Below are 71,206 nucleotides of genomic sequence, written 5' to 3' on the forward strand. Positions count from 1 at the left end.
GGACAGACTGGGATGGTGCCCCAGGAATATTTGTCTCTCCCATGGCCATTTCCTACACCAGCCACTACTGCTGGCCTTTCAGATTCTCTGATAGATGTGACCATGTGCCTGCTGCTCTCCTGTCATGTACTCAGGCAGAATGGACATGACAACCTGTCTCCAAGGCCTCTTCCTGGATAGGGCCTATAGGGTACCTTGGCAGAGGTACTTTCCCAGCCATGTTCCTGCTGCTGGGCTGTCACCTCCCGAGACAGAACTGACCTCACGGTCCCCTTGACAGCCACATGGTTCTTACTGGATTATGAGTTTCTGAGACACAACTGCTCTGATAATACCATATTCATCCATCACCCTCCTTATGGTCTAGGACCTGACCAGACAAAATACACTTGTTATACCAAATTTAGCAAAAATATTTCCTACTAATGATTGGATTGGAGAAACATTCTTCACAGGAAAAACCGTATTTATTTTGACATGTGTTATATCTCCTGTTTTGCCTCATTGTTTTTTCTCCTTTCTCCAGCTATTTTATCTTAAAAAACCTCTTCAAGGGGAATATTCATTGAATAACAGAGTAACTGAAGTTTGAAGAGACCCCTGAACATCATCTTGTCTCACCTTCCTGCTCAGTGATACAGGTGAGGTCGTTCAAGGCATCAGCCCACGATTCCATCATCCACAAAGGAACCGAAAGCACACTTGATCGCATTATACAGGGGTAGAATAAGGACATTCAACAGTGTTAACCCAAGTACTGTTCACTAGTAACAGGCTGCATGAAGGACTTTGTACACCACGGGTGACATTTGGGCTTGATCATCCAGCCAACTTTCCACCCAGCTTCCACATCTTCAGCCCAGACAGAACCAATCTGGCTATAAAGACACCATGGGAGATCATGTTTGAGGCCTTGCAAAATTCCTTGTACACAGCCTGCCTTTATTTCCCCTGGTTATTTTGATTCAGCATTTCCTTTCTTGTCCTTCAGGTTCCTGGAGGTGTCTGCAGAAGGACATGTCCCATCCCCTTCCCACGGACAGAGATTGACTGACTTGCCTGTAAATCTCCTACTTCTCATTTCTGCTCTTCTTGAAGATGGGTTTGATGTCTGCCTTTCCCAGAACTTCCTCAGAACTTCTCTGATTGCTCTGGCACAATCCAAAATCATGGACAAGGGTGACATAGCAGACAGGGGCACTTGCAATGAACCTGTCCAAGGCAGCTGAGAGAATCACACTGTGCCAATGGGGTTTGTTCCTGGAGAAATGCATAGAAATGTCAGGGTTCTGTCAGGCATCCACATCTGAGCTGGCATCATGGACTCCTTATGCACCCAGGGATGTTCAGGGACAGAGTCTTTCCCTTGTACACACAGAGGTAGGAGTCACAGTCTCTCTGGCCTCCTGTTGTCACTCTCAATGGATGGGAGCCACTTCAGCCCTGCAATGTGTCTCCCTGCTCTGTACTCATCTGAGATGCCCCATGTCATAAGGAATGGACATAGGGACCTTGGTTCAAGAAAGAACAACCCACTGCTGCATTTAGGTGGTTTTTCATGGGGTGTTATTCCCAACATGAAGTGACTTTCAAGCACCGATATTCCCACATGCCTTCATGGTACCCCCAAGGATGGTGTTTGTACTCACTTGGGTTCATCTCTTCTCTTGTACATAATGTGCATGCTTACAACTCATCTGTGCAGTACAAACATGGACTTCTGACCTACAAATTCATTCTGCCTCCATGGAGTGAAAAATAAACTCTCTAAGCTGGGGTGAGAGGCCAGTGCTGGAAATGGTGGTTCTTATTGATTAAACCATGGTAATTGCCCTGCAGCAGGTTCTGGGGGTTGAGCAGCGAACACGGGCACAGACCACACTTCGCTTGGCTGTTCCTTCAGGTCTCTTGCAGGAGGCCTGGCTGTGAGAAGACACTGCCTTGTGCCCCAACCTTGCACACCCACACTGTTTAGACATACACTAGTGTTTTCATCTGGATGCCACGTTCTTGTGCGTGTTCTGAGGAGAAACTTTGGAAAAAGACCAAAGCCTTCAAGTATTGCCCTAAGGAAATCACATTTCCTTATGGAAATACTGTTATGGAAGCTAGCTGTGTCACAGAAGTGCCCATTGCCTGTCCCTGCCACAGGACTGCCACACAGCAGGACAGTGACCAAGATACCAGGCCATTCAGGCCTTGCACCAACACAAGGGATCAGAAAGAGACTGTGGAAGTGGAAATAGAACAGTTCTGGAAGACCAAGCAGTGGTGTTAGTTGGCAGTGCTGCTGTGCTGGGACTCTTTTGCTCTCTACCTATGACACAGAAACTGTGCCTGCAGAACCAAAAACGCCTTGGCAGAAGAATCTCAGGAAAAAAAAAAGTCTCTAAAGATGCCGTTATTTCATATAAAGATACAGAGAACACAGGTCTCAATTCACACATGCACTTTATTCAAACCAGAAAAGTAGACAGTAAATGAAAAAAAAAAAAAAAAAAAGACAATATTATCACAACTGAAACACCACCACCAAAAAAATGAGACTGGGCCTGCAGTGAATTATACTATAACTGCTATACAGTTCATTGCTTCAGAAAAACATCCAGTCATCAGTGTCCACATAGCATCCTTGAGCTCCTGGTTCCTCATGCTGTAGATGAGGGGGTTCACTGCTGAAGGCACCACCGAGTAGAGAATTGCTATCACCAGATCCAGGGATGGGGACGAGATGGAGGGAGGTTTCAGGTAGGCAAACATTAAAGTGCTTACAAACAGGGAAACCACAGCCAGGTGAGGGAGGCATGTAGTAAAGGTTTTGTGCCGTCCCTGCTCAGAGGGGATCCTCAGCACAGCCCTGAAGATCTGCACATAGGACACCACAATAAACACAAAACACCCAGAGCCTGCTAAGATACTAACCATAATTACTCAGACTTCTTTGAGGTAGGCTCCTGAGCAGTAGAGATAAGGATCTGGGGGATTTCACAGAAGAACTGGTTCAGGGCATTGCCCTTGCACAGGGGCAGTGAAAATGTATTGGGCGTGTGCAGCAGAGCAGTGAGAAACCCAGTGGCCCAGGCAGCTGCTGCCATGTGGACACAAGCTCTGCTACCCAGGAGGGTCCCGTAGTGCAGGGGTTTGCAGATGGCAACGTAACGGTCGTACGACGTGATGGTGAGGAGACAGTACTCTGCTGAAGCTAAAAAGACGAACAGAAAGAGTTGTGTAGCACATCCTGCATAGGAGATGGCCCTGGTCTGCCAGAGGGCATTTGCCATAGATTTGGGAAGAGTGATGGAGATACAGCCCAGATCAAGGACAGAGAGATTGAGGAGGAAGAAGTACATGGGGGTGTGGAGGTGCTGGTCCCAGGCTATGGTGGTGATGATGAGGCCGTTGCCCAGGAGCGCAGCCAGGTAGATGCCCAGGAAGAGCCAGAAGTGCAAGAGCTGCAGCTCCCGTGTGTCTGTGAACGGCAGGAGGAGGAACTGGGTGATGGAGCTTCTGTTGGACATTTGCTGCCTCTGAACACTAGGAACTGTCATTGAAGAAAAAGACAGTGACAACCTAGGGAAGACTACTCTGAGCAAAATCAAAGCCATTTCTCATATACGCTATCTCTACTACCCTTGTCCTTTTGCAGGAGACCTTCCCTCAGCTCCGTGTCTGAGCCCTGAGTGGTGCTGGCTGGAGGGGCCGTGAGGAGCAGGGCCTGTGCCCGCTGGCTGCTGAGGAGTCAGCCCTGCTCTGCAGCAGTGGGGTCATGGGAACGGGGGCAGGGGACAGTCCTGGGGTTCAGCTTTGTCACATGAAGGTGTAGCTGGTGCAGAAGGGCCTGTCACCATCTGCACTCCCAGAGAAAAGGAACTGAGATGGCAGAAGGTGTTTGAGAGGTATGGAGTTTCTTACAGCTCCTTCTCCCCTCCCACCCTGGGGAGTTTTCTTGGATGTCAGAAACCATCAGCATTTCTGCTGCACTCAGGGAGAACAGAGCGAGTCCTGCAAGGCAAGAGGATGCCTGTGGCTTAGTGCAGAGTAGGGGAGATGGTCTATCCCTCTGTCTTGCTCCAGCTGCCCTGGGCTGGCACCTTTCTGAGATGAAGGCTGATGCCATGTTACCCTGAAAAGTCACCAGACAGTGCTGAGACCAGAGGGATCCACCTAAGATCACTATGTGTCTCACCCTTTCCTAAGGTCTCAGCACCCCACATTTAGTCCAGGACATGCATAGCTCATTTCACAAACCCAACAGCATTACTTCAGTTATACATGCTTTGTGTTCTTCCAGGGGCTTTCAGATAACACAGAGGTGCTATAAGAAAATTCTGCAACCCTGAGGGCAGCCTGCAGGTTGGAAGGATGTCCCAAGTGGATAGCCAAATGTCCTAACGATGGCATCTCAGTAAGAGTCAGCTCATACCCCAGCCCCACAGACTGTTTCGACCATATCTGCACATGTGCTAGAAAACCTGGGAAACTTGTTCGCATGAACACACCTGCAAGAAAGGACCCACAAGATCAGGCTGTGACTCTGCAGCTGAAACTGCCACCCCCAGAGAGCCTGACAGCAAGAACAAGACCCCAACAGCAGTGACCCAGAGCAGGGGAGCAAGAAGGAAAATGCGGTGAGGGTGGGGGTGAGAGAGGCCAGGGCAGAGGCAGCCGGGCACTCAGACAGCGTCCCCCTTCCCCAGCTGTGCAGCCACCTCCCAGACACCAACAGTGCCGGGCAGCTGCTCTCAGCCCCTGTGCTCTGCAGAGGAACTGCAGCTCTGGTTGCACAGGAGCTGCTTCATGCCTTGGAGCCCCCGGCCCTGAGGGCAGAGGCTTTGCTGGGTGGGAGAGGAGGCTGCTCAGGGGAGGGCTCTGCACTGGAGGGGATCATATGGAGTTTTCTGCATTCTCTCTCCCTCCCACAACATTGCTGGTTTTATTTTCCTCTCCTTCCCAGGTTATATCCTTGCTGCCTGTAGATTTTCCTCCTGGGAGGTGTTGTCCTGTGCCATGTATTTACTCTGTCAGTGCTCACAGACCCCATCCCACCCCCTGTGCCCTCACTCTGGCCCTACAGACACCTGCCCGTTTGCAGGGCTCTGCCTAGGAGCATCTTCCTATTTGCAGGTTTGAAAAAAGAACAGGTCAAACTAAACCTCACAGGTCCAGCAAAGGTGATGCTTTTGTCTCTCCATAGGCAAAGGACAGCCCAGGATTCACACTAACATTTACACCCCCACAGCCATCCCAGGGAGAAGGCAACCATCATATCCTATCCCTCTGATAGTACAGAAGGCAATGTCTGCTCTGCACCACATTCTCTTCCTCTACGTCAGAGAATCTCTGAAAGTTGTACTTACATATCCTGTAGTCTCTGCAATTTGCCAGCTTTGTGACATCCTACCATGATTTACAGGTGCAAATTTGCAGACAGTATCTGTGAAGATTTCATTTCCAGTGAGCTCTCAGCATTCTCCCACCCCAGACTGACTTTCCCCTCTCTGTGCCTGTCTCCTGTGCCCTCGGTGCTGCAGGCAGAGCCCTCAGCCCTGCTGCGTGTGCAGAGGAGCTGCTCCTGGGCAGAGCTGTCTCTCTGCAGCGCTGCCGCTGCCATGAGCTCCCTGTGTCCCAGGAGCCCAGCCCAGCTCACAGCACAGGAGAAGCCCAAGGTAACACTCTCTGTCTCTCTGCTCTCTCTCCAGGTGTCCCTGGGGCTCCAGGATAGTATACTGTGGAACAAGCTGAAGTCATCGCTGATGTTCCTTCCATTATCTCTAAGTTTCAATAGTGGCATTTCCCCTATCTGGAAATGAGTTAGGTCCAGGAATCACCTTTTTTTTTTGGCACATCTTTAGACAGGAAACCCAGACAGGTACAGGGAGGGGTTTGTAGACCTGGGGCTCAAAGGGCATTCAGTTTCCTCCCGTGGTGGCCAAAATCTCCACAGGACATGGGATTCCTCTTGCCGCCTTTCAAGTATGCACAAAATAAACACCTGCATGTGAGCTCCTTTCCTAAGCCCCCATGCTAATTAATGGACATTGAGGCCAGGGATGTGGTGTTCAGGTGCAACGTCTGGTGACATGTGATATGCCAGAAGTGGTCTAAGGTATGTGCATGTGGAACAATTCATAAAGACAGGGCAATGACTGTGAGCATCCTCTTTGAGGCCCTTGGGAAGTTCCTTTGGCCAACTGAAATGGCAGTTGTTGCCCAAGCTAAGGGCAACAGAATCTATCCCTACTCATTATGTTCAAGGTAGCGTATAGTGGTGTTCATGTGAATGATTCAAGTTATGTGACATAGGGAGAGCTCAGTATCTCTCTCACCGTTTTTACTAGATCATGACTGACTACATTGGCAGTTGCCTCATATTCAGCCCCACACTGACTTACAGAACTCAGGGTTCCTACTAAATTTAGTGTTTAAATCCCAGCCCACAGAGCTACATGAGATGTAGCTTGCAGGAACAGCAGAAGACTTACAGAAAAGCAATTCCCATTCAGGGCAGGTGTGTGACAGACATCCCAGACAGCATTGCAGGGATTGCGATTTGCAGCCTGTGTGCCATTGGCTGATGCCATCAGTCAGAGGCATCAACCATCAGATGCCATCAGAGAAGCAAGGTCTGTCCCTCCTCCACCCGACAGCTGCAGGTCCATCACACTGGGGTCTTTACTCACACCCATGGTGATACAGTCAAGGAATACACCATTTTCACATTGTACCTGGATACACCTTGTCTTCAAGCACATCCTTCAAGCACATCAATGATCCTTATAAAAGCTCAGGTGAAAATGGAAAGGCAATGCAGTGACTACCAAGATGAGTTGATGCTACATCAAGAACAGTTAAAGAAGAAACAGAATGTGGGATGACTGCTGCACTTAGTAAGAGCAGAAGTAGATAATTCTAAGGTAGTTTATGACCTCTTTGCCTCAATTACCACCAGAAAGGTCTACCAGGCCTCTGAGCTTTGAGGCAGATGCACTTGAATGCCCTCCTCCAGCTAAACCCACAGCAGTTTGGTCCAGGCTCCAGAGGAGGGAAGGGCCTGAGCCGCAGCCAGGCCAAGAACTCATTCTAGGAGACCCACAGGGAAGCAGAACAGCAACTGAATGCCAGTAACTTGTGAGTGCACAAGCCTAATACACACTTTTCTTACTGTATGCAATTTGAGTATGAGTCAACCACTTCATTCTATATATACGACAGCCTGCTAAATAAGTGAGCTATATGGTGATGGTTTAACTACTCAGAGGTCAGTGGATGAGCCCAATTCAAGTTCAATATGAATCATTTAGCTTAAGTAGATGCACACCAAATGTAATGGATTATTTAGAGATATAAGGTTGTATGATTTTTAATATACTCTTTGTGGAGGATACTCTTTGTGCTAGCAAACTGATATACTGACTGTTATATACCAATTGTCACTCTGATCAAGAAAATGCAGGAAATGAATTTAAGTCTTAATAGGCCGTGATCCTTTCGTTATATATGTACCATTTGTGAAATTTAATTCTTTTTTTTTTTTTTTTTTTTTGTAATCTATGTCTCTATAAATTGCACTAGCTGGTTTTCTTAACAGCACAGCTTTTGGCATGCATAAATGTAAATTGCTGCAGAACCTGCAAGCCTTTAACATCAGGTCATAGGCCATACTTGTATTTGGTCTGATCCTACATACTTGTACGTAGTCAAAGTCCAACGCATGTATCTGATTCAGAACTGTGTTTTTGGTTTGGTTTGTTTTTTTTAAAACAAAAAGGGGGAGAAGTAGGGAAAACACCACAAAACCAATTGTCAAAAGCACTGTATGTGATGAATCACTTATATCTAAGTGGTGCAGCCCAAATTTGCCCTGTGATGAAACATTTTGCAAGTGTGACCAAAAACCATGCTAAATCAGAAAGAACCTACATTAGTTATGGCCACATCACTAGTTAATGGTCAATGGAAAAGGCCACATCAATTAATAACCTAGGGGAGAGGCTCTGCTTGTGTCTTTACAGATCAAGGGCCGCAGTGGTTGCTGGCATGAAACATGAAACCTGTGTTATCTTCCTGACAATGATTGCTGCAGCTGCTGTGGTTTGGATACCCGCACAGACAAAGACTAACATGTGGATTACTTTAGCCAACATGACTGACCAGGATTCCATATGCCTAACTACGATGCCTCCGGAAAACTCGTTCCACACATGCTTGGTTGGTGTCTTCCTTGATGACTACAGCAGCATCACACAACTGTTTCACAATAGCGGTCGCTGCAAAGGCATTGCAACGAACTGTAATGATACCAACATGGCACTTTGGATTAATTGCCTCCTGGAAGCAGATATCGAACCACAGGAACTGGAATTGCTGGCATCTATGCCCATGGACGCTTGTATCAACCTGGTTTGTGAAAAGTGTCAAAACAATATACGAGGATGTGAATGGATAAACTGCAAAATATTAATGCTACCCTTGGTGACTATAGAAATGAAACTTGATGATGTAATGCCTCGCAGAAGAATCCAAGGGCTGTCATTGATAATGTGGGAGAGTGACCCCAAAACCTCCTGTATGGTGTACTCTTGATCTGTGGAGACAGAGCCTGGACAGGAATTCCTTCTAATGCTGTTGGAGGACCATGTAGTTTGGGACGATTAACTCTCTTAATGCCCAATGTATCCATGATAGTAGATCACAGAAAAGCAACATGGGAAAAACGTTTTTTGCATGCATATAAGTCAAAATGTGATGATAATGTAGATTTTTGGGGATCAGGGTTAAGGGTTTTAGGATCTCTTGTATCTGGTGTTGGCACAGCTAAAAGCTTTAAATACTTTAGAAAAATTAGGATGCTGGCTAGTTAAGCAAACTAACAGAACTTCTAAGGCTTTAAGTGGACTTTTGTTAGATGTAGATTCTGTAAGACACGCCACACGACAGAGTAGGGCCACGATAGACTTTTTGGTATTAGCTCAAGGACATGGGTGTGAAGATTTTGATGGGATTTGTTAAATAAATTGCTTAGTGGTTGAGGGTTTTTAGGATAGTTGTTAGCAGTAGTGAAAATAGGACTGATTGTTTTGATGATTGTTGTGGTTATGTTACTAACGTTGCCATGCACGATTTCTCTGCTGCAAAGGGCCCTGCAGCGGACAATGAAGGCAATTTTTTTAGCACAAAAACAAAAAAGGGGAATTGTGGAGGACTATGGTGGGTTCGTGGATTCCCTGACGGAGGGCATGGGAACAGAAATTAGCCTTGAAGATATGAAGGCCTACCCGTGAGAAAGATGGGAGTAAAGGAGTATCCGAAGAGGTTAAGGATGTACCCGTGAGAGAGAAGGGAGTAGAAGAGTAACATTGATGACAGCAAAAATAGCCAATGAGATGTTACTGCTGTAACTTGTAACCAATAGTGAAGAGACCCGTGAATTGGTAAAACTGTATAAAAATGCACTTAAGGCAATAAATGGCATCTACTACTTTCATCCTGGAAGAACTTGGTCTATGTCATTTGTCCATCTCAACCACGACACTGATCCTGAATTTTATGTTGTTGGACTGCTAAATAATTGTATAAACCCTGTTTCTAGTTTATTTTCTATGCTTTTCCATCTAGAATAAAGCCTGCTTAGGAACTTATTGTCTACCTAAAACTGCCTTTTGTGGTGCCTCCGTGACACCCACAGTGCTACCCGGGCTCCATGGCTACCGGCCATCCCACTGCAGCACCAGCCCCAGGTCACCACCACCATGTGCTGGTGGGTCCCTGGTCACTGCTATGGTGCAGGAGATGCAGGAGGAGCCCCTGGGCTGGCCGGAGCCCCAGGGGTGCTGCAGGAGGAGGCACCACAGGGACAGAGGTGCCAGTTGCAGTGCCAGTGGCAGTTCCAGTGGTGCTAGTGCCAGTTTGCTTGCGTGTGTGGCTTTTACTTTCCTGATTAAACTGTCAGCCAGTGAGTTTTATCATTTTAAGTCTTCTGACTCTCCCCGTTGTAAGAGTCCGTCTCAAGATGGAGCAGTATTTGCCTGAACATCGCCATAAGGAACTGAGAGAACTGAGGCCCTGACAGAAGGAATGCATGGACAATGACTTGGAGAGAGGCCCGAGGAGAAGCATTGTGTTGCACTGGTTTCTCCGATACAGGGGGGCTGCTACTTACAATGGCTGCTGTATGGACTTCACCTGCTGCTTCAGACAAACCAGCCCCTGCCTCCTAAAAGGGATGGTTATGAGGGTTTCTTCGACAGAGGGACAATAGCTGCCATCCAGAAGATGTGTTCTCACCTGCAGCCTTAGTCACAGCTGTCCCCCACCTGCTCCTCAAACAATGGCTAACGAAAAGGAGCATGCCCAGGTCACCAAGGGTCCTGAGGTCACCCAATGGACCGGAGAGAACGCAGGCCACATTAGCACCGGCAAAGGAGAGTGGATCCTTCAAGCTTGCGCAGTTTAAGCCTGGGTTGCGAAATCAAGGTGGAGACTGGCCTCAGACAATGGGAGCGAGGGGGCTGAAGAAGCATAAGAGATGACTCTTGAATGGACAGTGTTGAGATTGTCCCACCAGAGGATCCCGAACCACGACGGAGGACCGGCAGGGCTCTATGGGACCGGAGACTAGAGGGACACCTCTGACGCTCACCTGGTGGTAAACTCAGTCCTCATTTCCATTAAATTGGCGACGAGGATGGGATTCTGGGAAAACAGAGAGGTGTATGTAGTGTGTAGTCTGCACCAGGAGAAGGACATTTCGCTTCAGCCACACCTGGCCTTACATTGATTTATCAGTGAGAAGTGCCTAGAACACAAGGGAGACAATTCAGATTTCCCGCACACCATACATGCCTTGGCGTAGAGCACCCCAAACTCGAATTGAGGGTTCTGTTTCCTGGAATCTAACACAAAAGTGCCAAAGGGGTGTCGCTCTCATGTTGATGGGAATTGTCTGCTAGGGAGAGTGAAGGGGCAATCTCGTGTGTTTGTGTAGCTAAGTTTGGTCCTCCCATGAGTTGGACCAAGGGTTGGACTCGATGATCTCTGAGGTCTTTTCCAACCCAGTCGATTCTGTGATTCTGTGATTTTTCTCCCCTTAAACCACTCGGGAAAGAGAAGGGTGACGCAGCAGTTGCTGTGGCTTTTGTAACTAAGTTGTGCCTTCCTAGAGTGAGTTCCGCCCCTTTCATAACATGAATGACCGAAAAAGCTGATAACAAGATTTTAGTGGACTAAGTGATTTGTTTACAGACTAAGTCTAAGTTTGGGTCAAATAAGGATAAAGCTATTGTGTATGCTGTACTAGAAGCCAGTCTGGTAGCAGCGATAGAAGATCGCTTCAAGCGACGTAATAATGAAAGTAAAATTATAGAATCCCTTGAAAATCTGGTGTAGGTTTTGCAAAAAAATACCTTCAGTTTAGAACAACAATTAGAAAATTGTTTGCAACTACGAGAAAAAGAGAGGGAAGGAAACCACTCCTTAAAGGTACTCTAAAGGAATGTTTAAAAAACACAGCAGTGCTGAGGGAGCGGGAGCTAGAGGAGAAAAGTATCCTACAAACAAATCAAATCAATGAGGGGCATATTGACCCTCACATTACAACTAAGCAAACACCTTACACTGCCACTGAGCTGACCAAACTGAAAAAAGAGTACGGTCACCTCCCTAAAGAATCTGAAACAGAGTACGTGTGGTGTGTATCCCTAACTGGGGGAGAACCCCTGGCAATCACTGGCACACCTGATCAATAGTTACACAAAGTAGCCTGCTTGCAAATGAGACATGAAAGAAAATTGATTCCCAAATGTGAATCCTCAATGACGCTGCCAGTGAATCCTGACATAACTCCCTTCATAAGGGGGCTTCCAGAGTCTCTCCCAGAAACAGGAAAACGAGAACCTCCATTCCCTAGTAGTGGGTGGGGAGATGGAGGATGGATTTATATCTGACAGCTCACACACACAAAAGGGGAAGATTTATTGATCACAGCTATAGTGAGTTCTAAGCTTGCACTTGTAAACTTTTTAATTGACACCGGTGCACAGATTTCTGCTCTAAGCAAAGTAGATGCTAAAAGGTTTGGGGTTTCTCTCTTAAAGCAATGTTTTTGCATCCTCGGTGCCTTAGAGTCCACAGAAAAATACCCCCTTGCCCTGAGTGCTAAGGAAGGTATCAAAACGGTTATACAAGAAATGCAAGAACAAAAAGTAGTGGAAAATGCCCACTCTCTTTTTGACTCCCAGTGTGCCTGGGAGAAAGGTTTGTTTATTGTTAGCCTGACTCTAGTAGAAGTAGAGAACATTGCATAACAGCAGGCAATCATATGAAGAGGTCTATCTGAAGTCATAAAAACAGTCACTACTGGGATCCCTCTCCCTGACTGGGTGGCCCAAAAGGCCTCAGTACGAAAAGCTGTGTGCTCAGATTGAACATTATTGTAACAATTTCTCACTATCTGAAAGACCTTTAAAAAAAAAAACTATACAAACTGTGGGCTGGGTAGCTTCTCATCAGGTAGATGGGGGATCCACAGGAGAATGGAATAACTGAGCTAATGAATTAGCAAAACGAACCCCTGCACAAAAGGACCAAATTTCAGAAGATTGTGAACGCTCCTTAGAATGGTTACATATAAAACGCAAACACACCAAAACAAAAGACTCATATCGTGAAGCCCTGGCCAGGGAACAATGTCAGAGACAGCTTGAAAGGCACCCTTTAGAAGACAACCCTCTACATTTAAAGGGGGGTAAAGGTTTGTGGGATGCCTGGCAAGTGGATTATTTTAGCCCCTTTAAGCAAACAGGGGCATGGGGCGGGGGGGGGGGGTGGTGGAAATAACCCCAGGATCAGTCCAAACTGAAGCTTTTGGCAGGGCTACAGGTGAAAACAATGTGAAACCATTGCGAGAATGGTGGCAATTACAGAAACATGGTGGGACAGTTCACATGACAGGAATGTGGTCGTGGATGGCTATGCCCTTTTCAGGAAAGACAGGCCAGCCAGGCGTGGTGGTGGAGTTGCTCTCTATGTGAGAGAGCAACTACAATGTACTAAATTCTGCCCAGGAGTGGATGACGAGCGAGTTGAGAGTGTATGGGTCAGGATCAAGGGACAGGCTGGCAGGGGTGACACTGTTGTGGGCGTCTGTTACAGGCCACCAGATCAGGCTGAGGAAGTTGATGAGGCCTTCTATGGGCAGCTGAGAGTGGCCTCGCAGTCACAGGCCCTGGTTGTTGTGGGTGATTTTAACTTCCCTGATGTTTGCTGGAAGGACCATTCAGCCAGCCAGCCACAGGCCAGGAGGTTCCTCGAGTGCCTTGATGAGAACTTCCTCATGCAGATGGTGGAGGAGCCGACTAGGAGAGGTGCACTGCTGGACCTCATCCTCACTAACAAGGAGGGTCTGGTTGAAGCATTAAAGGTTGAGGGCTGCCTGGGTTGCAGTGACCACGAGATGGTGGAGTTCAGCATCTTGTGTGGCAGGAACAGAATAGTGAGTAGAATTGCAACCCTGGACTGTAGCAGGGCTAACTTTGGCCTTTTCAAGCAATTGCTGGGGGAAATCCCATGAGCAAGACTGCTTGAAGGAAAAGGGGCCCAAGAGAGCTGGACTGCATTTAGAGATTGCTTCTTCCACGCTCAGGATCAGAGCATCCCCACACGTAGGAAGTCAAGGAAGAGAGCCAGGAGGCCTGCGTGGTTCAATAGGGATCTGTTGGGTATGCTCAAGCAGAAGAGGCGAGTTTACAGGTCATGGAAGCAGGGGCTGGCCACCTGGGAGGAATATAAGGCTGCTGTTAGAGGATGTAGGAAGGCAGCTAGGATAGCCAAGGCCTCCTTAGAATGACAGCTGGAGAGAGGGGTCAAGGACAGCAAAAAGAACTTTTTCAAATACATAGCAGATAAAACTAATACCAGAGGCAATGTAGGCCCACTGAGGAATGGGGTGGGTGCCCTGGTGGCGGAAGATACAGAGAAGGCAGAATTACTGAATGCCTTCTTTGTGTCTGTCTACTCTGCCGGAGGCTGTCCTGGGGAGCCCTGTACCCCTGAGACTCCGGATGAAGCCAGGTCAATGGAAGAGTTTGCTTTAGTCGAGGAGGACTGGGTTAGGGAGCAATTAAACAGTCTGGACATCCATAAATCCATGGGTCCAGATGGGATGCATCCGCGGGTGCTGAGGGAGCTCACTGAAGTCATTGCTGGACCGCTCTCCATCATCTTTGCCAAGTCTTGGGAAACGGGAGAGGTGCCCGAGGATTGGAGGAAAGCAAATGTCACTGCAGTCTTCAAAAAGGGCAGGAAGGAGGACCCGGGTAATTATAGACCGGTCAGCCTCACCTCTGTCCCTGGGAAAGTAATGGAACAGCTTGTCCTTGGTGCCATCTCAAGGCATATCAAGGATAAGAGGGTTATTAGGGGCAGTCAGCATGGCTTCACCAAGGGTAGGTCATGCTTGACCAACCTCAAAGCCTTTTATGAGAATGTAACAAGGTGAATGGATGATGGCAGAGCAGTGGATGTGGTCTACCTTGACTTCAGTAGAGCCTTTGACACAGTCTCCACAGCATCCTCACAGCTAAGTTGAGGAGGGGTGGTCTGGACAATAGAGTAGTGAGGTGGGTTGCAAACTGGCTTAAGGAGAGAAGCCAGAGAGTGGTGGTCAATGGTGCGGAGTCTAGTTGGAGGCCAGTATCTAGTGGAGTGCCTCAGGGGTCAGTACTGGGGCCAGTATTATTCAATATATTCATTAACGATTTGGACGAGGGAATAGAGTGTACTATCAGCAAGTTTGCTGATGACACTAAGCTGGGAGGAGCGGCTGACACACCAGAAGGCTGTGCTGCCATCAGAGACCTGGACAGGCTGGAGAGCTGGGCGGGCAATAACCTAATGAAGTTTAACAAGGGCAAGTGTAGAGTCCTGCATCTGGGCAGGAACAGCCCCAGGTTCCAGTATAGGTTGGGAAATTACATATTAGAGAGCAGTGTAGGGGAAAGGGACCTGGGGGTCCTGGTGTACAACAGGATGACCATGAGCCAGCACTGGGCCCTTGTGGCCAGGAAGGCCAATGGCATCCTGGGGTGTATTACAAGGCGGGTGATTAGTAGATCGAGAGAGGTTCTCCTTCCCCTCTACTCCGCCCTGGTGAGACCCCATCTGGAATATTGTGTCCAGTTCTGGGCCCCTCAGTTCCAGAAGGACAGGGAACTGCTGGAGAGGGTCCAGCGTAGGGCAACAAAGATGATTAAGGGATTGGAGCATCTCCCTTATGAGGAAAGGCTGAGGGAGCTGGGTCTCTTTAGTTTGGGGAAGAGGAGACTGAGGGGTGACCTTATTAATGTTTATAAATATATAAAGGGTGAGTGCCATGAGGATGGAGCCAGGCTCTTCTCGGTGGCAAACAATGATAGGACAAGGGGTAATGGGATCAAGCTGGAACACAAGAGGTTCTACTTAAATTTGAGAAAAAACTTCTTCTCAGTGAGGGTGACAGAGCACTGGAACAGGCTGCCCAGGGGGGTTGTGGAGTCTCCTTGGCTGGAGACATTGAAAACCCACCTGGACATGTTCCTGTGCGACCTCACCTGGGCGTTCCTGCTCCAGCAGGGGGATTGGACTAGATGATCTTTTGAGGTCCCTTCCAATCCCAAACATACTGTGATACTGTGATGGTTTGGAACTTTCCAAACTCACAAGCTGCACCCACTGGATAATTCCATCATTCTAATTATTCTTGCCTCAAGGAGGTGAGCCATGTTTGTTTTCATTTTGCAGGAGAACTCCAAGGCACACAGAGACTAACGCGAATCATTCAAGAATCAAATCTGAAGGCCTAAATTTTAAAATGACCAATAGTGTAATTAAGTTGCTAATACTTTCCTACATCTTTTCACTTACCTACTATAGTAATTGAATGGAAGTGGGATAGTAAAGAATAAGTTAGAGAAGAAAAAGGTAATGAAAGGTAAGTGATTTATCACGTGATCCGCTTTGTATCAATGAATTTAGGGATATCTAATTGGAAGGTTCGCTAAACGAATTGTGGGCATTAATCACAGATGTTAAGCATGTCGAACGCTTTAGCACTTGCCAGTTTAAAACATACAATACCGCAGACAGAACAAAACCTATCAAAACTAATACAAAAAGAACAACCATAGGGTGACACAAGTTGTTCACGATGACTGTAGCAGTTGGTGACCACCCGAAAAGGGTGTTCCACCACTGATGTTCTGCATCTTTTTCTATTCTTCATAACACATGGTGAATTTCTTCAGCGTCGTGGTGAACGGTTATCAAGGTTTTCTGTCCATTTACTCGAACTTCTTCCAAAATCTCAATCAGGTCTTGGTGTTGCAACAATTGCTTTACCAATGTAAGATTCATTCTGATAGGTGTAGGCAGAATCAGTGTGTAATTAGATTGTCTAAGTTGATGAGATATAACTGGAGCAAGATAAGAAAAATCACATCCATTAATCTTAACAAAATTACAAACACAAAAATTGGAATGATTTCTAACATTTACCATCACTGTATCTACTAATACAGAGTTGCAAGCGGTCCTCAAGCACACACAACCTTTGCCAATGTACACTAATACCGTCTCTCAATTGTCAGGATGAACCTCAGAGCGGCAAACATTCTGCTCAGTGTCCAGACAAATGTCTTAAGCACTGATTGTATTACTTTCACAGATGAATCCTTGCTGTTCTCTCGCAATGCAAGATTCTAAATTGACAGTTTGCCATTTTTCATCTATTTTTCGGGCCCATACTCTATGCTTGAAAGGATAGAGTATAGTTCCGTTGTGGTTCAACCCTAAGGCAATGATTGGGTAAATTATGTATATTGTAGCATTATGTATGGTTAACACAAAGGTCATGGCCGTGTTCATGATGGGGTTGTAGGTAAAGTTTACCAAAGTCCACCAGGATTGGAGTTCTCTCTCAAATTCAGTGACACCGTCCCAAACAATTTTCTGAATTTTGATAAGAAAAGTGCCTTCTTCACCTTCCCTTATGATCAACATGGCCACTGATTGCATCCACAGTTGTGCCTGAATACAACTGAGAGCCAAAGAGAGGTTATTTTGGACTATGCCAAGTGCATCAATTATCAATTCATGATCTTTTACGTTTACCTTTTCCCATTTTGGTAATACTTTGGATAACAGCCACTGGTTAGTTCCCAAAGCCAACAGGGAAGACTGCAAAGGCATTTGCAGTTTTGCTAAATCACTTGTTGTAGCAGCTAATTTATTCACTAATATCTCTGAGTCAATACTATTTAGAACTCCCAATCCTGTCCCCAACACACCAGTTAGGTCTCTCAGTGTTCTATTAGGAATTCGCCTCCTCAGCCAGGTTGTCCACCCTTCGAAGGAGGTCCTTAAGAAAGGAGAGCAGGCTGGCTGGTTCTCAGAAACGTTATTTTGCGTTAACATCTTAACACACTTGAGAGACCATTCTGGGTTGAACAACATTTGTTGCTGGCCTATATTTCTGATCACATATGGTCCAATTTTAAAAATTTCTGGACTAGGTACTGCTATTGGTTGGGTGGTAGGTGTCACGACCTCTATCCTGAGTTCCCTCCAATGTTTGGTATTATTTTTACCACACATTACTTTATGAGTATATTGTATTGCAGTCAAATTTAGCCCACAATTCTGGCTTTGTTTTTTGCATGATATAGTAGAGCCATGTAGTCCAATTCCACAGCTGTTTACAGGTTCAGTGAGGGACTCAGTAATCAGTTTGCATTGCATGGAGAGGTTGTCACCTTGGACCACCATAAAAGAGGGTAAAGTTCAGTTTTTGGCATCTAGTGTGAAAATGCTGCCTTTGTTGTGATAGGTTACTATTGCGACAAGTGTCACTAGGGGCTCAGGGACAGCATTCATTTTAAATTTGGAGTTGAGGCCTAGTAGTTCTGAGCAGTTTGCATTATTGTATCGCCAATTACACACCACCTGGATGGTCCTTGTTAAAGTGAAGTTGTGCCAACAATCAGCTTCTTCATTGTTACAGGATTTAGTAATTTCCACGTTGTACGTACTTGGATCTAAGGTAGTATTGTTGTAATTGCCGAGATTCTTTTGGCAACAACACAAAACGAGAGAATTTTGTTTATCACATTTCCACGCTGCAGTAGGACAGAGTTTCACTGAGATGTAAGGGCGAATTTGGGTTGTCGAGTTCAGATCTGAAAGGTTTCCAGTAACTGTAATTGAGGAGACTTTCTCATTATTAGATCCTTCTACTTTTCTGCATCCTACTCTATTTTTTTCTCCAGTTGTACCATTCAGGACTCTAATCCAATCCTTCCTATCCCACCCCACTTTATCATCGTGCATTACCACAGTAGCTAAACTTGGAAAGCGGTCTTTGGGATATGGTCCTAGAGAAGTAGTGTATCTAACAATAGCTTCAGACCAAGGCCATTTAGCATATTTTTGATTATGAGTAAGTGAGAGGATGCAGAAAAGTATTAGTAACCCAATTATATTTTTGGTCATCTTCACAAACTTCACAAATCCAAGATTTGATTCTTGGATGATTCATGTTATTCTCTGTGTCCCTCGGAGTTCTTCTGCAAAAAGGAAAACAAAACAGACCTCGCCTCTTTGAGGCAAAAATAATTAAAATGATGGAATTATTCAGTGGGTATTTATCCGATATTCCTTGGCCAGGGCATCAGAAGTTACCCACGATTTGGTGTTTAAAGGAGTTTTTAATACCACTTCCCACAGTGGGGAGTTCCACCAGGAGTGGCTGTCCTGGGTAATGGGCTGGATCCTTGGAATCATTTGGTCCCTTTAGAGAGGGAATCAAGGAAAGGGCTTTTGGACAGAAAGCAGTGATTTTGGGGCATCCATTTACCACCCACTGGTCATTTACTCCTGTGACAGCTTGCCACAGAGGAGTGTCCCAATTACCCTCATGAGGTCTCAAAAGCTGTTTTAGGAGGCTGTTTCTTCTTTCTACAATTCCATTAGCCTGTGGGTAATATGGGATGTGAAAAGTCCATTTAATCCCTTCACTTTGTGCCCAATCTTGTACTATTGTAGCAGTGAAATGGGAACCGTTGTCAAACTGTATTTCTTGTGGCTTTGGTAAAGTTTCAAACCATTCATGCAATGCTTTCACAGTATTTTCACCTGTAGCCTTTTAAAAAACTTCTACGTGGACTAATCCTGATGTAATTTCCACCCCCACCAGTACGAAATGCTTGCCCCCTGATTTCCTAACGTAATCTACCTGTCAGGCATCCCGCAGACCTTTACATTCCCTTAAATGCAGGGGGTTATCTTCTAAAGGGTGCCTTTCTAGCCATCTCCAACATTGTTCGCAGTCTGATATGCAGGTTTTGCACATTTCCCTGGTGACAGGCCAGCCTCGGGCCAGAACTTCACGGTACAAGTCTTTAGCTCCGGTGTGTTTGCCCTTTACGTGTATCCATTCTAACAAACGTTCCCAGTCTTCTGAAATTTGATCCTTTTGTACAGGGGCCAGTCTTGCTAATTCATCAGCTTGGTTATTCCATTCACCTGCAGATACCCCATCTACCACCCAGCCCACAGCAAAGTTTCCTTTCCTAGCAATACTTAAGTTTTTTTTGCCACTTTTCTTTTTGCCATACTGGAATCCTATTAACTTCCCATCCGTTCTGTTCCCAGAAGGGAAGCCACTCAGTACAGCCCTTAAACACAGCATAAGAGTCAGTATAAATGTGTACAGGGGTAGTAGTTTGTGCTTCATGTTGGAAAACACTCCATACTGCAATTAATTCACCTACTTGTGCACTACCTTCTCCCTCTGTTATAATCTGTTCTTCGGAAGAGGTATGGAGCACGACCGCCCTGTATTTCCACACTTTTCTTTCTCTTTTAGCAGAAGTGTCAGTAAACCAAGCACTAACTGACTGATCATGTGAAAAGGGAGGTGCGACTTGAATCACTGAGGCAGGTTTGTCTTGGTCCTTGTCCAAGCTGTCCATTTCTTGTATAGCTAGATTTTTTAAAGCTTCTACTGAGAAAATGTTACAATAATGTTCAATCTGAGCATACCACTTTCATACTGAGGCCTTTCGGGCTACCCCATCAGGAGGAAAAGCCCCAGAAGTGACTGTTTTAATGACTTTAAATGGGCCTCTTAACATGACTGGCTGCTGTCGTGCAATCTTCTCTACTTGTACCAGAGCCAGACTAACAACAAACAAACCTTTCTCCCAAGCTGTGTATCTCTTTTTGGCATCACTAAAACTCTGGGAGAAAAATCCCGCAGGTCGGGTTGGACCCTCAGGGCCTCTCTGCCTGATGTGAACTGACAAGCCTGATAAATCAAACCCCCATTCAACCTGAAAAATGTCTGTAGGGTGAATAGGACCAAGGGCTTGGTGAGCTGTTGCTTCAAAAATTAGTAATCGCATAGCTTCTTCCTGAGAAGCTGTCCATTCCCATTTTACCCCATTTCTTAACAGATCGTAAAGAGGTCTAGCAATGATAGAAAAGTCTGGGATGTGTTTCCTCCAAAAAAAAAACAACCTTAAAGCATGCTGCAAGTCCTTTTTTGATTCAGGCATTTTGATCTGATCTAAGGAAGCAAGAGTATCCAGCAGGATGCAGGTCATCCCCCACTTCCACCAGATTCCTAGGAATTTTACTTCTTGTGAGGGCTTTTGGACCTTTTTGGGGGAATTTGCAAACCCAGTTTTTCTAAATGTGTAATTATTTCTTGTTGGGTTGCCTCTACTTCTGTTACTTCATTTCCACCCACAAGAATATCATCAATGTACTGATAAACAGCTATGCCTTTGGGTTTGGGTACTTCTTCTAGCTCTTGAGCTAAAGCGTGATGAGCTAGTGTGGGAGAATGTTTGTACCCTTGGGGAAGTCGGGTGAAAGTGTATTGTTGTCCCTCCCAGGTGAAAGCAAAATGATCTCTGTCTTCTGGCTGCAATGGTATCATGAAAAACATGTCCTTGACATCTACTGTTGCCATGATTGGATGAGCCTTTTCCTGTATCATGGTTATTAGTTCAGCCAGACTGGGGACTGCAGCAGTTAGAGGATCAGTGTTGGCATTTAATGGCTGAAAATGCATTGTCGGTCGCCATGCCCCATTGGGCTTTCTAACTGGCCACACTGGAGAGTTAAAAGGAGAATGTGGGTTAATTATGACTCCTTGTTCTCTCATTTCTTGTATGACTGGTTTTATGCCTTCTTTGGCACCAAGGAGCAATGGGTATTGTTTTACATTTGTAACCTGACTATGTGGGAGTGCCCGTACAACTTGCAATAACCTTAGATGTAACAATGGCGGCATTCCAAAAGTCCACAACAATCCTTCTGAATCTTCCCACTGTCTGCCTTTGAGGATATCCATGCCTAGCAAACTATTGGGAATGTCACCAATCACCATCTTAATAGTGACTGTGTTCTCATTTCCTGGCAACAATTTTACCCAAGCAACTTTCAAAACTTCTGCTGACACTAAAGCATTAAGGACACAAAAACGTCACTTCGAGGGAAAAACTCCACACCTGTCAGCATCAACTCCACTTAGAGCAGAAATTTGTGCACCGGTGTCGATTAAAAAAGTTACAGGTGCACGCTTAGGGCCCACTAAAGCTGTGATTAACAAATCTCCCCGCTTGGTATGTGTGAGCTGTTGGATATAAATCCATCCCCCCTTACCCCACCCACTACTAAGGAATGGAGGTTCTAGTTTTCCTGATTCTTGGAGAGACTTTCATCCTCGATGGGGGAGGGAGCTGAAGGCACAACAGATAGGATTTCTTTTACATTTTGTGAAGGCTCTTTTGGATTTCACCACCTTGATACTAGTTTACTGAGTTTATCAAGGGGTAAGCCTTCGATGATGTCTCTAGGAACTCCCTTTTTAATTCCCAAAACCCACCATTGTTGTCAGGCTTTAGGCTGTTCTCCCTTTGCTATTTTATTGCATGAATGTTCTTTTCTTGTAATACTGGTAACAGCAGCAGCATTGGTGGAGAGGGGTAGCTTTTTGATTTCAATATTACAGATTCCTCTTGACCTCTCTTTTAGGATTTTTACTAGGCCATATTTCCTATTGTAATCTATCAATTCTTGTGCTATTTCCCCCCATGTCCACACCTTCTGAGTATTTGGTTGTTGGGGGGAAGCTGGGGAAGGCATGAAAGAGGCATCCATGCTAGTATTAGTTCCATCCCTCTGGCTCCTGCTTCTGTTACCCTGGTTCCTAATCGCATTTTCCAATCTCTCTACTGGGCTCATTAGTGTGACTGTCCTTTGAAGATTAATTCCAGTAGATTTTAGTGACTCTGGAAGTCCCCTTATTGAGGGGGTCATCATGTCTGGATTTACTGGCAACATCATTGGGGATTCTCATTCAGGGGTTAATTTCCTTTCATGTATCATTTGCAAACAGGCTGCTTTGTGTACACTTTCTAACAACTGATCAAGTGTGCCAGTAATTGCTAAGGGTTCTCCTCTATCTGAGGGGTTTAGCCCTCCAGCCCAGTAAGCAGCTCGATGGGTTAGAGACCATGGGGCATGTCTGTCACCGGTTGTTAAGAAGACTCCATGCCCCCAGTATCCATTTGCTTCTTGTTCACTTAACTGAATTTGGTCTTCCCCAGTCAGGGATATACGCCACACGTACTCTGTTTCAGAGTCTTTAGGGAGGTGACCCTATTCCTTTTTAAGTTTGGCCAGCTCCGTGGCAGTGTAAGGTGTTTGCTTAGTTGTAATGTGAGGGTCAGTATCCTCCCCATTTGCATAAAAGTATTGTGTTTTAACTAAGAGTCTCACATGTGAGAATTCATCATAACATTTTCCCGAGTCCTCAAATTCTTTCTGAGGGTAGATTTGATTTATGTGTTGGATATTTTTCTCCTCTAACTCCTGCTCCCTCAGCACCCCTGTGTTTTCCTTCAGAGTGGCTTTCTATGAGCAGTTTTCTTCCCTCTCCATTTCTAATTGTTGAAAACAGTTTTCTGATTGCTGTTTGAAGTTGGAGGTTGTTTTTTGCAAAACTTGCACCAGATATTCAAGGGATTCTATTATTTTACTTTCATTACTGCATCACATACTAGGCTTGCTCCTAGAACAGGGCAGACAACTGTCTTATCTCTATTTGATCTAAACTTAGACTTAGTCTGCAAAGAAACCACTTGGTCCACTACACTCTGTAAATTAGCCCAATTGTCACGAGCGCAGTCTTCTCCAGGTACGGAGGGTCGAGCTCCATACTTTGCTAAAAGCGTGTAGAACGAGTCCCGGTCTTTCGCAAACCATAAATCCTGATTGTCAGCTTTTCCAGTCATTCTTACTACGAAGGGGCAGTACACACTCTAGGAAGGCACAACTTAGTTACGAATACCACAGCAACAACTGTGTCACCCTTCTCTTTCCCAAGTGGTTGAAGAGGCCTAGAAATCTGCTATGGAAGGACCAAACTACACAGACACACAGGATTGTCCCTTCACTCTCCCTAGCAGACAATACTCATCACCATGAGAACAACACTCCTTTTGCACTTTAAGGATCTTTTGTGTTAGATTCCAGGAAACAGAACCCTCAACTCGAGTTTGGGGTGCTCTACGCCAAGGTGTGTATGGTGTGCGGGAAATCTGAATCGCCTCTCTCGCGTTCTGGACACTTCTCACTGATAAATCAATGTAAGGCCAGGTGTGGCTGAAGCGAAACGTCCTTCCCCTGGTGCAGACCACACACTACATACATCCCTCTGTTCTCCCAGAATCCCATCCTCGTCGTCAATTAAATATCACAGTCCATTCAGCGATGGACTCGTGATGGTTCTTTTTCCTTGATCTCAGAGCCCAAAACTAAGGCGACCAAAATGCCAAGGGGGTATAATTCAATCAAGCAGTGTTACTTTATTAATTTGCCCGTAAAGCAGCATGTGATAATGAGAGAGAGTAAGAAAAAGAAAGGGGAAAGAAATGGTGAAAAGTAAAGGTAAAGATGAGAAATGAGGTTGCGTTTATCACCAGTCCAGTTCCAAACACATTCCTCTGGTCTCCGGGTCCTGTGGAGTCCTGCCGGTCCTCCATTGTGGTTCAAGATCCTCTGGTGGGAAGATCTTCAGCGGTGTCCATTCTGGTCTCACCTTTTATGCTTCTTCACCCCACCTTGCTCCCATTGTTTTAGGACAGTCTCCACCTTGATTTCGCAACCCAGGCTGGTACTGCACAGGCTCAAAAGATTCACACTTTCTTTTGCCATTCAGGGGTCTTTCCCTGGTCCATGAGGTGACCTCAGGACCCTTGGTGAGCTGCTGGCCATGCTCCTTTTCGTTGGCCATTGTTTGGGGGAGCAGGTGAGGGACATGTGTAGCTGAGACTGCAGGTGAGAACACATCCTCTGGATGGCAGCTATTGTCCCTGGGTAGAAGAGACCCTCATAACAATAACTTTTAGGAGGCAGGGCCTAGTTTGGCTGAAGCAGCAGGCAAAGTCCATACAGCAGCCATTGTAAGTAGCAGCCCGCCCTGTATCGGAGAAAAAAGTGCAACACAATGCTTCTCCTAGGGCCTCTCTCCAAATCATTGTCCATGTGTTCTTTCTGTCAGAGCCTCAGTTCTCTCAGTTCTTGATAGTGATGTTCAGGCAAATACCACTCCATCTTCCGACTGACTCTCACAGTGCTGGTCCTGCTCTCTCCTCCCTGGTGCGACCCGAGTGCACGACTGCCCTGCCTGCTCCTGCCTTGGGGCTTGGGGAGTTCGAGGTGAAAAGGAAAGACAGGCTCATGTGGTTATGGGATCTCTCTAAGTGTCCTGGAACTGCTTTGCTAACCACTTCTGTAACGTTTCCTGAGCTATTAACCTGATATATGCACAGAGATGCAAATGAGGCCACGAACTGACTTGCCAGTTAAGGGTTTCTTCCTTATAAAAACACACGCTTCAGTTTTCTCATTATCAACAGATTGAAAGATGGAAGCTGGAACAGCACGAGCCTCTTGTGAAAACAGGTAACAACAGATGGTTCCGTTCAGTTGAAGTTTGTTGTCTTTCTGAGTAGGAAAATGGTACTTTAATCTTTAGTGTGTAGGCAGGGCCTTGCTGATGTTCCCATGTAGGCAGCAAGTATGTGGATGTCAGGCTTTCTGCAGATTTGTGACTGAGTTTTCTTGTTTCATTTAATAAAGGAAATCTTGCTGTGTTCTCCTGAAGTCTCCCATAAGCTCATGGGTCGAGAAAAGGACAGGGAGCTTCAGTTCACTCAAGAGAACCAGTCAACATCACAGGCAAAATGGACTCAAACATGACTTTGTGAAAATTAATGGAATTTATTGCTGAATGAAACTGGTATGTCCACCCCATCTCTGGGCAGATCTCTGTGCACCCTGAACCGATACAGGCAGGTGTATTCCGGGTGGCCCCAGTTGCTCAGCACTTGCAGCCTGATGTAATTCACGACCCCAGGGAGCTCGTTCTGCAAGGACAAGAAGAAATGAGTCACCTTTTCCTCTCTGGCCCGTGAGCACTGACAGAAGTGCCGCAGCGACGGCCTCGATCAGCAGCTTCCTTCCTGCTGCCCTGCGGGGGCTTTTGATGTGTTGTGGTCAAGACATTCTTATCCTGCTCTCCTTCATTGGGCCATGAGAACAGTAAAGGAAGAAGCAGCGACCAGATGCCTCAGCAAATACACTGGAAAGTTCTTCTTGCCTACTTTGGGGCAGAGGCTTCCACAGACAGAAGACCCAGTGGTGGTATTAGTATAATATCTCATCACCTTCTCTAGAAAGCCACAGAAACAGAATGGCTTCCCTGTCACTACTCGCCACCAGCAACAAGAGAATCCTCAGGAAGCCCAGTATTTCTGGTCTCTAACTGGCAGACCAGCAGTCCCGCATCCTACAGGATGTGGCCGCTTGTGTGCACTTGGGATCCAGACAGTCAAGCTGATTCCAGCTTCAATTGTGGTGCTTCTAAACACTGACATTTAAACCCAAAACAAAAGAGAAGAAGACCGGCAGTCCAGACACATGGCATTAGGAAGTTAAAGCAGAAGAAAGGCCAGTTTGGCACACACTCAGGGACAGGGCTGCCTGTGCCCTTTGGCAGGGAAGCCTCTCCCCATCCAACTGCATTTCTACTCCTCTTCTGCAGTTCTCCTCCCTCTGTGTCCCCATACCTTCAGCTGGAAGGTCTGACTGGGATTCAGCGCTGCCAGGAAAGTGAACTGTCCCAGGAACGTTCCCTGCTCCTCGTGTTCTTCCTTGAAGCCCTACAGAAAGATGGGGTGGAGAAAACAGAGCGTCTGGTGCACCATGGGAGACTGAACTTCAGCCAGTGAAGTACGGGGTTATTTCAGCTACGGAGTCCAAGGACCATGAGCACAAGGACAAGACGAGAAGCTGCAGGTGGGCAGCACGTCACAGTTGCCTACTGGGTGAGTCCAGGCTGCCAGTCAGAAAAGGAGCAGACCCTCCCAGTGAGGAATAAACTGAGGATCACAAATGCCCACTAGGGTTGGAAGCCAAGAAGCTTTAGGACCATGCACTGTTCAGCTCCTTTCCCCTGTGGCTCCTGGAGTAGCATCTTACTGCAGAAGCTTCCTTCTGAGTGGTATATTGAATAGAAGAGGAATACAATGGGAAGGGATTGACTCCAAGGAGCCTGTTTCTTCTGAGAGACAGGAGGAAGCTCCAGACCACCAGACTCTTTGACCCATCTTCACCCCCTGCTGTGCAACCCCTACCCCTTACTCCAGAGAAATCACTTACGTAGACAGCAAAGTCCTTGGGAGCTCCGGAGATGCTTTCTCCATGGAACGCTGTCCCTGAGACATGGTCCATGGTGACGGCTCTGGGAACAACCGGCATGGACAGCTTGATGAACACGTGTCCCTGACTCCCTGGGAAGGGCCAGCAGTTTCCAGGGTGATTTTTTGGCTGAAAGGAGAAGAAACTACCTTCACATGGAGAAGGTTGCCCTGCTCTCATTCGTGCCATGAACGTCAGAGGATTAAGAACTCATTTGACCAATCAGTTCTGCTCTGAGCAGCAGCCAATGCCTTCAGTCAGACCCTGTGGGTACCAAACAGAGAAGCAGCTGTGAGAATTCACGTATCACAAGACCCTTCAGCAGAGAAGCCCTTTGATGGTTGGGAGCTGAGTGTGTTAATTGTAGAAGCTCAGTGGCCTCTCCCCATCCAGAGCCCTCACCAAGAACAAGCCAGGGTCGGTGTGGCTGAAAGGGCCCTGCCCAGAGCAGGGGGCAGCTCCGGCCCCCTGGATGATCCGTTCCTGCCAGGGGAAGCACTCGTTCCCTCTCATCCACCCCCAGCTCCTTCCACTGGCACCAGCCGGCTCTTCAGACTGCGCAGGCAGCTCAGCAGCAGGGCCAGGACGGCTTCAGAGCCCAACGTGGGGCTCTCCAGCAGTGCAGGCTCTCAGCACCTGCTGATGCTCACTGAGAGCACATCCCAGAGCTCTGCAGGCTCCTCTGCCATTCTTCTGCCGTGCCATGCTGACAGTTTGCACAGCGGCTGGGCAGACACAGACTGCAGGAGCAGCCTGGCCTGGCAGAAGCTCCCGTGGAGAACCTGGGGCACTCTGGGAGAGGAAACACTCAGCAGGGAGACACAGGAGGAGAGCAGGTCCATGCGAGAAGGAGGCAGGAGAAGAAGCTTCGAGGAGCAAAGACAAAGATAAAAGCAGCTCTGACCAATGGGTAGTGGTTTGTTTTGCACAGCCTTTGTTTTTCTGTCTCTTGGTGTTCCTACCTCAAGAATAAGCTCAGGGGACCTCATGTAATTTGTCACCGGCAGGAAATCCTAGGAAGACCATTGCTTTTGGATTGAATGACCATAGCCCCTGGAAATTAAAACATGAGCACGGTCATCATATGGTGCCAGGAGGAATATTGTACTGTTGACTTGAAAAAGTCTTCTCAGTAGTCATCCATGTCCTACAGTGGAGCCCAGAGGCCGGGGGTCCCAGGGGAGCAGCTGGACAGCCGGAGTGCCGCTCTGCTTCGGGACAGCCTGTGGGCAGGGGAGTCCTGCCGGAGTGGGGCTCAGAGCAGCTGGGGGATGAAGCTGTGTCCCCAGGGGCACGGCCTCCCTGCCCTCTCCCCCGCCTGCCTTGCAGCTCTCCCTGGCTTTTCGGGGTGCGAGGGGTTCCCTTCACTGCACCCCTGGCCCAAGCATCCCCATCCTGGGGGCCCCGGTCAGCATCCTCTGGACAGTGTGGGGCAGTGTGAGAGTGGGGGAATCGGTTTATTACTCCCCTCTGAGTCAGGATAGCTGATGGGTGAAGCTGCCAGCTTGGCTTGCACAAGCCAGGCAAGACCTTTTCCAGCAATCTATCATCGTTACATCCAGGCTTTCCTGTCATAGAATCATCAAATCGCAGAATAGTTTGAGTTGGACATGGCCTTCAAAGTTCATCTAGTCCAACCCCTGCCATGAGCAGGGACATCTTCATCCAGCTCAGGTTTCTCAGAGCCCCATCCAGCCTGGCCTGGGATGTCTCCAGCCGTGGGGCATCCAACACCTCTCCTGGAAAACTTTCCCAGGATTTTACCTCCCTTACTGTAAAAAATTCCTTCCTCAGGTCTCACCTGGATCTCTCCTCTTTTAGTTTAAAACCATCACCCCTTGTTCTATCGCAACAGGCCTTGCTGAAAAGTCTGTCCCCAACTTTCTTATTGGCCCCTTTTAAGTCCAGAAAGGCCACAATAAGGTCTCCCCAGAGTTTCTCTTCTCCATGCTGAATACCCTCAACTCTCTCAGCTGTTCTTCTCAGCAGAGCTGTTCCAGCCTCGGGTCATTTCTGTGGCTCCTCTGGCCCCTCTCCAGATGGTCCATGTGTGTCCTGTGCTGAGGACCCAGAGTTGGATGCAGCACTGCAGGGGGGTCCCATCAGAGCAGGGCAGAAGAGGCAGAATCAGCTCCCTCCAATTGCTGGCCACACTCCTTTGGATGCAGCCCCAGATACAGTTGGCCTTGTGTATTGTGTTCAGTTCTGGGCCCCTCAGCTCAGGAAAGAGATTGAAGTGCTGGAGCGGGTCCAGAGAAGAACAACAAGGCTGGTGAAGGGACTTGAACACAGGCCCTATGGGGAGAGGCTGCGGGAGCTGGGCTTGTTTAGTCTGGAGAAGAGGAGGCTCAGAGCTGAGCTCAGCACTCTCTAGAACTACCTCAAGGGCAGTTCTGGCCAGGTGGGGATTGGGCTCTTCTCCCAGGCATCAGCAATAGGACAAGGGGGCATGGGCTTAAACTCTGCCAGGGGAAATTGAGGCTGGAGATTAGAAAGCAATTCTGTGCAGAGAGAGTGGTCAGGCATTGGAATGGCTGCCCAGGGAGGTGCTGGACTCATCGGCCCTGGAGGTTTTTAAACTGAGATTGGGCATGGCACTTAGTGCCATGATCTAGTAAATGGACTGGAGTTGGACCAAGGGTTGGACTGGATGATCTCTGAGGTCTTTTCCAACCCAGTCGATTCTGTGATTCTGTGATTCTGGGTTGCAAGGGCACATTGCCGGCTCATGTTACATCCAGACCATAACTACTCTCTTCAAGGATGCAATTGCCCCAAACAGCACAGGAAATAGCTGATACCTCAGCATAGAAATGACATACTCGTTAACAATATGGACAGATTTTGGATGAACTAGCTCAGGCACCCTGTATTGCCTCCCTGCAAATGTCCACGATTATCAGAAAAGAGAGATAACCGGACACAGACTTACTTATTTCTGCAAAACGAGATGAGCAGTGTTTTTACTGGTGGTGTGAGTTAGCACTGGGACTCCATCAGGAGATGCAGTCCGTATTTACTGGTCTCATTCAATAGCTGATAGTCAGAAGTAACCACATGCAATGACCAGCAAATGCCCAGCAGCAGCATTGAACACTTCGGGCTCACCACCTGTACTGAGTCCATGGGACATCAGAATTATGACGGTAAGACACGAATCAGTTCATAAGGCTGGCACCTTCATCTGCGAAGTCATCCTCTGTTACACGCCACAGTAATTCAAGCTACTACACTGTGCTTCCCAATCACAATTCACTTCCAAAACCATCCAGCAGTCCATGTCACTTGTCTGAAAATAACATAGTGCTCTGTTTCAGTCCTCTGTCCATGAGGGTGCGAGGAAAACTGATTGTTATGAGGCATGAGCTGGGAATCCAAGGCTGGTGGTAAAAATCTGGCTTAGGTTTTGAAGCCAATGGGAGGTTTGCCTGACTTCCAGTGAAGCCAAGGTGTCACTAGTTTTGTTCCCATGGTGAAACAGACTCCTACTTTTGCTTAAAAGAAAGCCTGTCTGGTTTTATCCGCATGAAAAAAGACAAATAAAAATACACCAGTAACTGGTTCATGGGAACTGTAAATGGCTCAGAATATTCACTGACATTACATGTTATTTTTATGGATTATGGCTAAGGTTATATCTTTATGGGACATTGACTACAAATAAGAGATCTGTTGTGGATCAGTTGTGAAAAGGTTTAAGGCAATTGACTTGAATATTTGCTTTGAAATTGCTCAAAGAGCAAGCAGTCACCTGGAAGATGTTAATTTTGACTGCTTCTGCTTTGTGTGTTATCTATGAGAGAGCTAAGTTATGCGGTGTTGAATTACTTATCATATTTAAATATGCTGTGACGTTATTTGTATTCTGAAGTTATTTTGAAAAGAGCTGATGAATTGTATCACTGTCCTAATTGACGAATATTGACTTAGGAGAGGTCAAGGCTGCCTCTGAGATAGACATGGATCGGGTGGATGACATTTGACAACCACTTACCATTACAGGTGTGATTGAGGAAGATCCCATCTGCTGGTTTAGTGGTATATAAAAAGCTGTGCTCATGTTTTGTGACAGCAGTGTATTGGAAAAGTAAAATGTCACGAGTTTGCTGGTTTGACAAATAGATGGAAGAGACTTTACCAGGTTGGCCTAAAGTGCAGCTAATCCTGCCTGTGTGCCATCTCCCTCCACATTCTCTGAGCAGGACTGAAAGCACTTCTGGAAGTTTCCACATTTTTTGTGCATTGTATTTGTTTTTTTTCTTGCAGTCACTTCTGCGTGGCTGCGGAATTTTGTTTAGCATGGTTCTTCTCCTCAGGCTTTGACCCGCAGTGAGGTATCCCATTGTTTCACAAAGGGAAAGGGGAGAAAAAGAACAGTGCACGTACTGCTGCTCCTGTGGTGGGAACACTTGGTTCATCCGTTCATCTTGCATAAGTTTATAGGCTTGGAGCCCGAGCAACCACCCCACATCTCTTCTGTGACATGAGGAGATGCATCTTCCTTTGCCCCCTTATAGGAAATCCAGAGATAAAGGCAGAGACCGAGAGACCAGCAGAGGAGGCACAAAAGGGGAGGAAAAGGGGTTGGAGGGAGAAGGGCGGAGCTGAACTCAGTACTGGTGAGGCTGCACCTCGAATCCTGGGGCAGTTTTGGGCCCCAATACAGGAAAGCCCTTGAGGTGCTGGAGTGAGTGGAGAGAAGGGAACAGAGCTGGTGAGGGGCTGGAGCACAATGTGATGGAGACTGAGGGACCTGGGGGTTCAGCTGGAGAACAGGAGCTGAGGGGAGACCTTCTGATCTCTGAACTGCCTGAAAGGAGCTTGGAGCCAGGGGGGTCGGGCTCTGCTCCCCAGGAACAAGCGCCAGGAGCAGAGGAAACGGCCTCAAGTTGTCCAGGGGAGGTTGAGGTTGGATCTGGGGAACAATTTGTTCCCCAAAGGGCTGTGGGGCATTGGAACAGGCTGCCCAGGGCAGTGCTGGAGTCACCAGCCCTGCAGGGTTGGACAGACGGACATGAGGCTCTCAGGGATGTGGTTTGGTGTCTGTGTTTGGTTAATGTTTGAACCCCATCTTGAGGGTCCCTTCCAATCAAAGTGATTCTATGATTCTGTGGTCATTGTGTGGGGCAATACAGCAGAGGAAGTGTTTCAGAAAGGAAGAAGAATAACCCAGATTCTTCTGGAAGCTGGTTTTGCCATAAAGTAAAGGTCAAAGGACCTGCACAGGAGATCTAGATTTTAGAAATAAAATAGCAAGATGGGCATTGTCATAGCCCACTGGATATGATCAATTTGTTATTTACAAATTTGTTGCCACCAACTAATGAAAATAATCACAAGCTTTCTTACGTGTTGCGTGTTTTTGGAGAATGCATCTTCCAGGTTCCAGTCTGGTTATAAGCCCTCTCTATCGAGTGACTCAGGAGAAAAATGGTTTTAAGTGGGGCCCTGAGAATCAAGAAGCTGTTGAGCAAATTAAATGGGAGATAGTTCGTGTCCTTGGGCCAGTCTGGACAGGACAAGATGTGAAAAACGTGCTTTACACCACAGCCAGGGACCAAGGAGCCACCAGGAGCCTCTGTCAGAAAACACCAGGAGAGACTCGAGGTCAGTGTCTGGGGTTCTGGAGTGGGGGGTACAGAGGATCGGAGGCCCACTACACTCCAACTGAAAAAGAGATATTCACGGCATCTGAAGGGCTTCAAGCCACTTCAGAAGTGGTTGGTACTGAAGCACAACTCACCTTGGCACGCCAATTGCCACTGCTGGGCTGGGTGTTCAAAGGGAGGGTCCCCTCTACGTGTCCTACAACTGATGCTGCATGGAGCAGACAGGTTGTCCTGCTAATGCAATGGGCTTGAATGGGAAACCCTGATGGCCCCAGGTTCTTGGAAGTGATCCTGGACTGGCCAGAGGCCTGAAGCGTTGGAGTGTCACCAGAGAAGGAGATGCATGATGAAGAGGCCCTACTATGTAATAAATTACCAGAAAAAGAGAAGCAACTTGCCCTGTTTAGAGATGCGTCCTGTCGTATTGTGAGAAAACATTGGACATGGAAAGCTGCTGTGTGGAGTCCCACAGGACAAGTCACAGAAACTGCCAAAGGACAAGGTGAATCGTCAGTTTGCAGTGGTGAAAGCCATCCAGCTGGCTTTGGACATTGCTGCACAAGTGAAATGGCTGCTGCTTTAACTCTGCACTGACCCATGGATGCATGTGAGGGAGGCTACATGACCCATGCAAATGCCCTGGGAGGGTGGCTACAGGAATGGAAGTACACAGGTAAACCCGTCTGGGACAATGCACACTGGGACGCAGACAGAGACGCATGTACAGTCAGATCTTGTTCAGGAAGGAGCGCAGGGCCAGGCCGAGCGAGAGCTGAGCCAGGCTGAGACCTTCTCTTTATTAGCCCGTGGCAATTTATAGGATTTGTAGATACGGGCCTGGACTAAGATGCGACAGAAGATGCTTTTCCAATAATTGTTATTAAACACACACCACACTCATGTTTGTTTCAGTTACGTTCCCACTCATTCACAGACCAGGCCCAAGGACATTCACACATCCCATGCACTTGGGGACGGTTATCCGGCCTGAGATACCATTCTCACCAATCTGGGCTATAACTTTCTACAATTATGAGAAATGTAGTTCAAAATAATCTGTCCAAGGCCTTTTATACATTACTATATTAGTACTCTGTCTTTGACCGTCCAGATGGTCATGTTAGTATTGATCTTCCTTTATCATCCAGGTGGCTGGAACCGCACATGTTCCTTTCCCATATTTTACTTTCCAACAGGCTGCTGTACTGTGGCAAGATGTTGCTGTTTGTATGGAGAACATGGCTGTAAAAGTACATCACAGAGGTGCTCACACACCCAAGAGTCAGCCCCTGAAGAATCTCAGAACAAACAGCAGGTATGTCCCTGAAGGGCTGCCAACTCTGCAGGGGACAGAAATCGCGTCTTGGGAATCTGAGATCCCTCTTCTGCTCCAGTCAGTGAGCACGGACTGGTGATGGAAACCGCTCAACATGCAGGTCACCCAGGGAGCAGCCCACTCAGACTGCAGTAATAAACCGATTCCCCCACTCTCACACTGCCCCACACTGTCCAGAGGATGCTGACCAGGGCCCCCAGGATGGGGATGCTTGGGCCAGGGGTGCAGTGAAGGGAACCCCCCGCACCCCAAAAAGCCAGGGAGAGCTGCAAGGCAGGCAGGGGAGAGGGCAGGGAGGCTGTGCCCCTGGGGACACAGCTCCATCCCCCAGCTGCTCTGAGCCCCACTCCGGCAGGACTCCCCTGCCCACAGGCTGTCCCGAAGCAGAGCGGCACCCCGGCTGTCCAGCTGCTCCCCTGGGACCCCTCGGCCTCTGGGCTCCAGCCTGTGCCCAGGGCAGCCAGGGAGCCCCAGGCGTGCGGGTGCCCCAGCACCTGCTCCTCCCCGCTGCCCCAGCACTGCCCTTCTCTGTGGGCTCTGCCCGCTGCCAGGGCTGGGGGAGCCCAGGCTGCCAGGCTGCTTTAACTGCCCTGGATCCCCCGACCGGTCACTCTGTGAGGCACCGATCTTGGTGAACGGGCTTCTTGTGCCATGGGCCCTGGGCAAACAGAGCTTATCAGAGCCGCTGTGGGAGCAAACATCCCTCCTCGTGCCAGGGCAGCTCCGTCAACAATTAGTTCTGAGCAGCTGCCTGGGAACAAGTGCCCGCTTCATCACGTCCCTCTGGATGGCCACATCCTGCTCAGGGACAGCGCTGGCCTGGGCCGAGGATGGGGGCATTGAAGGGACACTCGGTGGGGACAAGGGCCTTTGGAGAGCTGTGGCCACGTCCCAGGAAGTGACAGGGCTGGAGCCAGAGCCTTGTTGGGGACAGGGACACTGGGACCCACCATGCGGGATCAGCTCTGCAGAGTGGCAGCCAGGTTGTCTGGAAGGGCACAGTGACCCCAGGCAGGGGCAGGTGAGAGCCAGGGCAGGGGATGTTCCCTCTGCTCTGTTCTCAGCTGTGGCTGGAGACTGGACCAGTTGGGGGCTGGCGGTGCAAGGGAAATGGGGTGGGCAGGAGCTGGGCACTGACACCACCCCAGCGCTTCCCCCAAGCCCAGCCCTCCTCTCCCAGAGCCCAGGATTCACCAGTGCTCCCCATTGTCAGTGCCACCAGTGACTGAGGATCCCAGTCCCCAGCTGTCCACATCGCCCATTGCCCCAGCTGTCCTCCCAGCTCCCAGAGTTCCCGAATCCTGGGGTCCCTGGTGCCCCAAGAAGAGGAGTGACTCCCAGCCCCTAATTTATTTAAGGGGCTGGAAAGGGCTCAGAGATAATTGTGCTTAGAGACCCCAGATTTGAGGCTGGTGTCATCTCTGAGGGGGGTTCCACGGGGAAAGACTGGCCTGGGCGTTGAGGGGCGCTGGGACATGGTGGTGCTGGGAGGTGAGGGGCACTGGGAGGTGGGGGGATCTGGCTTTTGGGGTGGTTGCAGGATGGTTTCGAGTTGGAGCAGTGGGTCATCACCACAGGGTGTCTGGCTGTCAGGGACACACTCCTGTCCCCCCTCGCCACCGTGGATGCCTGGGCCCTTCCCCGTGCAGCTGCCCCATGCAGGAAGCTGCACTGATGCCAGCGAAGGCAGCTGGATCAGTGCTCAAGGCAAGGGTGACTCTGTGCCAAGGCTGGGTTGCCAGGGCGGTGTCTCTGCCAAGCCTGGCTTTGCCCTGGGGGCTGGAAGGGTGGGGAGGGACAAGGAGTCGTCCTGAGAGGGATAAAGGTGCCCTCACCTTCTCCGGCATCACCCAGGACTCCCTCCGCCGCAGAGGAAGATGAAGGTCGCAGTGCTCAGCGTGGCCCTGCTCTTCACCATCCTGCTGTGCACCCCGGTGGATGCGCAGGTGAGACTTCAGTGAGGGCCCCCACCGGTTTCTTGTCTTGGTGCCCCCACACCCCCCTTCTTTGGCTTCCCCATTCCATCCTTTTGGGCCCCTCAGGTATCTCCTCCTCAGGATCTCCTCTGTGTCCTATATAGGGTCCCCAAATGCCCTCGCTTTGATGGATGCCAATGCCTTTCTTTCCATCTTTCCCCTCCGTCCTTTGCCTTTCATCCTGTCCACTGCAGTAGTGTCCCCAGATCCCCTTCCTTGAACACCTCCTCCCAAACACTTTCCTGATCCCCGCGTTTTGTTCCTCTGCTGTCCTCTTCCTCCTGCCCCCACCAACAACCTCACTTGAATTCCCCGTGTCCCCTCCCCTTGAATTCCTTTACCCCTCACTTGCATCCCATGCAGTCCTGTCCCTCCAGCACCCCCAGCCCGGTCCCTTGGGTTCTGCTAGTTCACCACAGTGCCCCCAAACCACTGTCCTCCTTGGAGGCCCCAAATTCCCATGTTATCCTTTTCCCCGACCCGAGCCCTGGTCCCTGCATGAACAGGTATCCCAGGTGAAACTTGGAGGAATGAGGCTGGGGGGAGCAGAAGGGATTTTCAGGCTCAGATGAGGGAGAATCCACGGGCCTGGGTGGGGCTGGTGTCACCTGTGTCCCACCCACAGCCCCATTTCTCTCCAAGCCAGACCAACCCCTTTCTCTTCTTTCATAGGCATATCCAGGAGTGTTGCTGGAAGCAAGTGGAGCTTCTCTCCTGCATGTAAGTAGTGGGGTGGACTTGGAGGGCATCCAGTCTGGGGAACTGGAGGGCACTTTGGTCCTCCCCTCCCCTCCCTTGCTGGGACTGGGACATCCCAGTGACCACTGAGGTCTCATGGTCTCTCTACAGGGGGAACTCAAACTCGGGCGAGTGAAGAGGGCTGCGGTAGGTGTCACAAGTTCTGCTGGGCCCACACCCTCCCTCCCATGGCCACGAAACTCCAGGGCATCCCAGTGTGACCCAGAACATCCCAGTGTGCCCCAGTATGCTCCCATGCACCCCCTGCAGCCCCCCAGAATATCCGCACTCCCCAGTGTTTTCCCAGGGATGCCCCATTGCCCAGGGCTCCCATTGCATTCCCATCCATCCCATCACAACCCACTACACCCCAGTGCACTCCAGGATACCCCAGGACACAGCCCCTTCCCCAGGACCTCCACTGCTTTCTGTGCCCCACCACACAAGCTCACGTACCCCATTTTTCCCTGGAGTCACCTTCCCCAAGGACCCCATTGCTTTCTCCTGCCTCCCAGTGCACTCAAGTGTGCCCCTCACCCAACCTTTCTCCCCAGCTCCCTCTGTCTGTCAGGGTGGATGATGTTTTGCAGCAGAAACGCCAGGTTCCAGATCTTCCAGATGTTGACTTGGAATTGCAGGATACGCTGTTGCGACCTCTTGAACTCGAGGTGAGCAGCATCAGGGCATCTCCAGCCCCACCAAGGGTCCTGGACCCCGGGGCATCCCTGAGCTGTCTGGGTGGGCAGAACATGGATCTAGGAAAAGAAAACAGAGGGAACTGTCCATGACCTGTGTCCCAGGCCACACCGGACAGAGCTGCCCCCATGACTTTTGTTGCACCCACTGGGGCTCTACGGACCCAGAGGGTCACCATGCAGGCCAGGCAGCGGCTCTGGGGCCATACAGACCCCGAGGATCACCCTGAGGGCTGGGCAGGGTTCTGGGAGATGTAGGAGCATCCGGGGCTAATGACACACTGGCCAAAGTGCTCTGGGTGCCACATGGATCTCAGGAGAACCAAGTCTTGCCCTGTGCTGATTGAGGGCTCCAACTCTTGTCTCCTTCCCTGGGTCTCTGCAGAGAGAGACGGTGGGGACAAGCCTCCCCTCATGTCTCAGCTGACACTGAAGGTCTCATTTTGGGCTCTGATTTCAGAACTGAAACTGATGGTGACAGCCATGTCCTGTCCCCCCTCCAGCCGCATGAGGAGATGATCATCCCTGGATGACCCCATCTGATCCCCTGGGAGCCCTGGGCCGTTTCCCTCTCATAATCAGTAAATCCCTTCAGCAAAGCTACGTGTGGATGTGTGTGTCCGTGTCCATGTTCCCACTGCTGTGCCAGCACTCCGATGCCTGGGTCCTCTCTGGCCACACCACGGCCATGAGCGGAGTGGCTGAGGGAGCCCAGATACCCAGAGTGTCACTGTAAAGGACACCTCCTTCCCACCTGCCATGTGCCCCCAGATACGGGCAGATTAGGGGAAGGTGGAGTGTTCCCCCATGAGGCTGGAGGAGGCTGGTTCATGAGGACTGGGTTATGGACCAGTTAAACAATCTGGACATCCATAAATCCATGGGTCCAGATGGGATGCACCTGTGGGTGCTGAGGGAGCTGGCTGAGGTCACTGTTAGGCCACTGTCCATCATCTTTGCTATGTCATGGAAAACAAGAGAGATGCCTGAGGACTGGAGGAAAGCAAATGTTACTCCAGTCTTCAAAAAGGGCAGGAAGGAGGACCCAGGAAACTCTAGACCGATCAGCCTCACCTCCCTCCCTGGGAAACTGATGGAACGACTTATCCTTGGTACCTTCTCAAGGCATATTAAGGAGAAGAGGGTCATTAGGGGCAGTCAACATGGCTTCACCAAGGGGAAGTCGTGCTTGACCAACCTACTTGACTTCTTTGAGAACATAATGAGGTGGATGGATGATGGCAAAGCAGTGGTTGTGGTCTACCTTGACTTGAGTAAAGCATTTGACACAGTCTCCCACAGCATCCTCACAGCTGAACTGAGGGAGTGCGGTCTGAATGAGCGGGTAGTGAGGTGACTGTGAACTGGCTGAAGAAAGGAAGCCAGAGAGTCGTGGTCAATGTGGTAGAGTCCAGCTGAGGCCTGGATCTAGTGCAGTGCCTCAGGGGTCAGTACTGGGGCCAGTACTTCTCAATATATTAATCAATGACTTAGATGAGGAAACAGAGTGACTGTTAGCAAGATTGCTGATGACACCAAGCTGGAAGGAGTGGCTGACACTGGAAGCTGTGCTGCCATCAGAGACCTGGACAGGCTGGAGAGTTGGGCGTGGAGAAATTTAATGAAATATAGCAAGGAAAAGTGTAGAGTCTTGAATCTGGGCAGGAACAACCCCAGGTTCCTGTGTAAGTTGGGGAATGACCTATTAGAGAGCAGCGTAGGGGAAAGGGACCTGGGGATCCTGGGAACAGCAGGATGAGCATGAGCCAGCACTGGGCCCTTGAGGCCAGGAAGCCAATGGGACCTGGGGTGGGTTAGAAGGGGGTGGTCAGTAGGTCAGAGAGATTCTCCTGCCCCTCTGCTCTGCCCTGGGGAGACCACACCTGGAATATTGTGTCCAGTTGTGGCCCCTCAGTTCCAGCAGGACAGGGAACTGCTGGAAAGAGTCCATGGCAGCCATGAAGATGCTGAAGGGAGTGGAGCATCTCCCGTGTGAGGAAAGGCTGAGGGAGCTGGGGCTCTTTAGTTTGGAGAATAGGAGACTAAGGGGTGACCACATTAATGCTTACAGATATCTAAAGGGTGAGTGTCAGGAGGAGGGAGCCAGGCTCTTCTCGGTGACAACCAGTGACAGGACAGGGGGCAATGGGTGCAAACTGGAACACAGGAGGTTCCACTTAAATATGAGAAGAAACTTCTTCCCGGTGAGGGTGGCAGAGCCTGGCCCAGGCTGCCCAGGGGGGTTGTGGAGTCTCCTTCTCTGCAGACATTCCAACCTGCCTGGACACCTTCCTGTGTAACCTCATCTGGGTGTTCCTGCTCCATGGGGGGAATGCACTGGATGAGCTTTCCAGGGCCCTTCTAATCCCTGACATTCTGTGATTCTGTGAGTCAAAGAGCAGATGGTGCCAGCCCTTGGGGTACCTCATGTTTTACAGGCACCACAGGAAACAAATTCTACGCAGGGCTCTTGTAAGAACCATCCCCCGGGGAACATATTTTGGTGTTGGCGCAGGGAGGAGTGTGGACGGGCAGCCCGGACCCCTGGGTCCTCTGCTCTGCTCGGGGAGAGGGGGTTGTTCCCTGGATGATGGGCTCAGCACTCCTGGGCTCACAGGAGATGTCACCACCTCCAGAAGCCATCTGCTGTTCCCAAGGCCACCAGTGCAGCAAGTCAACATTTATTTGATGCAACCAGTCTGTTACAGCCAGTAATCCTGTGTAAAATTGATGCAAAATTACCACTGTGCTTAATTACAATGTGCTATATAATAACCAGGCATTGACAAATTCCTCTGTTTTTCCTGTGGAATCACATTCGTGGCACTTAGATTGTGATGTTGTTGCATTGCAGAGTAAAATAAGAGAACTGGAAAAGGAGGTTAAGATTTTACAGGATGCAAAGGCGATCACGCAAGAAGTAATTACTGTTCAAGCAGAGTGGTGCTATGAGCTGCAAGATAATGTAGACCGGCTGCTAGAATGTATTGCTAAGGAACAAAAGGAAAAATATGCCAAAAGTGAGTTTTTGTGTTCTCAGGTTTGTACTCTTACCACAAACCACTCTTGGAATCCCAAGGAATGGGATGGAAATATTTGGAGTGGATCCTCAGACTCCAGTATTGAATCTAAGAGTCTGAACTTGATCTTGACTTAAATGGCAGGGAGGTGGTGGGAGCACAACCCCCCATACAAATGATGCTGCAGCAGGAACAAGCAGATGAGGCGGGGCGGATCGCACATACTCACTCTCCGAAGGAGTTAACGGCATTTTCATAGATCTCTCAGCAGACGAGCGGGGAAGGAATTCCAGCACAGATTTTGCCAGCTTGAGATAGTGGAGCTGCATCTATCCATTTATTGGCAGATGAACAAGATTTCTTAAGCCCTATAGCCTATGGTGATCAGATACAACAACAATACGCTCAGCTGCAAACTCTCAGAGGTCCAGACAGGCAAGATATTATTGCACCTACGCTATATCAATGTTTATGTGCAGCAGTTTTAACAGCATATGCTGAACCTGTTGAATCTGGCTCACTGGGGTGGTCCCATATGATTGGAAATTGGCCAATGTTAGCCCAGTCCACAAAAAGGGCTGCAAAGATGACCCTGGCAACTCCAGGCCTGTCAGCCTGACCTCGGTGCCTGGCAGGGTTATGGAGCAGATCATCCTGAGTGGAATCACACAGCACCTTCAGGATGGACAAGGGATCAGACCCAGCCAGCATGGTTTTGGGACGGGCAGGTCCTGTCTGACCAACCTGATCTCCTTTTATGGTCAGGTGACTCACCTGGTGGATGAGGGGAAAGCCGTGGATGTGGTCTATCTGGACTTCAGCAAGGCCTTTGACACTGTCTCCCATAATATACTCGCCGTCCCTGGAGGTTTTTAAACTGAGATTGGACATGGCACTTAGTGCCATGATCTAGTAAACAGACTAGAGTTGGACCAAGGGTTGGACTCGATGATCTCTGAAGTCTTTTCCAACCCAGTTGATTCTGTGATTCTGTGACTCTGTCAGTCTTGTTTGATACCTGCCCGTCCCAGGCAAACACCTCAGGTACACGGGGCCTCTTGAGGTTTGCACTGGGTGCTTATAGTGAGACCATGGAGCTCAGCCTGAAACCCTGAGAACTCCCCTCAAAACTTGAAAACCAAACTAAACCAACAACAAAAAGAACAAAAAAAAAAAAAACACATGATTTTTTTCATCAGATTCAATAATTCAATATCTCCAATAAAATGTCTGTGGAATTTCTATCCTTCCAAAATATGAATTTTCAGAATGCGTATGGACTGTGGGAGGTGAAACGTTGGCCTTTCCCTGTGCTTGCAGTGCCAGAACTCTGTCTATCACTACGTGTATTCAATCCCCTGGACATCCAGGAGTTTCCACCTGCCCTTACCCATCTCACCGTGTCTGAACTCATCTCTTCAGAAGCCTGTCTGCACATTTGCACTTTCCATCGCTCCCCAGATGTTCTTCCCCTCTCACTCTTGGCTCATTCAGAGCCTCTCAGGTCTCACTCTGCTTTGAGATTCAGGCAGGTAAAGTCTTTCAGCAGTTGCTCTCGTACTCCCTATAGGCAACTCTTCAATTATGGCAATGGACCTCGCTGGAAACTACTTAATTTAACAACAGAACTGAGAAACATCATTAAGTTCTATTGTGTTGTTTTTGTTTTTGTTTTTCCCTTTTTGTTTCCTCTTATTAAAAATTCCCCGGTGCCTGTTTACATCCAGTTCTCTAAGGAAACGTGAAGCAATTCCTGCAAAGAAGCTGTAACAATCAGTGCGAACTTCAGTGCAGAATCTGATGGAAAGAAATGTGCTGGAAATCCCAGGGGCCAATGAGCAGAACAGGGAGTTTGGGGAGCTGGTTATAGATTTCCTGCTAACAATCTGAGCAGAGAAACATTCTTCACAGAACTGCTCTGTTTATTTGACACCTTTTAGGTCTCCTCCTCTGCCTGTATTTTTATTTTCTTGTTCCTCCACCTCTTCCTTCTTCCAAAACGTTTCCAAGGGAAAGATTCCTGGAATCACAGAGCAACTCAGGTTTGAAGATCATCTTGTCTCACTGTCCTGCTCAGGGCAGGGTGACCCAGGTGAGGTTGTCCAAGGCCTCTGCCCAGCTTTGCACCATCCACTAAGGAGCTGAAGGTTCACTGTGTCACATCATACAGGGGGAGAATAGAGACGTTCAACAGTGTTGGCCCAAGTGCTGGTCCCTGAGGGATCCCACTGGCAACTGGCTCTGTGGGCACTTTGTACCACTGGTGACGTTTGGGCTTCATCATCCAGCCAACTTCCCATCCAGTATCCACTTCTTCAGCCCAGAGGGCATCAATCGCATTATAAGGACACCACAAGAAACCATGTCTGACACCTTGTGAAATTCCATGTGCACAACGTGTCCTTCTTTCCTTGCCCATTTGGGTTCAGCAATCCCTTCCTTGTTTTCCAAATGCCTGGACATGGCTGCAGGAGGACTTGTCCCATCCACTTCACGTGGAAGGACACAGTGGGTTGGGGGGGATCTCAAGTGGGTTGGGGGATCTCCAATGGGCTTGGGGGGGATCTCAAGTGGGTTGGTGGGATCTCCCATCGGTTTGGAGAGATCTCCAGTGGTTTGGGGGGCATCTCCAATAGGTTTGGGGATCTCCAATAGGTTTGGAGATCTCCAATGGGGTTGGGGGATCTCCAATGGGTCGGGGGGATCTCCAATGAGTTCAGGGATCTCCAGTGGGTTTGAGGTTATATCCAATGGGTTGGGTCATCTCCCATGGTAGGATTTGGGGGGTCTCCAATGGCTTGGGGGATCTCCAATGGGTTGGGGGGGATCTCCAGTCAATTGGAGGATCTCCAATGGGTTGAGGGATCTCCCATGGTTAGGTTGGGGGGGGTCTCCAGTGGGTTGGGGGATCTCTAATGGGTTTGGGGGATCTCCCATGGCTGGGTTTGTGGAATCTCTAATGGGTTTGGGGGTTCTCCAATGGGTTGGGTGATCTCCAATGGGTTTGAGGGGATATCCAATGGGTTGGGGGATCTCTAATGGTTAGGTTGGGGGGGTCTCCAGTGGGTTGGGTGATCTCCAATGGGTTTGAGGGGATATCCAATGGGTTGGGGGATCTCTAATGGTTGGGTTGGGGGGGTCTCCAATGGGTTGAGGGATCTCCAAGGGGTTTGGGGAATCTCCCATGGTTGGGGGATCTCCAATGGGTTTGAGGGGATCTCCAGTGGCTTGGGGGGATCTCCAGTGGGTTGGGGGATCTCCAGTGGGTTGGGGGATTGTGAGAGTCGGTCTGAAGATGGAGCAGTATTTGCCTGACCATCGCCATCAAGAACTGAGAGAACTGAGGCCCTGACTGAAAGAACAGATGGACAATGACTTGGAGAGAGGCCCGAGGAGAAGCATTGTGTTGAACTGTTTTCTCCGATATGGGGGGGCTTCTGCTTACAATGGCTGCTGTGTGGACTTTGCTGCTGCTTCTGCCAAACCAGCCCCCACCTCCTGAAAGCTGTTGTCATGAGGGTCTCTTTGACCCAGGGACAATAGCTGCCGTCCAGAAGATGTGTTCTCACCTGCAGCCTCAGTCACACATGTCCCTCACCTGCTCCCTCAAACAATGGCCAACAAAAAGGAGCATGCCCAGCAGCTTGCCAAGGGTCCTGAGGTCACCCAATGGACCAGAGAAAGGCCCCTGAATGCTGGACGTGTAAGTATTGGCAAAAGAAAGCGTGGATCTTTTGAGCCTGCGCAGTATGAGCCTGGGTTGCGAAATCAAGGCAGAGACTGCCCTAAAACAATGGGAGCAAGGCGGGGTGAAGAAACATAAAAGGTGACTCCAGAATGGGATCCCGAACCACGGCGGAGAACTGGCAGGACTTCATGGGACCAGAGACCAGAGGGAGCTTCTGGAACTGGACTGGTGATAAACACAACCTCATTTCTCATCTTTACTTTTACTTTTCCCCGTTTCTTTCCCCTTTCTCTTTCTTACTCTCTCTCTATCGTGTGACGCTTTACGGGCAAATTAATAAAGCAACACTGCTTGATTGAATTATAACCCCTTGACTTTTTGGTCGCCTTAACTTTGCGCTCTGAGATTAAGGTAAAAGAAACCATTATGAGTCCATCATCGAATGGACCGTGACACCCGCCCGCTCCCATCCCTCCCGTCCCTGCACACAAGTGCTGCCCCGACACAAACCCACGCTGACGCCCCGGCGATGCAGCAGGAGGGCAGGGAGGGGGCTGCAAGCAGCAGGAGGACGGGGTCCCAGGGCTGCCGTGGGGCTCACAGCCCCTGCTCGGGAAGAACACGGCTCTGTGGCTGTGACGAGAGTGCTCGGGGTCTGTGACGGCCCAAGGCAGCAGGAGCAGCCCATGGAGACTGGGGCCCTGGCAGAGCCAGAGCAGAGGGAACGCCACGCTGCGTGTCCCAGAAAGTGGCTCCGCACCCTGTGCCGGGCACTGGGGAGCACAGCTGCCTGCTGACCATTGTGGGAGGTGAGCTGGGGTGTGATCCCCTCTGGGCCATCTGGAGTTTAAAGGGCACGGTGATCACCTTGGGACTCACATCTGTGGGGTCACAGCCAGGACTTGCCCTGGCACAGCAGCTCTGTCATGGCCTCTGCACTGTGGGACCAGCCTGGCCCAGGCAGGGCCTGGGGGAAAGAGCAGCTGGGGAATCTCGGGGTGAAGAGATGGGCACTGGGGAGCATCATGGGACCTATTAGAGAGTCATTTTGGCTAGAAACTGCCTGTGCAAACAGGATGGAAACCACCCCAGGGGTGTTTTTTGGTCTCTGCTGCCCCTGATCAAACTCAGGAAGATTTCGTGATGCCTGGGCAGACACAAACCAGCTCCAAGTCAAAGCCCACCGACACTTTTAATAAGAACAAATATGATACACAGTGGAAAAAAGGGCAAAGTAGAGGAAACTCGGTGCTGTTCGTGCTGCCCATGGGCAAAGGGAGGTGGTTCCCGGTGCTCGCGGCTCTCCCAGCTGCACGGACCTCTCCTCCCTCCCGGCTGCACCCACCTGCACAGCAGGGACGGGCTCTCCTGGCCGGGGGCTCAGGGGCTGCTGTGCGCCCAGCTCTGTCACAGCCTTTGTGTGTCACAGATGTGCCAGAGAGATCTCTTCAGCGTCATCATAGCCCATGCTCCCCGGGGACAGGGACGCGGTGTCTCCTTCAGCTCCAGGGACCCCGGCGCTTCTCTGGGACCACAGGCTGCCCCCTGCAAGCAGCAATGCGGGACATTGCAGCTCACCCCATGGGGTCTGTGCATCACCTTCCCCCTGCTCCTCACCACACTCAGCTCCTTCTCCCACCCTTCGGTCCCTCCATGGGAAACTCCTGGGGCAGGTTCCCCCTTCCCAGGAGGTTTAGGTCTCAGTGCAGCAGCGACCAGGATGGCAGTGGGGATGGCACCCCAGGAACCAGCAGCGCTGAGTTTCCCTCTCACCTCTGGGTGCACTGCTAGGTCCTGCTCCCTCTGCTGGCACCCTGGGCATTTCCCAAGCTCCCTGTCCAGGGGCATCGTCCTCCCCAGGGTCAGAAACCTCCCTGGCATCATCATAGCCATTCACTGGGTCACCCCCAGGCAGAACAGGAACATCTGAAGAGAGAGGGGAGCTGGTGACAGTGAGAAGATCCACCCTGCAGAGCAGAGGATGGGAGGCGCTGGTGTTGGCAGCAGCACAGGAGACCCCCAGGTCCTCCCCATCTCTGATGGTGACACCCAGTGACACCTCTGCCCTTCACTTGTCTGCAGGTAGATCAGCCCCTTCCTGCTTCATTACCTGGTGCTGATCCCAGACCATCCTCCTCCTCTCGGTGCCCAGGGTAGGGCTGCAGCTGGGTCAGGGACTGCTCTGAAGAGAAGCCTGGAGAGATGCGCAGTGAGAGTTATGGGGCGAGCCCACTGACCTTGTTCGTGGCCAGTGCTGCTGGGGAGGGGGACCCACAGAGCTGGGGCTGCATGGGGAGGAGGGCTGGGAATTCACCCTGCTCCCTGGGACAAGCTCTGTCTCAAAGGTGCTCCCAGAGCGGCCCCAGGACAGCTCTTTCCTCCCTCATCAATGGGTGCAGGGGCAGGAAGAGAGGGGCTGTCCAGCTGCGATGAGCAAAGCGGGTTGGGAGGCAGCTCCTCTCCCGGGCCCAGGGCTGGGTGCTCTCCCCACAGACCACACAGCCCCAGCACTGCAGGGACCACGGGCTGGGGGCTTCAGGGGATCAGCCCTGGGGAGGGGCCAGGGGAAAGGGTCCTGCAGATGTGCCCACACCCACCTGAGCGACCAAACCTCGCCTGCTTCTCCCACGCTGGGTTGTGACCGATCTCCTCGTACACAGCCTCGGGGAAGAGCTCCTGGGCTGTCCTGGAGCCTGGGGACAGAGGCAGAGCTGGCATGGGGACAGGCAGAAGGGCTATGGGACCCCACTGTGCTCCCCAAACCTGTTCCTTGGCCCAGCCCAGGCCTGCTCCAACAGCACAGCCCCAGGGTGCTGTCCAGGAACAGCTGCCACATCCCCAGTGAGGACCACATCACTGTGGAGATGATCTGGGGCAGCATCACCCTCACATTAGCCCCTTGGAGACAGCGCTCAAGCGCCTCTGGCCCCTGGGTCACCCCCTTGTCTGACTCCAGAGCAGCTCCTGTGTTTCCCCTCCACCTGGAGCTGACTCCTGTCTGCCCCCCAAGTCCATAGCAGGGCCCCCGCCCTACCAAGGGCAGGCAGGGCTGGGCAGAGGGTCAGCCTGGGGCCTGACTCCATGGAGATGGGCCCTGCTGCCCTGTGTTCCTCCCGTCTTCTCCTTTGCCCCAGAGCGGCCTCCGGCACTGCCCAGAGCACTGCCAGCCTTGGCCATCTCCCCCAGGATAACTTCTCCCCCAGGATGACATCTCCTACAGGATGACATCTCCCCCAGGGTAACTTCTCCCCCATAATAACTTCTCCCCCAGGATAACATCTCCCCTGGTCCTGCTCTGCCATGTCTCTCCTTGCTCCATCTCTTGCTTCCACCATTTCTGGGCTCTCTCCAGCCCTTTGTTGCTGGTGTCCTATGGCCAGACAGTCAATGGGGTGCGTGGGGCAGGTGGCAGCACACAGTCTCCTCCCCTCAGCTCTGCTTGTGCCCCTCACTGACCCCCCGCAGCACCCCCAGCCCTTCCAGGAGGCATCACTGGGAGCTCTGTGGAAGGACCCACCTCTGTGCCCAGCCCTGGCCCTGAGCGCTTGCCCGGCCAGCAGGGCCAGGAGCAGGCAGAGAAGGGCCCCCAGGATGATGCAGATGATGACGGGCACTGAGATTCTCCCACTGACACTCGGACGGCCCCAGGTGGGATCTGCACGGGCAAGAACATGGAAGAACAGCACCAGCCCTCGGAGAGGTGGAGGCAGCACCAGTCATAGAATCATAGAATCATTTCAGTTGGAAGACACCCTTGTGGGGGACTACGGTGGGTCTGTGGATTCCCTGACGAAGGGCATGGGAACAGAAATCAGCCTTGAAGATATGAAGGGCTACCCATGAGAAAGATGGGAGTAAAGGAGTATCTGGAGATGTTCAGGATGTACCCGTGAGAGAGAAGGGAGTAGAAAGAGTATCACTGATGAGAGCAAAAATAGCCAATGACATGTTACTATTGTAACTTCTAACAAATAGTGAAGAGACACATGAATTTGTAAAACTGTATAAAAATGCACTTGTGGCAATAAATGGCATCTAATACTTTCATCCTGGAAGAACTTGGTCCACGTCGTTTGTCCGTCTCAACCATGACTGACCCTCAAGATCATTGAGTCCAAACATAACCTAAGTCTAGCACTAAGCCATGTCCTTAAGAACCTCGTCTAAATGCCTTTTCAACCCCTCCAGGCATGGCGACTCAATCACTTCCCCGGGCAGCCTGTTTCGCTGCTTCAACAATCCTTTCTGTGACAATTTTTTTCCTAATATCCAATCTGAACCTTCCCTGGGCCAACTTGAGGCCATTTCCTCTCAAAATGGTCTGACCCCCATCGCACAAGGCAGCAGGGGGGTGAGCGATGGAGAAGCTTCCACCCTGCTGAGTGAATTTCAGGCCCTCCTCAACCCCCACACAACCACCCCAGTGCCTCCTCCTGGGAGTTTCACGCCCCAGCAAGGAGCCCCTTGCACCCCACTGTGGGTCAGAGCCCGGCCCTGGGATACCCAGCCCTGGGGAGGATGAGTTACCTGCTCGAGGTGGGGACGCTGCTGTCCCAGGCGCAGCTGCAGAGGAGGAAAAGGAGAGCTGGGCTGAGAGGGTGGGAGTGCACGTACCAGGGAGCCTCCCCTGCAACACCCCGGTGTGTGTCTGTAGTGTCCCTGACACATCCCACCCCGATTGCCCCTCCCGTAGTGCTAGAAAGGGACCCAGGACAGGGCCCGGGGCCTCTGCTCTGGGTGGCGGGCAGGGTGGCACAGGCAGCCCGGGGATGGATGGTCCTGGAGCCACAGGGCCCCACGGGCAGTGGCGCAAGGACACCCAGTTCCACCGAGGCTGCTCCCTGCTTGGCACCAGGCTGCTGCCCCCCACAGGAACGTTCCTGCTCTCGGGAGCTCAGGGGCTGTGCCAGGACCAGGCGGGTGAAAGGCCTTTCCCAGCTCCCTGCCAATACCTGACCAAGGGGTCCCAGCCCCCGCTCACCTGAGCAGCGCACGGCAGCGTCTTCCTTATGCCGGCAAGCACGTCCGTCCCCAGGCTGGGCCCAGCAGTCCTGCAGAGACGACTCCGTCCCCCAGCACTCCACCCGCTCCAGCCAGATGGGGCCCTGGCCCACCCCAAAAGCAGCCTCATGCAGGGCAGACACCGCGGGGCCACAGCCCAGCTGCCTGCACACCACCTGTGCATCCTGCATGTCCCAGGAGTCATCGCACACTGTCCCCCAGGAGCCGCGATGCCAGAGCTCCACTCTGCCCGAGCACCCGTCCTCGCCTCCCACGGCACGGATCTTCTCCCTGTCTGGAGAAGGCAAAGAGCTCCCACGGCACTCACAGCAGAGGAGCCGGGCACGAGGAGCACGCGGAGGAGCAGCTCCCTACCTGTGCAGCTGCTGGAGTTGGGGCACGGGGCCAAAGGCTCTGGGGGCATTTCTGGGTGTCCCCCTGAAGAAGGAAACACTGTGGTGAAGGGGCTGGCTCGGGGGATTGTGCAGAAGAGCGCGGGGCTGAGCTCTGCTTGTGCCTGTGTGTGCCATCTTGGTCACAGAGCAGCAGGAGGGTGTCCATGGAGGGGAGGCTCCTCTGAACCCTCTCTGGTCTCTGCTGAGACCACTTGGAGATGTTGCTGCCTCCCCCACGCACTGCGGGGTGCCAACTGCTGCTGGACACGTGGGACACTGAGAACTGTGGTCACATCTGTGCCACCAGCAGCACAAGAGTCTGACATGGCAACGAACCCCGCTCCAAGCTCTTTCTCTGCATTTGGCCATGCCCAGAGGGGAGCAGAAGCTGGGGTGGCACTGGTGCCCGAGTGGCTCAGAGTTACCATTGCAGGTGATGTGGGTCTCATCTCGCAGGTCATCGCACGACTGTGGGTCCCAGGGAGCAGACGGACACTGCCAAAAAGAGATATTTCCCTCTCCACACTGCACGTAATCCAGTCAGGCAGTGCCAGACACCCTGCCATAGGGCAGGCCTGTTTCCAGGGATCCTCCGTCCCCGCAGCCCAGCTCCTTGCACGCCAGCGACACCGTGTCAGGAGTCATCGAGCTGGAGCAAACGCTCCCCCACGTCCCGTTGTAGAAAACCTGGAGGCGCCCGGAGCAGCCGTCACTGTTCCCCAGCCTCAGGGCCATGAACTCTGGGAGGAAAGACAGCAAGAGAACAGGCTGGTGTGGGGCTGTGGGAGCCAGGACACCCCTGTGCTCCCCAGGCCCCCAGCCAGGCAGGGCAGGGCCAGCAAGTCCGCATTGCACCCAGGGCAGAGAGAAGTCCCTGATGGACACAGCCCCTGCTCTCCCCGCTCACCCTGGGGGACACTGAGCTCCCCAGGGACCCCGGTGAACTGAGGGCACCCATTCATGGGTGTCTGTAGGCCGGGCTCAGGCAGGGGCTCAGCCAGGGACAGCCTTGGCCATGCCCGGCTTTCCCTGCGTCCCGGCCTCCCGGGAACCATCCCGGCACAGCTCCCGGCACGCACCTGAGCACATGACGCCCGCGTCCTCTTTGTGCCCGCAGTCGTGCTGCCCCCAGGGCCCGGCAGCGCAGTCCCAGAGAGCAGCTTCGGCCCCGGAGCAGATCACACCGTCCAGCCAGATCTGCTCGGAGCCTTCCTCGAAGCGAGCGGAGCCGGCCGCCTCCACCGCCCCCCTGCAGCCCAGCTGGTGGCAAACGACGGCGGCATCAGACAGGTCCCAGCCATCGTCACAGACGGTCCCCCAACTGCCCTGGTAGTAGATCTCCACTCTCCCTGCGCAGCGCCCGGGCCCGTTCACCAGCCGGACCCGCCGGCTCCCTGCAGTGGGGAGAAAGCCCAGGAGCTGTCAGGGGGTGGCTGCCCCCCCACCCCATCATCTGGGGGCTCGTGCAGCGCCGCTCACCCCAGCAAATGACTCCCACATCCTCCACAACCCCTCCCAGCAGGGCACTCCTGGGCAGGGAGGTGTTGCAGAGGGTCAGGCTGGCCTCGTGCCCTGCGCACCGGACCCCTCGCAGCCCCATGGGGCCCGTCCCTCGCTCAGGCTTTGGGGGGCTATAGGCTTTTTCTGCCTCTCCACACCGCAGCTGCCGGCACACCACGCTGGCCTCCCGCACATCCCACTGGTCGTCCAGCACTCTGCCCCACGTCCCGCGCTGGAAAATCTCCACTCGCCCGTCGCACCGGCTCCCGCCGCCCACCAGCCGCAGGGACGCAGGGTCGGCTGGGCCTGGGGAGAGCAGAGGAGCCGCAGCCATCAGCGGCACCGGGCAGCACGGCAGCCTCCAGGGAGGAGGGCAAGGGGGCTTGTCCGACCAAACAGGGCGAGAGCGAGCCCTGTGCTGATAAGAAGCGAGGGCAAAGCCCAGGCGCTGTCTGCAGCTCACACCAGATCTGCTGCTGCGGGGTGGTGGGATGAGGCTCTGCAGGGCTCTCTGTGGGGATGGGATGTGTTTGTCTGCAGCCACAGGGATGGAGCAGAGCCCCACCAGCCTCTCCTGGGCTCATCCTATGGAACCCGGGCCGGGCAGTGGTACCAGGGCCTAAGGCACTGCCCTGGGGACAGGTGTCTGTGTCTGTTCAGACCTCAGCTCTCTCAGAGCAGAGCGGTCAGTCTGAGCAGGGAAAGCCCCCCAGGGATCCTCCAGGGAGAAATTCAGCCTGGTGCTGCCATGGGACCCCTGCTTTGGGTGGCCGTGCCTCACACAAAGGGAAACAGAGATAATGCACCATTTTCCCAGCACTCACCTGAGCAAATGACAGCAGCGTTGTTCCCGGGGGAGCACGGGGAGGCCCCCAGGGTGGCCACTGGGCACTGTCCCAGGTGGGCTTCAGTCCCGTCACAGTGGAATGAGTCTCTCCAGACAGGGCCAGTCTCCCTCCCAAAATGCTCTCCTTCAGGAACGGACTCAGCAAACCCACAGTTGAGTTGACGACACAGAACGTGGGCATCCAAGAGATCCCAGCGGGAGGCACAGAGGGTCCCCCAGCTCCCCAGCACCTGGACCTCCACCCTCCCCGCACATGCTGTGCTACCGTTCACCAGCCTGAACCCGGTGTACTCTGGGGACAGAGGAGGAGAGAGGGCGGGTTGGTGCTTTTGTACCCTTGGTAGCTGGTGGAAAGGCCAGAGGGACAGAGGCCTTTCTTCTCCTTCTGCACAATTTTCATGCTGCAGATTGTCCCATGACCCCTCCTGCCCTACACCCACCCGGCACAGTCCTTGCTCTGTCCCCAGCCCCCGGCACAGCCCCAGTGTTCAGCACCCCACCCCGAGTCCTCACGTGTGCAGCTGACAGCAGCGCTGTTCATCTGGGGGCAGGCCTGGTCCCTGGAGGACCCCGTGGGGCAGGAGGACAGGAGGGACTCATTCCCCACACACTGCAGCTCTCCATCCCACACGGGACCAGCCCCTTCTCCAAAGTGACCTCCTCCAGACACAGGCAGGGCCACGCCGCACTGCAGCTCCCTGCACACCACCTCAGCAGCCTTGGGGCCAAAGCGGGAACCACAAACAGTTTTCCACTGGTTCCCATCACGGATCTCCACACGTCCTGAGCAGCGGCTCTTCCCGTCCACCAGACGGACAAATCCTGGAAAAAAACACCAAAAAGCAAATCATACAACCCTGTGGTGAGGCAGAAGGGGCTGGGCAGCTGGTCAGCGCTGCCTGCGCGGGGTCCTGTGCCCACAGGGCTGTCACAGCTTTCCCCAAGGACCGGTTGCTCCAGCAATGACAGTCCCAGCTCAGCAGACTGGTTGGCCACACTGGACCTGCTCCAGCATGTTTGTTGCTTCCTGAGAGCACAGCCAGGGCCTTCCACCATCCCAACCCCAAAGGTGGGAACAGGCTGACCCCTTACCTGAACACGTCACTCCAGCATCCTCATCATGATCACGGTTATGTACACCCCATCCTGCGTGTCTGCAGTCAGACAGGGCAGATTCGGTGCCATCACAGACGACATCATCCATCCAAATGGGGCCAGATCCTGGCCCAAAGTGTCCATACCAGTGAACACCGACAGCAGACCCGCAGCCCAGCTGCTTACAAACCACTGCTGCATCGTTCATGCCCCAGTAGTCACCACAGACGGTCCCCCACTCTCCCTCATGTTTCACCTCCACTCTCCCGGCACAGCGCCTGCCACCATCCGCCAGCCTCACCTCCGCAGCACCTTCAGACACCGACACGGGATGAGTCAGGAGAGCACCGAGCCCCAGTGCTGCAGCTCTGGGGGAACCCCCTGCCTGGGCAGAGTCAGGGGCACCAGGGTGGGAGCCCCCTCCCCTGCAGGTTCCCAGAGCAGTATGAGCGTCCCTTCTGTCCCCACAGCTGCACAATGATGGGGGTGCCCATGTCCAGACCTGCTGGATCATTCTCCCTCCCACCACACAGGGCACCTCTTCCCACTCCCACGGCCACGTGCCCCCCACCCATGCCCACCCACACACTGCCCAGCTCTGCACTGGGCACCTGTTGCCCCCAGCCCAACACCCTCTGAACAGCCTCATGTACTCAGGGCTGCAGCTTCCCATGTAAACCACCTGCTCCAGCACCATCCAAACCAACCCCATCCCCAGGGCATTTCCTGTTCCCACTGAGATGATCCAGAGGATCCCACCTCCCCTCCTCTCCCCTGGCATCAGCCCTGGGCCAGGCCTCCCAGAAGGACATGTCTCTACTGCAGATGTCCCCGTCCTCTTCTGTCTGTGAGGCACAAACTGCCTTCATGGGGTCAGGTTTCCCTTTGAACAAGGGGCAGTGAGCAGCACACAAACCCTCTGGGGCATCCAAGAGGTTGGCAGTGCCCTGAGGATGTCTGGGTGCTGCCATCACCAGTGAGGCCACCACTGGTCCAGAGGCAGAGTGCTGGGAACAAGGGGTCCCCGAAGGTACCCCAGGACAGGGGAGCTGTGAATCCAGCCAGGCACAGAACACTGGAGCCCTGGAAAAGGAGATACTGTCTCCCACCCAGATGGGCACAGGGAAAGGCACAGGCTCCGTGGATCTGAGAACCTTCTCCCCCCTGTCTCAACAGCACCTGCAAAGAAACCCCATTCCCAGACTCCTGACCACACTGGTACCCACTGGCCCTGGGTGGTGGGACAAGGGAGTCAGCACTTACCCCTGCACAGCTGTACCCAGAGGAGCAGCCACAGCGTCTGAGGGGACACGAGTCCCTCTGTGCCCATCCTGAGCCTCCTGCCCTGATGGCACATCCCTCTGTGCCGCACCCCCTGCCGCAGCTCCAGGGACTCGGGGGACCAATGATGACGGGAGGGCAATATATCTCTGCAGATGCCCCTGGTTACAGGAGGAGCCAATCGAAGCAGCAGCACCTTTTTAGACATTATCGGGAGCTATCTCCCCTCCGACACGGCCCAGTCCTCCAATGAACTTCTCCAGCGCCGTTCATGACCATATATGAAGGACGGCTCCGCTGCAGGTGTCACAGCACTGCAATGGTAGAACATCACAGGACAGGGCTGGCTCTAGTGGGGCAAACAGTTTTTCACCCATTGGTTACACTTACAGTGACCTCATACCCTCTACTGCCAGCACTGTGTGCTCATTGATTACACTGACAGTGACCTCATACCCTCTACTGCCACTGCTGTGTGCTCATTGGTTACACTGACAGTGACCTCACACCCTCTACTGCCACTGCTGTATGCTCATTGGTTACACTGACAGTGACCCCACCAGCCCCTGTAAGGACGTGCACCTGGTCCTGGCCTACCAGCCGTTCAGCCAGGAGCAACATCATCGCCCCTTGTCCTGTCACTGGTTGTCACCGAGAAGAGCCTGGGTACATCCTCCTGACACTCCTCCTTTCCATATTGATCCCATGAATGAGTCCCCCCTCAGTGTCCTCTTGTCCAGCTCCAGAGCCCCAGCTCCCTCAGCCTTTCCTCACACGGGAGATGCTCCGCTCCCTGCAGCATCTTGGTGGCTGCGCTGGACTCTCTCCAGCAGTTCCCTGTCCTGCTGGAACTGAGGGGCCACAACTGGACACAAGATTCCAGGTGTGGTCTCCCCAGGGCAGAGCAGAGGGGTAGAAGAACCTCTCTGAGCTACTGACCACCCCCTTCTAACCCACCCCAGGTACCATTGGCCTTTACGGTCTCCCATCCAAGCACTGACCAGGCCCGACCCTGCTTAGCTTCCCAGAGCAGATGAGATGTTCTCAGGGTGATGTGGCTGCATATATTTTATATATATATATATATATATATATGTTCCTCAAGTATATTCTGGCAGTATCCAAACTAAACCCTTTTTTCAAGGGCAGAGTTCTGGACAGGCGAACCTCTCTGACCTACTGACCATCCCCTTCTAATCCCCCCCAGGTACCATTGGCTTCCTGGCCACAAGGTCTCTCATCCAAGTACTAACCGGGCCTGACCCTGCTTAGCTTCCCAGATCAGCCATTCTCAGGGTGCTATGGCTGTATATATTATATATATGTATATGATCCCCAAGTTTATCCTGATAGTAACTGAACTAAACCCTTTATTCAAGGGCAGAGTAGAGGGGCAGGAGAACCTCTCTGACCTACTTACCACCCCCTTCTAACCCACCCCAGATCTCATTGGCTTCCTGGCCACAAGGGCCCAGTGCTGGCTCATGGTCACCCTGCTGTCCCCAGGACCCCCAGGTCCCTTTCCCCTGCGCTGCTCTCTAATAGGTCATTCCCCAACTTAGACTGGAACCTGAGGTTGTTCCTGCCCAGATAAAAGACTCTACTGAGACCCCAGGGACCTCACCAGCACAACCTATTTGCTCTGTGCACATGTTAGAATGACCCCATCTGGCGGCGCCCACCCAATCACTTGCTCACACCCCACAAGTGGGATTGGGCTGGAACTGGAAGGGCAGAAGCAAGAAAGAAAACCTCATGGGTCAAGATAAAGACAATGTAATAAGTGGAGAAATAGTTACTGACAGCAGGAGATACATATGCCCAGCCTGTCTCTGAGCAAAGGATGTTTTGAAGAACACACCTGCCTCCTCAGTTTTATTGCTGACCCTGACATCATATGATGTGGAATATCCCTTTGGTCAGTTGGGGTCAGGTCTCCTGGCTTCGTCCCCTCCAGCCTCTTGTCACCTCCAGCCTCCACACTGTTAGGGCAGCGTGAGAAACAGTGAAGGCCTTGAGGCTGTGCCAGTGCTGCTCAGCAACTGCTACAACATCAGTGTTGTCAGAGCTGTTCTGGGCACCATCAGCAGGGGTTGTGAAGAGGAAAATCAGCTCCATCCCAGACAGTACCATCCCCAGCCCTTGTTCCACACTGTGTGCACCCTGCTCAGGTCCTACAGCGTTCAGACATTGACATCCACCACCACCCCTTCGCCAGCCCTTGCCATGACACACGCACACACTGGTTTGGCTGGTGTGGCTCAGGTGGACCAGTGCAGGTCCCAGCACTCTTGACTTCTCCCCTCGCTCAGCCAGAGCAGTTGGGAACATTCAATCAGGTTATGAGCCTAAGGACAACGTGTCCTGTCCCAACAGATGGGATGAGGGATGAGTTAATCCTGACTCAATAGATGGGATGAAGAGGGAAGAAGGAAGAGAGAGAGAGAAGAGGAAAACTAAGATATCAGAAAGAGAAAGGGGGAGAGAGAGATCACAGATATCACCACCCTGCGGGTACATTGGTCCCAGGATGACTCTATGGGTCTCTATGGTCTCTATGGTCCCTATGGGTCTCTATGGTCTCTATGGTCTCCGTGGGTCTCTATGGTCTCTATGGGTCTCTATGGGTCTTCATGGGTTTCTATGGTCTCTATGTGTCTCTATGGGTGTCTCTGGGTATCTATGGGTCCCTATGGGTCTCTGTGGTCCCTATGGGTCCCTATGAGTCTCTATGGGTCTCTATTGGTGTCTATGGGTCTCTATAGGTCTCTATGGTCTCTATGGACTCTATGGGTCTCTATGGTCTCTATGGATGTCTATGGGTGTCTATGGGTCTCTATGGTCTCTATGGGTCCCTATGGGTCTTTATGGTCTCCACGGGTCTCTATGGTCTCTATGGGTCCCTATGAGTCTTCATGGGTCTCTATGGGTCCCTATGGGTGTCTATGGTCTCCATGGGAATCTATGGGTCCCTATGGGTCTCTATGGTCTCTATGGGTCTCTACGGTCCATATGGGTCTCTATGGTCTCTATGGTCTCCATGGTTCTCTATGGGTCTCTATGGTCTCCATGGGTCTCTATGGATGGTTCATGGTTTCTTCTGGTAGTTGGTTGTCAGACAGATGGTTCATCTCTATCATCCCCATTAGGCCATGAGGCCTTTCACATCAACACTGTTAATTGTCCTTATCTTCTGCCTCCATGGCCATAAAACTTCAGGAAAGACGAGGTGTCATCTATCTCTTCCTCCCAAAGCAACAAAACCCAGACGTTCAAGGCATAACAAGGTCTTTGTTCTGCTAAGGATGGGGGGAGCGCTTCAAGGTTATCACACAACGAAACCTGTTTATCACCAGCCTGCACCGCCCATTGGCCCTACAGGCGGCTGGGAGACCCCCACAACCAGGAGGGTGCCTCTGTTTGGCACCTTAACATCTAGTTTGTGGTTCAGGGTTCATTGGCGAGTTCCTCTGCTTCACGTGGTCTATTTTGAGATCCCCTTTGAGATCCTAAGGACAAGGAAACCTATTTATCGCCAGCCTGCACCCCACAGTGCCCTTACAAGCAGCTGTAAGATCCCCTACAACCATGGGGAAAGGCAGTTCCCCACCACCCTTCCTCTGGCACCTCAAAATCCAGCTTGTGGGCCATCAGTTCATTGACAAGTTCCTCTGCTTCACGTGGTCTATTTTGAGATCCCCTTTGGGTCTTTTCCATACTGTCCCCATGCACATGTTTTTCTGAAGCTGGTGTTTTCTCCTGGTTTCCCATGTTCACAGACAGTTTCCCTGTGTCTTGCAGCACCGAGAGGAGCTCAGAGTCTGACCCAGTAATCCTGCAAGTCCCATCCTGCTGGGCTGGGCTTGGATGTGGAGACCTTCCAGTCCAGCTCACAGGACTCAGCTTTTCTTTGTATGTTAAAGGATTTGCACTGAGGGTCCCTTGGTGGCCCCCTTGGGGGATCTTGGCCCTTGGGCATGATCCAACTTGCCTGTGTGCTTCCCACCTTCTGGAAGTTCCTCCACCCCACACATCTGTGGGTGCTTCTGCACCTGATGAAGTGGGGAATGTGGACTCATCCTTGTACTTTTCTTTCTACTCTCATTAAAATCTATTTCTTCATTCCATTATGTCTTATTGGAGAAGGTGTTACCCATTTTATATGTACAACATAATGGTTATGTATATTTAATTTCTCTGGTTTTATACATATCTATATAAAATGTATACAAATATACATATATAGAGAGGTATATACACATTTTAAATACCGTATTTATTCATAAATAAAATGAAACAAAATAATAAAACAAAAATATTGGCTGCTCATGGCTTGACCAGGTGTACTCCTGCTGAGTAAAGAACTGGCTGGAGGGCTAGGCCTGAAGAGTTGTAGTGAAAGGAGTCAGATCCAGTTGGTGGCCGCTCACGAGTGGTGTCCCCAGGGTTCAGTATTGGGGCCAGTTCTATTTAGTCTATTTATCAATGATCTGGGTAAGCTGATCGAGTGCACACTTAGTTTGCAGATGACACCAAGTTGGGTGGGAGTGTTGATGTGCTGGAGGGTGGGATGGCCATACAGAGGGATCTGGACCAGCTGGATGGATGGGCTAAAGCAGGGCTATCAAACTCATTTCACCGGGGGCCACATCAGCCTCACGGTTGCCTTCAAAGGACCTAATGTAATTTTAGGACTGTATAAATGTCACTACTCCTACTTGGGCAGTTCTGGTGGCCATGGTCATGACCTGCAGCCATACGTCTGGTGCTAGCGGCCATGGTGGCAACTCATGAGCATTGCTGGCAACTTATGACCACTGGTGGCTGGTGGCCATGGTGGTGACCTACAAGCACGTGGCTGGTGGCCATGGTGGCATCTCATGGCCGTGGGTGGTTGGTGGTCATGGTGGCATCTCATGGCCATGGGTGACTGGTGGCCATGGTGACAACCTGAAAGCACATGGCTGGTGGCCATGGTGGTCACCTGCAAGCACATGACTGGTGGCCATGGTGGCATTTCATGGCCGTGGGTGGTTGATGGCCATGGTGACAACCTGAAAGCACATGCCTGGTGACCATGGTTGTCACCTGCAAGTACATGGCTGGTGGCCATGGTGGCATCTCATGGCCATGGGTGGTTGGTGGCCATGATGACAACCTGCAAGCACATGACTGGTGGCCATGGTGGCATCTCATGGCTGTGGGTGGTTGGTGGCCATGGTGTTGACTCGTAACCATGACCTGGTGGCCATGGTGATGACCTGCACATCTGGTGTTGGTAGTCATGGTGGCATCTCATAGCCATGGGTGGTTGGTGGCAATGGTGGTGACTTCCAACCATGGTTTGGTGGCCATAGTCATGACCTGCAGCCACACGTCTGGGCTGATGAAAATGAGTTTGACAAACCTGGGCTAAGGCCAATTGTCTGAGGTAAAACTAGGCCAAGTGCCGGGTCCTGCACTTGAGTCATAACAACCCCATGAACGCTACAGGCTTGGGGAAGAGCGGCTGGGAAGCTGCCCAGTGGAAAGAGACCTGGGGGTGTTGGTGACAGCAATTGAACATGAGCCAACGTGTGCCCAGGTGGCCAAAACTGCCACCAGCATCCTGACTTGTATCAGGAATAGAGTGTCCAGCAGGACCAGGGCCATGGTTGTGCTGAGGCTGCGCCTCAAATCCTGGGGTCAGTTTTGGACCCAACACAATTGAGGCACTGGGGTGAGTTCAGAGAGGGAACAGAGCTGGGGAAGGGTCTAGAGCACAGGTTTGATTGTGGGTTGTGGGACACTGGAACAGGCTGCCCAGGGGAGTGGTGAAGTCATCCAGGTCAATCAACAAGCTCTTCTTCACCATGAGTGTCATGTTCCATATAAAGCTGGAGACGCCTTTTCCAGCTAGTTCGTTCGCGTTTTCTGGATCCTCTGTTAGTTCTGTTCAGCAGTTCCATTCCACTAGGAGTTCAGTGTTCGTTCAGTTTTATAACATTTTGCAGTTTTTCAATTGGCCTTTGGGCCTCTCTGGCTTTTGCACTTGTACTTTCTCTTGCTGGAATCAGCAGTTCAGGACCAGGGTGCTCTCTTCTTTTGGGCTGCCTGTTCAGCACAACTGGAGTTATGTGGGGGATTGCACTGAGTATCACATATTTTACTTTATGTAAATAGAAATAGCATAAGGATATTATTAGTAGTAGTGTGTTTCTTTTATTATTTCTATTGCCTTTTTTTTTTTTTTTTTTTCTTTTCATAAACCCATAAGTTTCTCCCTTCCCTTTCAGTTCTCTCCCTTATCCCACTTGGGGACTGGGGGCAGGATGTGAGCAGCTCTCATGGTCTTGGTGGTTGTGGTGAAACCATAACAAGAAAGGGCAGTAGTAGCTCCAGAAATCCTGAAAATCGCTTTCCAAGATGATGGGAGGAGAGAAACAGCATGAGAAAGGAAAACCTTTCTCACTGCAGCTCTGGAGGTCCAGAGTGGAGCTCAGGCTCTGGAGGTCCAGAGTGGAGCTCAGGATCAAGAAATGTCACTCTGAGCGCAGTGCTGTGGTCATTCAGAGGGACTCTGGATCAGGCATGACTTTGTGTTTCCAGAACAGCTGGTGAGGATGGAGAGACAGCAGCACAGCTGGGGACACACTGGGCTGAGAACAAGTTGGGTAAGCGCATGGGGTGTCTGCAGCCTGTGGGGAAACAGCCACAGGCCTGGGACAGTGCAGGATGGACCATGGTGGACATGGCCAAGGGTGACACTGGATGTCCCTGCAAGAGCCAAGGTCTTTGTCCCCTTGGCTCTGGCTGATGTCTCTGCCAGTGAGGCCTAAGAAGAGACACATGATTGTCATGGCCATGGCACCCCATTGCCTCCTTGCACCCCCAGGGAGTGTCACACCATTGTCCTGCACTGGGCATCGCACTCCCCACAGCCCCAGGAAGAGCCCTGAGCCACATGTGAGGGACAGGATATTCCTTCCAGGGGCAGGGGCTCAAGGCTTGGCCATTGTCCTTCATCAGACAAGCCAAGGGCTTTCTCAGCATCAGAGCTGCTGCACTTTGCCTTTGTCTGATGCAATCACAGCCTCCAATTATCTGCTCTAACGAGTTCCTGAGAGGCTTTGTCAGTAACAGCCCTCAGTGGGGCCCATTAATTATCCAAGGCACTTTGGAGTTTGCTTTTAGCTTTGACTTCTTGAGCAGATTCTTCAGTCTGTCCTTGGTATCTGACGTTCATGGACTCAGCACCAAATATGCCATGGGGCTCATTAAAACACAGAAAGCCCTAACGAATCCATGTTTCTTTCTGTAATTTTCTTTAAACCTTCCAGACTTATAGAACTAACTGGAGAGGTTTCAATGGGACACTTGCTGATGAAGGTTTCAAAGAAGATTTCATAAAGGAGGGGTTTTCTTTCAAGGGTATTTTCTGTCATTTTTCAGTGTATGGAAGAAGTGACAGCAGCATTCTACACTGGACATTGATCCCGAGGGTCTCCTGGAGACATCTGGACAGGCAGGAGAACAGTCCTTGAGGCTGGACACTGTATGGACAACCTGGCTCCTCACCCCGACCCCCAGTCTGCCGGTTCCCTCATTGGCCACCAGAGATTGCATCACTTTTCCTCCATCAGACTTCTCCACTGAGCTCTGCAGGAGATGCTGCAGCTCCTGTGCACCAGCTCCACCTGCCCTCCTGTGCAAACACTGCACACTTCAATAAACAGCAAAACACTTTCCTCAGCTGTGTGTGTAAGTGGATCTGATGAGGTCCAGCATCCACAAGGGACACCCACACAAGAACTGGTTTAGACAGAGAGACAGGAGAGGATAGAAGTAAACACAATAAACGTGTTGACTGCCATGTCAATTAGAGCTCTGAAGAATGGGGCAAGTTTGTAACTCCCTGAAGCTCAAAGCAGAAACCAGACAGTTGAGAGGCCACAGAATGACCAAAGAGCAAGTGGAGGAGAAACCTGAGAGCACTGGGAAGGGCAAACGTCCAGACAGTGCTGGAAAGTTGTCCTTGGACAGGGACATTTAATCAGGAGAGGTGGGAACTCCTGAATGACGAGGGAGATGAAATACTAGAGTGTTGGTAATAGAAGTACAGGGGAAGACCAATGTTTCTTCTCCTTCCCTTGTTAAACTTCCCCATAAGTCCCTTTTTGTCTTTTTTCTTTTAAATTTTAATATGTTAAATATACAACTAAACAAAAATCTCCAATCAAAGAAAATAACAAACCAAACAAAATAAACAAGAACACCCACAAAACCAAAGCAAAACAAAAATCAAACCAACTAACCAAGAACAACAACCAAAAACAAAACTCAACTCAACCAACAAACCAACCAAACAAAAATACCAAAACAAAAAAACAACAACAAAAAAGTGGAGGTTTCCAGACAGACATCAGTCATCACTTGTCTCACCATAAACAGCCAGGGCCATTTTAGGGCCCCAGTGTACCTGAGGTGCTGGCCTGGGATTGGCATCTCTCACACAGACCTGGGGAGACCAGAGCACTTTGCAGTGCAGGTGTAGCCTGGTCAGGGGTTCCTGGGGCATCTACACTGGCTCCAGGTGTTTGTGTCCCTGGAGCTGAAGACATTTGTGTCCTAAATCCATCCCCAGTTCTGGAGAACTCTTTCCTTTCCCTACAAAGACTTTTAAATCAATCAATAAATAAGTAAGTAAATAAGTAAATAAATAAGTAAATAACTAAGTAAGCAAATAAGTAAACAAGTAAGTAAATAAATAAGTAAATAAATAAATACATAAATACATACATAAATATATACATACATACATAAAAAGAAATAAGAAAGAAAGAAAGAAAGAAGAAAGGAAAGAAAGGAAAGAAAGGAAAGGAAGGAAGGGAAGGAAGAGAGGAAGGGAGGGAGAGAGGGAGGGAGGGAGGAAGGAAGGAAGGAAGAAAGAAAAAGAAAGAAAGAAAGAAAGAAAAAGAAAGAAAGAAAGAAAGAAAGAAAGAAAGAAAGAAAGAAAGAAAGATAGTTGACACCTTCCTTTGCTTTGGATCTTTGTCTTCAGTTCCTCTTATTTTAATTGTCATTGACATCAACTGACATCTGATGGGCCTGCAGGCATGAAGCCAAGATCACGTTGTGTCTTGCACAGCGCCCCATGCCCTCTGAACTTTCCCTGCCCAGGACTCCTCACACGTTGCCCAGAGCGAGTCACACTGAGGTGTTGGCTGGTTCCCTGGCTGAGATGTTGGTTTAGATGGTCACCTACAGCACAGGTGGGTCCTGCCCCATCATCGCCTGCTCTGCTCCAGTCTGAAACAGAGCCCAACATCACAATGGGATCATGAGAGAACTGAGGTTGAAGGGGCCTCAGGAGTCTGCAGTCCAACCTGTCACCAACTGGGTCACACCAAGGTGTTCAAGCCTTGATTCAATCAGAGCTTTAGCAGGACTTGAGAAGTGATCATCCCTTTATACTGGGCACTGGTGAGGCTGCACCTTGAATCCTGGGGTCAGTTTGAGGCCCCTCATGGCAAGGAAGACATTGAGGTGCTGGAGAGAGTTCAGAGGAGGGTGACAAGGCTGGTGAAGGGTCTGGAGCACCAGTCTCACGAGAAGCGGTTGAGGGAGCTGGGGCTCTTCAGCCTGGAGAACAGGAGGCTGAGGGGAGACCTTGTTGCTGTCTACAACTACCTGAAAGGAGGTTTCATCATGGTGGGTGTTGGTCTCTTGTCCCAAGTAACAAGTCATAGGAAAAGATGAAGTGGCCTCAAGTTGCACACGAGAAGGTTTAGATTGGATATGAGGAAGAAATTCTTCAGGGAAAGGGTTTTGAAGCAACGGAACAGACTGCCCAGTGAGGTTGTGGAGTCACCATCACTGAAGGTGTTTAAAACACAGATAGATGGGGCTCTTAGGGACATGGTTTACTGCCAGATTTAGGTTATGGTTGGACTCGATGATCTTAAGGATTTCTTCCAACCACAATTATTCTATGATTCCATGATAAGTCATTTTTGCTATTTTCTTTCTCAGAGGACCATGCAGCCTCCCTGAGAGCCAGGACTTTTCTGAGGTGTTGGAGAGACGTCTCACGGTCACACCAGTCAGTTCCACCAGCCCCTGTCTGTCGCTTCCCAGACCAAACCTCTTCTCCATATCCCAACCTTCCAGGCGAGTTTCTGGGACACAGCAAATGCTGTCCAGGTCCCCTGGGACTGTTCAGAGAGAGCAGCTTGCCAACCTGTTGATGGGCTCTCTGTGCACCTCAAAGCTTTCCTGACCATTTTTCTCAATACCCTACTTGTACCCAACCTTTCTGGTCCTTAAGCTTTACATGAGGGGACTGAGAAGGGATGTGGGGATAGTGTAGAAAAAAGACTTTGTCAAACTGTCTTGGGAGGGCTGTTCTGGGCATCCCACAGTCAAGGATGAGGGTGCTGGAGAAAACAGCGGCATTGGTGAGAGGTCCAGGAGGAGAAGGCCTTGTGCCTGTCTACACTGGGGTAGAGCAGTGATGCATTCATGGGATGCCCATGTGAATAGGAAGGGGCCAAATGGCTCCAGGGGACAAAATGCCTTCCAGCCAGTTCTTTACCCATCGCAGATACACCATCCAGGCCATGAGCTGCAGCTTCTCCAGGAGATGCTGTGGGACACGGTGTCAAAGGCTTCACTGCAGTCTAAGGACACAACACCCACAGCCCGTGTGGCGGATTCACTCCCCACGACAGACTTTCCCTCATCTGCTCAGCGGTCACCTTGTCACAGAAGGAGATCAGGCTGGTCAAGCAGGACCTGCCTTTCATCAAGCCATGCTGATTTGGCCCCATTTCTCGTCTGGTGTGTGTGACCTCACAGTCCTTTCCCAGCCATGTTCCTGCTGTTGGCCAATCCCCTGCAGAGGCAGAAGTGATCTCACAGTGCCTCCCACAGCCATTGGCTTCCTACTGGACTATGAGTACCTGAGACACAAGTGACCATACGCCATCATACCCACCATCACCCTCCCTGTGGTCCAGTGTGTGAGCAGATCAAACTGAGCTGCTTTCATCAAATGTATCTGATAGATTTCCTATCAAGTTTTTGAGTGGAGAAACGTTCCTCCGAGGAGCTGCTGTATTTACTCTGGGGCATTTTATATCTCCAAGGAAAATATTCATGGAATCCTACAATAACGCAGGTTGGAAGAGACCCCCAAACACCATCTCTGTCCCACTGACCTTTATGTCACCCCAAGGAATGGCTGATTGCATTTGTGCTCACTTGGGTTCATCTCACCACATGCACACACTGGACATGCACATGATTACCTAGTATTTCATAGAATCAAGGAATCTCCTGAGTTGGAAGGATCCAAAGGATCGTGGCGTCCAACTCCTGTCCCTGCACAGGACACCCCACAGGTCACCCCGTGTGTCTGAGGACGTTGTCCAGTCTCTTCTTGAACACTGTCAGGTTGGGGCTGTGACACCTCCCTGTGAAGCCTGTTCAGTGTCCAGCACCTCTGGGGGAAGAACCTTTTCCTCATGTCCCACTGACCCTCCCCTGGCACACCCTTCTTCCATTGCCTTGGGTTCTGTCATTGGTCACCACAGAGAACAGATCAGTACCTTCCCTTCCTTCTCCCCTTGTGAGGAAGCTGTAGCCACCATGAGGTCTCCTTTTAGTCTTTTCTTCAGCTCTGATGGTGAGAAACCCCTTGGTTTGCTTTCTGAAGCAGAAAGAAGAAGCCATGACCTCCAGCCTCTTTCCCTGCAGGCTGCAGACACCCATCTCGCTTCCCCACCTGCTCTCACCCAGCATCTCTGCACCTTCACTGCTGTGTCTGCACCCTCACTGGCTGCTCTTTGGCACACAAATCATGGGCTGATGCAGCTCCCTCTGGGTCACCTCTTGCCCCACAGCACTGCCCTTCCAGTGACATTTCTTCCTCCTCATATCCATTCCTCACCTTCCAAGTAGACTTCTTTTTTATCTTTCCTGCTTCTTCCCACTATCAAGAAAAGCTCGACCATCTCATAAACTGCCCTTCATGCAGGGAACCCAACCCGTTAGGCTTCTTGTGCTTTTTTACCTGACCATAGAGAAGTCACCTTGCCATGATCTTCTAAATTCCATGAGTGCTGCTGGCCTTTCATCTTCTCTGACAGACACGACCATGTTCCTGCCCATGTCCCATCATGTTCTCAGGTGGGATGGACATGACAACCCATCTCTCTTCCTGGGTAGGGCCTGTGTGCCCTTGGGCAGAGGTTCTTTCCCAGCCATGTCCCTGCTGCTGGGCTGTCACCTCCAGAGACAGAACTGACCCCACTGTCCCCTTCACAGCCACAGGATTCTGACTGGATTATGAGTGTCTGAGACACAACTGACCTCAAAATACCAAATCCATCCATTCCCCTCCTTAGCACCCAGGACCTCACCAGACTGAAGCATGTTCTATACATTCCTACCCCTGCCCCTCTTTCCCACAGGTTGTAGACACCCATCTCGCTTCCTCACCTTGTTGAAATTTGTCAAATATATTTTCTACTAACACTGTGAGTTAAAAGCACTCCTCACTCGAACTCCTGTACTTCCATTAACCCCTTCTATATCTCTTCTTCTGCCTTACTTTTTTTTTTTTTTTTTTTTTTTTTCCTATTCTTCCACCTATTCTCTCTGCACAAACCTCTCCAAGGCAAAAATTCTGTCAAATCACAGAATAACTCAGGTTTGCAGAGAGCCCTTGTCTCACTCATCTTGTCTCACTCTCCTGCTCAGGGTGAACCAGGTGAGGTTGCTCAAGGCCTCCACCCAGGTTTGCATCATCCTCAAAGGCACTAAAGATTCACTCTGTTACATCATACAAGGGGAGAATAAAGATGTTCAACAGTGTTGTCCAAGTGCTGGTCACTGAGGGATGACACCAGTAACTGGCTGCATGAAGGACTTTGTACTACTGGTGATGTTTGGGCTTGATGGTTCAGCCAACTTCCCACCCAGCATCCACTTCTTGAGCCCCATCAGCACCACTCTGGCCAGAAGGAGACCATGGCTGAGCCTTGCAAACGCCCTGTGCACAACATGCCTTTCTTTCCCCTGTCCATTTGGGTTCAGCAATCCCTTCCTTGTCACTCACATTCCTGGAAATGGCTGTAGGAGGATGTGTCCCACCCACTTCCCAGGGAGGGAGGAAGGGTGGCCAGCCTGTAGTTATTCCAGTTCCTATTCCTGCTCTTCTTGAAGATGGGTTTGAGGTCTGAGATTTCTAAGGACCCCAGAGCCATTCTGGTTTCCTTGACACTTAGGAGAGCACAATCTGGAATCACAAGAAAGGGTGACAGAGCAGACTGGAGCACTTGCAGTGATCCTTTTCAAGGCAGCTGAGACGAATCTCACTGATCCAGTGGGGTTTGTTAATGGAGTCACACACAGAAATTTCATTTTCTGTCAGGCATCCATATCTGAGTTGGTCTCAGGACTCCTTGTTCACCCAGGGACTCTCAGAGACAGAGTCTGTCCCTATTACACACAGACAAAGGAGTCACAGTGTCCCTCTGGCCTCCTGTTGCCACTCCCAAAGGACGGGAGACACCTCAGCACTGCGCTGTGTCACCTGCTCTGCACTCATCTGACACGTCCCACGTCACGAGGAATGGACACAGGGAGCTCAGTTCAAGGAAGCACAACCCAGTGCTGCATTCAGGTGATTTCTCATAGGTTGTTCCTCCCAATATGAAGTGACCTCAGGACCTTGCCTCTCCCACAAGCCTTCACAGAATGGAAAGGAATAGTTTATGGTGTTTGTGCTCACTCAGGTTCATGTCACCTCACATACATGATGTGCGTGCTCACATCTCATCTGTACAAGGCAAACATGGACTGCTGAACTATTCATTGAGTGTCCATCCATGGAGAGAAAACAGCCTCTGTGGCTGAGAGGCCAGTGCTGGAAATGGTGGTTGTGAGGGGCCAGTCCATGGTGATTGAGGCTCCTTCTATGGAGTGTCCAGTGCACAGGGGCACAGCCCAGCCCCTGCTCTGCTGGTCCTGCAGATCTCTGGCAGGAGCCTGGCTGTGAGAGGACACTGCTGTGTGCCAGCCCTGCACACACACACTGTTCAGCTGCACAGTGGGGTTTGAATCTGTGGGACACTATTGTAAGCATATGCTTGAATATATAAACCATCGTGTACTGCCCTGAGGAGATCACCTTTCTCTGTAGAAAGACTGTTCTGACACCAGCTCTGTCACAGTAGTGCCCATTGCCTGTCCCTGCCTGCGCCCACAGCACTGACACACAGCAAGACGGTGACCAAGCTGCCAGAGCACTCAGGCCTTGCAGCAACACCAGGGATGAGAAGGAGAGGGTGGGAGTGGAACCAGAACAGATCTGGAAGAAAAAGCGCTGCTGCTCCCTGGCAGGGCTGGCAGGATGGACTCTTTTACTCTCCTACCATGGACAGGAACTGTCCCTGGAACTTCAAAAGGCCTTGCAGGAAGGATAAAGTGAAAATCATGTCACTACAGGACCCTTTACTTTGTTTAAATACACACAGATCATGGCTCCTCATTTACACAACCAAGGGTTCTAAAAGAAAAGCAGACAGTGGATTAGAAAGAGGCTGAAAATATCATTGCAATAAGAAAACAACGAATAACATGAGAAAATCCAGATGACAGATTGAGCCTGTAATTAGCTATATTAAAACTCCTGTGTAGAAGCAGATGAGCAGTTTTGCTTCAGAAAACACTAAGATATGAGTTTCCTCAGGGCATCCTTGAGCTCCTGGTTCCTCATGCTGTAGATGAGGGGGTTCACTGCTGGAGGCACCACCGAGTACAGAACAGACACTACCAGATCCAGGGAAGGAGAGGATATAGAGGGGGGCTTCAGGTGGGCAAATATGACACTGCTGAGGAACAAAGAGACCACGGCCAGGTGAGGGAGGCAGGTGGAAAAGGCTTTGTGCCGTCCCTGCTCAGAGGGGATCCTCAGCACAGCCCTGAAGATCTGCACATAGGAGAAAAGAATGAAAATAAAACACCCAAATAATATGAAGAGACTAACCACAATAAGCCCAAGTTCCCTGAGGTAGGAGTGTGAGCAGGAGAGCTTGAGGATCTGGGGGATTTCACAGAAGAACTGGCCCAGGGCATTGCCCTTGCACAGGGGCAGTGAAAATGTATTGGCCGTGTGCAGCAGAGCAGTGAGAAACCCAGTGGCCCAGGCAGCTGCTGCCATGTGGACACAAGCTCTGCTGCCCAGGAAGGTCCCGTAGTGCAGGGGTTTGCAGATGGCAACGTAGCGGTCGTACAACATGACCGTGAGAAGAGAATACTCTGAACCAAGCAAGAAACAAAAAAAGAAGGCCTGGGCAGCACATCCTGCATAGGAAATGACCCTGGAATCCCACAGAGAGTTGGCCACGGATTTGGGGACAGTGGTGGAGATGGTGCCCAGGTCGAGGAGGGAGAGGTTGAGCAGGAAGAAGTACATGGGGGTGTGCAGGTGCTGGTCACAGGCTATGGTGGTGATGATGAGGCCGTTGCCCAGAAGGGCAGCCAGGTAGATGCCCAGGAAGAGCCAGAAGTGCAAGAGCTGCAGCTCCCGTGTGTCTGTGAACGGCAGGAGGAGGAACTGGGTGATGGAGCTGCTGTTGGACATTTGCTGTTTCTGGTCATGGGGACCTGTCCAATGAGGAAAAGGCTGTGAGAAATTAGGGCAGAGTTCTCTGAGCAAAATGTGTTCCAGTTCTCATGGAAATCCCCTAGACTGACTTACCCTGTTCAGGTCCCTTTCATGAGCTGTGATTGGTGCTGGCTGGCGGTGTCATTGGCAAGAGGCATCTTTGTTGTGGACTATACTGAATTCAGTCCTGCCCTACAGCAACAGAAAAATAGAGAAATGAGGTGATCTCAGATTATATCAACTCGTGATATCCAAGTCCATTTGAGCACAGTCTCTCCCATTTCACTTAATGGCAGAGCAGAGCTGTAGACATCTTGTTCTGTTTATTTTATTCTAACTGCCCCACCACGGCTGAGAAGGTTTTGTTTGTTTGTTTGTTAAGGCAAAAATGCCTTAACAATGCCTTTCACTGCAAGTGAAACTTTGAGGGTGCTGACAGACAAAGGGACTGTCCCTTAGTGCAGAGTGGGGACAGCTGGTCTGTCCATCAGTCCTGGTCTCAGCTGCCCTGTGCCAGCACCTCTTTGAGCTGGAGGATGATCAGCCCCAGATGTTCCCCTGAGCAGAAACTGGACACCGCTGAGAGCAGAGCAGTACGGTTTCCAAGGGCTGATCTGCAAACCACTGACCGCTCTCATTGTACATGAACAGGATCTCAGCTCTGCCCTCCCAGCCAAGGACACTCCGGGCTCAGTGTTGCTGGGCTCTCCCAGGCAGGCTGAGCACTGACCCTGGCAGGCGGCAGAGTCCCTGCCTGGCACAGCCCTGGGGTGCAGGGACCCTGCTCTGCAGGACAGCCCTGGGCACCCCTGCCTGCACATTGACATTTACACCCCACAGCCACCCTGGGGAGAACGCAGCATTCACGTCTTGTCACTGACAGTGCAGAAGGCAATCCCTGCTCTGCAGCACATCCTCCCCTCTGATCAGAGAACCTCTGAGAGCTGTACTTACATCTCTCGCAGGCTCTGCAATGTGACAGCTTTTTGAGATCCTACCAAGATTTGCAGATTCAATGCCCTGCAGCCACAGGCTTCATATCTGAGTGGATTTCAATTTCAGTGACCTCTCAGCATCCTCCCAGCCCAGACTGCGTTTCCCTCTCTGTGCCTGTCTCCTGTGCCCTCGGTGCTGCAGGCAGAGCCCTCAGCCCTGCTGCGTGTGCAGAGGAGCTGCTCCTGGGCAGAGCTGTCTCTCTGCAGCGCTGCTGCTGCCATGAGCTCCCTGTGTCCCAGGAGCCCAGCCCAGCTCAGCAGCACAGGAGCAGCCCAAGGCGCTTTAATGACCCCTCTGGCGGGTTTGGTGCTGAGCCCATGGACCTCAGACCCTGAGGGGAAGCTGAAGAAACTTATCAGGAAGTCAAATTCAGATGTAAACTCCAAAGTTTCTTGTAGCGTTAATGGGTCCCACTGAGGGACACAACTGAGAAACTGTTCCCAGGATCTGGTTAGAGCAGAAAACTGGAGGCAGTGATGACAGGTCAGGAAAAGCAATGTAAAGGATTCTCTGATGATCAGTAAACCTGGACGTGTTTCACTAATCAAAGGGCCAAGCCCTGACGCCCCAGCCCT

At 50.9% G+C, this 71,206-nt stretch overlaps 2 protein-coding genes and 1 pseudogene across 3 annotated transcripts; all 3 read right to left on the reverse strand.

Annotated features, from left to right (window-relative positions):
• Nucleotides 1–2,238: 2,238 nt before the first annotated feature.
• LOC308052614 (olfactory receptor 14A16-like) lies at nucleotides 2,239–3,518 on the reverse strand (annotated as a pseudogene). The gene has a single exon. The product of its transcript is annotated as an olfactory receptor 14A16-like (transcript).
• Nucleotides 3,519–25,313: 21,795 nt separating this feature from the next.
• LOC308052610 (scavenger receptor cysteine-rich domain-containing protein SCART1-like) lies at nucleotides 25,314–54,032 on the reverse strand (the record flags this gene model as incomplete). Its single annotated transcript, XM_080364670.1, has 13 exons — nucleotides 25,314–25,469; nucleotides 26,172–26,264; nucleotides 26,764–26,894; nucleotides 45,975–46,058; nucleotides 46,462–46,557; nucleotides 47,382–47,519; nucleotides 48,846–49,160; nucleotides 49,824–50,000; nucleotides 50,340–50,654; nucleotides 50,740–51,060; nucleotides 51,585–51,899; nucleotides 52,700–53,014; nucleotides 53,966–54,032. 13 exons carry the CDS (start codon nucleotides 54,030–54,032, stop codon nucleotides 25,314–25,316), a joined length of 2,523 nt encoding a protein of 840 aa, XP_080220796.1.
• Nucleotides 54,033–68,696: 14,664 nt separating this feature from the next.
• On the reverse strand, nucleotides 68,697–69,611 carry LOC308052615 (olfactory receptor 14J1-like; the record flags this gene model as incomplete). Its single annotated transcript, XM_080364673.1, has 1 exon — nucleotides 68,697–69,611. The coding sequence occupies one exon, from the start codon at nucleotides 69,609–69,611 to the stop codon at nucleotides 68,697–68,699; it is 915 nt and encodes a 304-aa protein (XP_080220799.1).
• Between the last annotated feature and the right edge of the window lie 1,595 nt (nucleotides 69,612–71,206).

Source organism: Nesoenas mayeri (genome assembly GCF_963082525.1).
Source record: "Nesoenas mayeri genome assembly, contig: SCAFFOLD_41, whole genome shotgun sequence".
In the NCBI taxonomy this organism is placed as follows: Eukaryota; Metazoa; Chordata; class Aves; order Columbiformes; family Columbidae; genus Nesoenas; species Nesoenas mayeri.